Source organism: Oxyura jamaicensis, chromosome 1 (genome assembly GCF_011077185.1).
Source record: "Oxyura jamaicensis isolate SHBP4307 breed ruddy duck chromosome 1, BPBGC_Ojam_1.0, whole genome shotgun sequence".
In the NCBI taxonomy this organism is placed as follows: domain Eukaryota; kingdom Metazoa; phylum Chordata; class Aves; order Anseriformes; family Anatidae; genus Oxyura; species Oxyura jamaicensis.
In genome coordinates this window covers 190,979,405-191,051,493 of record NC_048893.1, presented here as the reverse complement: position 1 = coordinate 191,051,493, position 72,089 = coordinate 190,979,405, and the positions used below count along the sequence as shown (strand labels likewise).

The 72,089-nt window shown below is 37.7% G+C and overlaps 2 protein-coding genes across 7 annotated transcripts in view; one reads left to right on the top strand and one right to left on the bottom strand.

The window, feature by feature from the left end:
• Window positions 1–11,258, top strand: part of ARHGAP42 (Rho GTPase activating protein 42) — a 175,929-nt gene extending 164,671 nt beyond the window's left edge. For both annotated transcript variants that reach the window (XM_035328301.1, XM_035328292.1), the window contains 2 exons: window positions 5,695–5,774; window positions 6,016–11,258. In XM_035328301.1, the coding sequence (XP_035184192.1) occupies window positions 5,695–5,774; window positions 6,016–6,104 (169 nt within the window). In that variant the 3' untranslated portion in view covers window positions 6,105–11,258. The remainder of the gene's footprint in view (window positions 1–5,694; window positions 5,775–6,015) is intronic.
• Window positions 11,259–22,727: 11,469 nt separating this feature from the next.
• On the bottom strand, window positions 22,728–64,298 carry PGR (progesterone receptor). Of its 5 annotated transcripts, none has more exons than XM_035328207.1 (9): window positions 64,281–64,298; window positions 62,420–63,892; window positions 61,107–61,258; window positions 46,912–47,028; window positions 36,477–36,779; window positions 35,304–35,448; window positions 32,319–32,449; window positions 27,288–27,445; window positions 22,728–24,997 (listed from the first exon to the last, which is right to left on the bottom strand). In XM_035328207.1, exons 2-9 carry the CDS (start codon window positions 63,658–63,660, stop codon window positions 24,842–24,844), a joined length of 2,403 nt encoding a protein of 800 aa, XP_035184098.1. In that variant the 5' UTR covers window positions 63,661–63,892; window positions 64,281–64,298; the 3' UTR covers window positions 22,728–24,841. The 5 variants fall into 5 exon arrangements, with proteins under 5 accessions (XP_035184098.1, XP_035184091.1, XP_035184114.1 ...); XM_035328200.1 differs by lacking the exon at window positions 64,281–64,298 and adding an exon at window positions 63,976–64,133; XM_035328215.1 differs by lacking the exons at window positions 22,728–24,997; window positions 64,281–64,298 and adding an exon at window positions 30,806–30,881 and having other exon boundaries at window positions 27,310–27,445; window positions 62,420–64,141.
• Between the last annotated feature and the right edge of the window lie 7,791 nt (window positions 64,299–72,089).

The following is a 72,089-nucleotide window of genomic DNA, read 5'->3' as shown; positions in this document are numbered from 1 at the left end:
AGGAATCAAGGCTGTTCTTGTTTTGTGTGGTAGATGAACTATTAGAAGACGAAAGAAACAGTGTGATGGTGAATGGAAGGGGATTAAAAAGAACACGGCATTAATTTTAGGAAGAAAAGTATAAAAGAAGAGACTGGAATGTTCTTAAGCCAGTGACCTAAGCCAAGAGCAATGACGGCTTCACCAGTACTGCATCATTTTACTTCCACCTTTGTTCCTTCTCTTATTTTGTATTGCTCTCTTCTTGTAAACTCTATCCTGATGTTCCCTCAGAAGCTGTGCCATCTTTATCTGTATATAAAAAACATGTAAGAAGCCAAAATCTGATAAAGAAAAAATGTAGCAGTTTGGTAATGGATATGGAGAGCAGATAAGAAAGCAGAAAATGCTGAAAGACTTAATAGCTCCTCTACTTCAGCCTTCCTAAAAAAGCAGAAGAGCAACATTAACAAGGAGAATGGAAAATGGGAGGTCAGCAGGCAAAATGAGGAAGAAATAAGAAGCAGCTCAGCTGTTCCTGTGATGCTGCTCAAGTCTGACTGAGATTTTGCATTTCAGAGCCGGCTCTTATTTACTTCTCATGCATGCTATGGAGATGAAGCCTGAATTGAGTCCTTAGTGTAGTCTTTTTTGCTCTGAATTCATGGTAATTACATTTGGTCCACCCAGTAGAAAGGCCTTCTGTGTTCCTAATTCTGCTGTCTAATGAGTATATGCAGGGCAGAGTGTAAGACAGAGAAACTGTTTTTAAGCTGGTTTGATACCAGAAATACTTAAGTCAGGACTGTGTTGACCTCTATGCAAGGGTAATTTACACTTCTAAGTGGTTTTTAAACTTACAGCTACTGTTTAATTTACATTACTACTTACACAGTAGTATCTAAGTAGCTTAATTCTGACTTGAAGCATCTGTTGCCTGAAATAGTCTTTCATAATCACCTGTACAATAAATGGATCAAAAGTACCTATGTGGCTTTGCAGTCTCATACTGTCTTACGTATTCCATCAGATAATTTCAAACTCAATGCCTTACCACCACAGTGACCTGGAATGACTTAATTCCTTCTTCCAGGTAGCCTACACCACTTCTTTCTGACTTTGAGTAATACACTCTCTCGACTATGGAAGTTGTATCCCCACACACGTTTTTTTTTTCTTTTTTTAAAATGCTTAGTTATTATTTGGTCTGGCTGTTACCAGTCTTTGTACACTTGCCCCCCATAGTGGTACCAGTTTGAATAGGTTTATTATAGTCAGAAAGAGAAAGAATGAGAGTCTACAGTCCATGTTTTAGAATTGGGCAGGTAAGAAATATACAATGCCCTGTCCTGCGTTCTCTTTTTCTAGTCCCAGAGTTATTTTCACTTTTCATTCTTCCCATTCATTACCTCCTGATATCAAGTTTATTAATTGTCCATCTCTCAGACTGTGGTATTAAGGTACCGTGTGCACTGGGACCTATCCTTTTTGGGGATTGAAGCAGGTGAAAACGTTTTCTTGCTGCTTTAAGAAATACTGCAATTACCTAGCCTGAGATTTCTGTATTACAGCTTCTATACAAACAAGCACCAATACTGACTTTGATTTAGAGGTGCACATAAAGTGAGAAACTGCATCATAAAGGATTTTCATTATAAGAGAATACATTAAAAAAAATGGGGAACAGGAGCTCTTGACAGCCAATAGCCCTGTCTTGGCAGCAGGATCTCTGAATAGAAAAGCAACACAAAATCCTCTAGTTCCATGCTTCCCTCCCAGCCATATGATTAAATATTCAATATTTCCAGACATACTTCTGTTTTTATTTTCATGCTATATTTTGCATTACCTTAAAAACCTGGAATACTGTTTCCAGCCCAGACCAGCATTTTCTACTCACTCATAAGTCTACTGTTTCCATGAGTTGACAAACCTTTCTTCTTCCTGTAGGATTGTATTAACTGATGAGTCATGTGAAAGAAATTTATGTGTTTTCCCTGATTCGTTCATTTGGCTTCTGTCTGTGTCTTTCTAGACTGAAAAATTATTAAGGCAGGAGCATAATTTTAAAGCTTATTTATAACTGTTAAAATAGGTTATTAAAAGTACCTCAGTTGTTGTTGACCATGTGTAGTCAAGTAAAATAGTTTCTGATCTGATGAGTACCAATCCTTTGACTACTAGTATAAATTTGTCACTATGGTCTCAAAATAAACATAATAAAAGGTAGAAAAAGGAAAAATGGATTTTTCTCCTTTGAGTCTATCTATTAAAATCATGGAAAGCAGAAACTTCTAGGAAATGTGAGCACCATTTTACCTTTTTTTTTTCTCTGAAATCAACACTATGAATCACACTCTTCTGAGAAGATTAGCATCATCTTAAGAGAACCATAATAGATGGCAGTGATATTATCACATTCTTTTTAATGAGCAGACTTGTTTGTAGGGAGGAGAGCATTAACACCATAAGAAACAATATCCATTTTCGTAACTGCACAGAAAAAGTTGCCCAGGAATCTGTGAGCCCTTTTCCTTGCTAATGCTTCTAGATGGATAGGGTTGAAGTGAGCAGTAAGACAAAGAACCTAAGTAATCAAGTTGGGTGTGGAGGGAATAACCAGGGGCTTGAAAATTGCTCCAGAATTATAAGTATATATTCTTAGACTTTGTGTAAGGAGCAAAGTAGTGGGAAGATAATGTGAAGAATCCAGTAATTCAGAGCTTTTCATAGGGTGATTTTTTTTATACCTTGTGTTTGTGTATCTGTGTATTACCAAATGCTAGGTAGCTTTCTCTTTCCAAGATCTAAGCAAATCAGAGTTTGTTTTCTTATCTTCTTTTTACTTTTAAGATAAACATATTTGGATCAGGAAAAAATAGAAGCTGAAAACAGAGTAGTTTAGAAGGCATACAAGCATTTAGGAGAAAATTTCCTTTTACTAACTTTTTCTAAGAGCACTAAGAAACAACACGCCATATTTTGAGAATAGGTTGAACAGTTCTCCCTCATTTACATATTGCTATTCTGTTTTACAGTTGCCTTCAATGTCTTTTATCACAGTATTACACAGATGTTCCATTCTTAACATGGGAAACTGGCTCAATAGTCATGCCACTAAGTGGTGAGGTGCCACATATAATCAAGTTCAAAATCGTTCCTGTGTTATAGTAAATTCATGACCAATTATCTGATTAACATTGCCATTGTATTCATTAACAGTTATTCTGCTGTTTTATACATAAAAAAAAATGATCTTGATTATGCCACATAGGAATTAAATGTGTTTTTTTTCCTGAATGCTAACAGTCTGGGTCAGGATATTATAGAGCATTTGTAGCACTCTTTGTCATAATTCTAGTTTCTGTGGGACCTTCAGTAAAGTCATCTAATTTCCCTCTGCATGTATTCAGTATATATTATGTAAAGTAACAAAACTTACTGATTTTGTCTGTTCTGTTTACTGTAGAAGGCAAGTTATTCATAGCAGTGACTGTATTTCATGGTGAATATATAGTCCTTGAGTCTGTGTAAGATCAGGTTCCCAGTCAGAATTGGTAACTGTACCTCCTGTTGGAATACTAATGCTGGTGTTTGAAGGAGAGCACACTTAGGTTTTTTGCCTATCCAGAAACTGATGGTTTCATTTCTTCTCTAGAAATGAGAGTGGATGTAAAGTAGATGTTGTGTGGTCACAGTAAAGATTTTTTCTGATAATTTTGATATATCTAAATTAAAAAGACACAAGAAATAGTTTGTGACATTGAGGTCAAGTGAAATTACTGGCTTTATGTATATACACACTGCTTAGAACTGGTTCTCTTTCTCTCCCCCATTAAAGTAAATGAACAGTATCCAAAAACATAGCCCCATATGATGACCTTGTAATCCCAAAGCATAAGTGATATTTTGCACGCCCCTTTTCATTACACAGTATGTTAAATCATGCTAGGGCCCTGTAACAGCACACCAGAGCGGTGGTTTTATGTTACAAAACAGAGGAAATATTTGTAAATCCTGGAGAGTTCTAGATGTTTTCTTGAAAGCTCGCATATGCATCTCCTTTCATATCTTTTGAGAGATTCAGATTAGTCACAACATGATAGTACTGATTGGCTCCAGGGTATAAGGCCAAGGTAGGGGGATGCTCTCTGCACCCTTTAAGAAATGTCCCAGTCTGTCTCCTCAGATTGGTATGGAACTCCAAAGTGAAGAGCCATGGCCCAGTGGCAATACACAAATAAAACAGTCTTCTTACGCTAATGCTTATGATACGGCACTATCATTCATATGATACATGACCCAGTTATATCACTGTTGTGGGAGGAAAGACAGAATAGATTACAGATGACTTGCATATACACTCTCTCAAAAAGTATGCCAAAAACTTGAAACTTCACCAAAGGTCACATACTAGGTCATTGAGATAAATGCTGACTGGAAGGAAAGCTGAATTGGTAGCCCCCTATCACATCATACAAAGGTGAAATTATCAACAGGTTCATCTTTTCTGGCAAAATGTGGTTTTCCGATAAGGTTAAAGAAACTCAGTAAAACTGGTGGGTCATACAAAAATTGTATACTGCTTCCAGTATATATAAAGTCAGGGTATTACTGTTATAGGTAAAGCACAGGAATCTAGTGAGAACTCTTAAGTGATGCATCTTTATGTTCAATCCCTCATTTTGTGCTTTGCAGAAGCATGGTACTAGAAGCTATATCACCAGGTGGATGATAATCTGTCCTGCTCTGTAATCAAATCATGATGTATCTAACTAGTTCTTATACTGATGTCTGTGTAATGTTTTTTGTTTGTTTGTTTGTTTTTAATTATTTTTTTTTCTTAATGAATGTTTAGTAATGAGAATTCTTCAATTCAGAGATCGTCCAATTATTAGCAGTTCCAGTGCTTTGCTATTCTGACCAAGAGTAGGTTTTTACAGCTATAAATGAAGAAGTATAAACTTAGCTGTCTACGTTGAGGTCTCTTCATGACAGTTTCTATTTGAGAAAATATTTAATTGAAGATTTTGCTAAGGTCAGTGGAACGTGGAGAGCCATTCCTTGCACTCTCAAGTAGTCATTTACCATAGCAGAACCCAGGCCTTGAGAGCCGGCTGAGCTAGACACAAAGTTTTTTTATGGATATCTGAGGTGGCCAAAGCTGTAATCCACCCTAAATACCTAATCAAGATCTCCCATGCTGAAATTTAAATCAATTTACATCTCTTTCACAGTCAGCCTGGTGGACACATTACTCTTTTTAGTCCAATATTTGCCTTATTTTTATTTTCTTCTGTGGACTAATCAACTATATTTTCTCACAAATAATGTCTTTAGACCTTTAATGACTTAATGATCTCTTTGAAATTCTCTCCAGGCAGTCCCTAACTTGCTTCAAGCACTTTGCTCAATTTATGTATGTTTGAAGTACAGTTTCAAGTAGAATAAAAGATTTCTTTTTTAAGTTGTTGTATTCCTGTTTAAATTTCTAAGTAGAATGTTAATCTCTTTTCTGCAGTAACATACTTGATAACTCCATTAAGCCAGGAGTTATTGTCTGCTATAATTCTGCTCCTCTGAACTACTGTGTAACTAGTTGTTATCATCCTGTGTTTGTGCAGCTGATTATTTCTATACTTACCAGGTTTTCAATTCTACTTTTTCATGCTTTTCCTTATTTTTTTCAAACCTATATATTTTTTTTTCTTTCAGGCAAGCAAAAGCCATGTATTCCTGTAAGGCTGAGCATAGTCATGAGCTGTCTTTCCCACAGGGGGCAATATTTTCCAATGGTAAGATGTTTTACATTCTTTGTTTACATGAATTACAAACCAGCCAACAAACAAAAACAAATTTAAAAAAAATGAATGGTACCCACAAGATAAGAGAATGTAATTCCATTTCCAGCGCTAGGCTTTTGCCTTATTATATTGCTCTTGAACAAAATCTATTTAAATAAATATATGGAACACGTAGGATCCTTTAACTGTCCTAATTTATTGTAAGTATGTTTTGTTTGGTCTTTTTTTGCAGTGTATCCGTCAGTAGAACCAGGCTGGTTAAAAGCAACTTATGAAGGCAAAACAGGACTCGTTCCTGAGAATTATGTTGTCTTCCTCTAGTAATCTTCAGTGGACAGCAATATCTTCATGGTATCCATGGTAACAAATAATAAGCACTATGATTTTTATCTGACACAGATATGGGATCAGCCCGTTAGCTGAGAGTGGTAGATTTCCTTCAGATTCTGCAGCTGCAGGTTATATAGCTCCCTATCAACGGAACAGAATGTAATGAAACAGTTAACAGTTACTGTACTGAAGACGGTACTCTGTTTAAATAACTTCCATTGTTTGCAAAAGGTTGTTCTGTTCTTCTTTTATGGGTAAGGAACACTACAGAAATAAAATCAAAAAAGTTGCCATTTAGCTGCAGACCTTCAGGTTCTCGGATGTTGCTCAGAGAAGTGTGAAATTTAGAGGCAATGCACTCTATGACATTTCTTACACTCTGTATTTTTTAATATGAAAAATTGTGTTTTTTTTTTCTTAATGTAAGTAATGCTTCTGTTGTGATCTGAATGCTCCCATAGAAAACTCAGTTCTGATATTAGTCCTAATCATTTCAAATAAGAAATGAGTCTTCCATAAATCAGAAGTTTGAACTTGTTAGTCATTGAGATTACAATATGGTATAGAAATGTATGTAACTGATAATGAAATCAGATTATACACTGCCTGAGCAGTAAGTGCTCATTCAAAATGTGATGTGTTTAATGAATGTTTCGTTCAAGTACTTCTTAGATTTATTTCCTCCTTTCTATATCAATCGAAATAAGAATAATAATAACTAGTATTTCTGTAATAGCAGTCAGGTGGAAGATACTCTCGGTGTCTCTCAGAGCAACAGCAGTAGAAAACAAGGAGATACTCAATCTGGAATGATGGGTAGATATGAAGCAAGCAATGAAAAGCAGCAATATGTTTTGAAACCTGAGATAAAAAGTAACTAGGTCCTTTTCAAGTTTTTTCCTTTGCAAATAAGACAAAGTACTTAGCATTATTTCTCCTGACTTCCACTAAAGTATTTGGCAAATGTTTCCTCCATTACATGGAATAAAAAACAAAACAACAACAACAACAACAACAAAAAACTTAGTTGATAAAGATTTTGTAAATACCAATTGTTTGCTCCTGGTGGGTCTGGGAGAAAAGAAAAAAAAAAAAAAAGGAAAGAAAAAAGAAAAGAAAATATAAGCTTTCTAAATTTGAACCTCTTTCTTGTACACCTTGAGGCAAAACATGCAGTGCTTACTTGGCTAGTTACCATGGCCTATTGAAAAGCAAGATACTTAAGCACTATATTAGTAGCTTTTCAGCATTAGTGGTACAGAAGGAATCCACTCTTTCATAGATCTATCCAGTCTTAGTTCTTTGTTCAATAACAGTAATCCGTATATAAACGTTCTGTTGATTTATAAGATATACACTGCTTCCAGAATGTTTTAGGAAGAACTTTTGCTAGGACTAAAAACACCGGTAATCTACCAGTTGTTTATTTTCTTCTTTTCTAAGCCTTTTTCGGATTTAAATTAGAAAACAGATTTATTGCCAATATTAAGTAGCACATCTGAACCTTCTTTACTTGTGTATAGGCCATGATTTCTTCAGAAAAGTTCCGTGTTGGAATTCTGGCTGGTGGCAAAAGCCTGCAGGATCCTTCTTCTCACTAGCTGAAATATCAAGTGGCATTCAGGAAAGTGGAGAGAGAGACTGGAAGAACATCCTTCCAAGAATGGTGTGGCATTTCAGTGGGGGAGTCTGTGGCAGTAAGCCAGGCTAGTGTGGGTAAGGCAGCTGAGGAGAGACCCCTTGAATTAGTGACTGACTGATTTGGGTTCTTTCTTCACTCTAAACAGTTTTATTAGGTCCCAAATCATGTTTCCCTTCATCTTAAGACCAGGCTGTGTTCAGGACATTGTGATGAAGGGTTCATCTCCGGCATTGAAGGCAGACGTGTGTGCTTGTCAAATTTTCACAGAGGAGATGTGAAAGGAAGAGAAGGACTTTTTCAGCAGACTGAGCCTTATTTTTAAAGCAAGCCAACATTTGTAAGTGTAAGCTATGCCTGCAGCTGCTGTTGCCCTCAGATCAACATGGGTTTCGTTGTGTTTTTGCTGTATTTCACAATACCAAAATTGCAGGGTGCCAAAAGGCTTCCCTCTGCTGACCTGCTCAGGAGAATGCTGCTGCAGGGCAAGAGGAGTAGAAAGGGAGACAGAACTGTGAGCAGAGACTCCAGGCCCCACGTGTCTCACCCACGTGGAGAAATGCAGTGGTCAGGATCTATCAATTGCACCAGGCAAACAGACCTTTGTTGAACATCCTTTTCTGAGGAACGGTGAAATAGAAAATGCGTGCTCTTACTTGATTTGCTTTAGTCTGATTAAATTAAAAAAAAAAAGAGAGAGAGAGCAGGAGGAGACTAATTGTAGGTAACCTCAAAACATTTGCATGCATTTGGATATTCTGCAACAGTATGTTTTGAAACCAGCTGATCTGAGTGCAAGCCAGAAGACTCAAAGATGCTCAGTTCATATAAAAAATCATAAAAATGAAAAGTTCGGTTACAGATTATATAAGTAGAGCCTGTAAGCACTGAGGGAAAGGTTGTAGAAGGAGGAATCCCTGTACAGGAGAGGTGGTGTGTCCATTCCCATGCATTCATCTTACATTAGACACACAAGTCAATTGCAGAAGACAGCTTCATCAGAAAGGGATCTCATTCATTCTGCTACTCAAAAAAGAGATCTATCTTTTCCTCTTTAAGACTGCACTTTTTAAGGCCCTTCTTCTGTGAACCAGCCATGGTATGGTAATCACATAAATAATTTTAAAGTAGCTTAGCTTTAAAATGTTATTTTTATCTGGAAATGTTACTCCCATTCTTAATTACGGTTAGTATCAATGGATAGTAGGGTTATTCTGTTTCTCTCTTCTGCGGTACATAACAAGCACTTTCCATATCATTCCACTGCTGGGTTGTGAATGCCTCTACTCTTCCCTGGCTTTCCAAGAGGGAGTTTATCTCCAGGAGAAGCTGTACAGGGAACTGGAAAGTTAAATACCTGGGTGCTCACTGACTGGAATGGGGAAGAGATCAGCACCAAGGCTTGTCTACTGACGAGACTCTCAGCCCTGGCCAAAAATCCCTTCTAATATTTGTAAAGGATCAGAAATCCACATAAAATTTAAATGAAGATATAATACTGAGGTAGTGCCTTACCAGCAAGTTAGGCAAGCTGAACTAAATTAGTTCATAGTATTGATTTACTATTTTTTATGAAAGTCAGATTCACTCTACAAGGACAGTTGAATTTTATTATATATATATTTTTAATTATCCTTACTAAAAGGATATAGCAGTTTTCTCAGAATATCACTGTAGAAGTTGAGGTAGATAACACGTTGTGATTGCTGTTTGTCTTGTGAAAATACCCACCACTTATGTAATTAGCCATGTTTTTTCTATGTTAAACTTTTGATACATGTTGCAGTACAACATGAATCAAATAAACAGTGTGAAGGACTGATACATTGTATGATAAATATGTAAAGTATATTATATTATATATATTCACACTTTTTATTAATGATAAAGATGAAAAAATATTTTTTGTGTAATTTTTATGAGTTCAGTATTAAAATGTCCTTGCCATATTTTGGCATTTAGAATACTATGTAACAAAATTCTTAAATTAAACCATATATGTCACTTAAGTCCCTAACTAATCTATAAAGTTCATTTGTTCGATTATTTCTGGAAAAAAAATGACGCACAAATTTGCTGACCAGTCTACTCTATGATAGTAATAGTAACTTATTTAACTTTTATATATTTTCTGTTGATAATCTCTATTCTTTGCCTGTAATTTAATTCATTTTAATATGCCTTTAGGAAAGATACATTAGGAAGAGAAAAGGATGCAAAATTCAGCAGTTCAGAACAACAGTTACAACAAAAAAGCATTATATGACAATAATTGGCTTTTGGTTACTTTTCCCCACCGGTCTATTTTCTAGTTAATAGGATTGGATCAGAATAAATGATGAACCCCAAAAGCCTGTTGTTCTTCACACTTCTTTTCCTAAGGCAGCAGTTGGTACAATTTTGCATTGAGGAGCAAGAGAAAGCCCAGTAAGGAAGCTTATCCTCAGGCTGTGGTGGATCTTCTCGACTGATGGAAACTCTCAGAGCTCTAGTGAACACAGAGATAGACCCTTGGCAAATTATAGTGAGGTTTCGCTGGCCAGAAGCCCCCATACAGTAAATGGAATATTCTTTTAATGGGAAAACATGTGATATGTCTTGGCATTATCCTTTTGTTGTTTTTTTTTGTTCATCAGAGTGCCCTATCTGAATCATTCAGTTACCAGAGATAAACTAAGCAAGGTTGAGTCTCACTCTTTGTGGTCATGGAGCCCTGACGGCCACTGCTGATGCAGCCCTTCCAGTTACCGTTTGTGCAAAAGTCAGACTGTTGATCAGGCTGTATCAGTACAAGTCGGGAGGTCTCTTTTTGCATAGGAATTTGCAAGAGCTTTGGGAGTTAGCTTTGTTTTGCTTTAATAAGGTGCGTGGTATCCAAACAACTACTAATACAATGTTGTAATTCAGTCGCTGAAGATAATAGCATTGTTTTTCTTGTCCTGTATGTGGCAGTATTTAATAAGCGATTGGATAATCTTTGTTATTTTAAGTATAGAGAATGGTGCTTCAACCCTTGAACATCTCAGCTGAAAGCTATTCTGCAACTGGGCTTTTTGCAAGTGTTGTATCAATAATTGTCATAAAGTTCTGGCACTAGAGGCTGCAAAAATGATCTCGGCACTATGAGAGTTTCTGTTAGAGCAAAGGGCAAAGCAGCTGAACAGGGCAGATAGACAGCTTCAAATTTTCAAGCATATTTATGACGATTTTGGAGGTATTAGAGTTTATAGGGGTTACCGTAGATACTATATGTTATTTTAATAGGAAAGTATATACAATCAATTACTAAATATATATTTAATAAAGTTCTACTAAATTATCTTATTGAACTCTCTGTTTATTTTGTAGTGTGGTTTCAATAATTATCTGCACTCTGTATATACCTACATGTAAATAACTGGCATGATATGCATAAGCTGACTTGCAGACATAATTCTATGTTGTACTTTACACTGTATTTCAAAAATTTGAAAAATGTTTTTAAAAATAAAAAGCCTTCCTACACAGACTGGTTTCTTTATTATTTTTAAACTCGCACTCTGATTCAGCTTTTTTTTTTTTCCAAAATAATAACACTCTAGTGCTATACAGAGTTGCTGTCAATGTCTCAATGTTCAGGTGGAAATCAGTAAGAAGGGGTCCCTCAGGGGTCTGTATATCAACAATGCCAAGTGCAGGGTGCTGCACTTGGGTTGGAGCAATCCCAGACATGAGTACAGACTGGGAGAAGAACTCATTGAGAGCAGCCCTATAGAGACTTGGGGTTGTGGTGGATGAAAAATTGGACATGAACCAGCAGTGGATGTTTGCAGCCCAGAAAACCAGTGATATCCTGGGCTCTACCAAAAGCAGCATGGCCAGCAGGGTGAGGGAGGTGACTCTCCCCCTTAAATCCATCTTTCTGAGACCCCACCTGGAGTACTGCATCCAGCCCCAACCCCAGCCATACTATGATTCTGTGAGCTGATCCTCTTCCACCAAGGGTTCCAGGACATCACTGATGAGGTCCTTGCCTCTGAAAATTCTCAGTGGATGGATCACTGGAAGGGAGTTTGGTGATCCAAAGCCAACAGTGCTTCCTATAAGTGAAGTAACACGAGTGGTGCGGTTTCTGCAAGTTTCCTTGCATCCCCTTTCCCAGCATTTCTCCAAGGGTTTTTCCCTCGGAGACTAGAAGCTTTTCTTGTGCTGAGAAGGGAATTATTCACCTGCCTAGACTTTCTCCTGAAGGGACTCACCAAAACCCAAGCAGCTGTTAAACCCCTGAAGAAAAAATGAAAACAAAAAACAGGCTTTATTAGAATATTAAGCAAAATAATATTTCTTTATCAAAGATACCTCAAAAAAAAATCTAAAGATCAAAGCAGTTGACAAAGAGCTAAAGGCTCTGGTCTGAGTTTTGTCTTTGTGTGGTTTTGATGAATGCACAGGGCTGGCAGGTCCCAATCAAACTGGCTATGTAACCTCAATTTCTGAATTCCCACTTATATTGCCCTTAGTTGTGTGCTCACCTGCTGTGTTTGCTCCTGGGGTAGGGCCAGCACAGCACTGCAGTGGGTGAGGGCTCCGACATGGTGACTGCTGATGAGTTAAGAGGTTGCACCCTGCTGCCAGTGTTCACCAAACATGAGCTGCACGTTGCTACATCCCAAGCATTTTGTGCAGTCAGGAGCCAGGAAGGAGAAAATACTCCCTTGCCTGAGCACCACAGGGACTTTTTGGACATGAGGTAAATCTGGGGGTGACTGGGTGTAAGCAGGAGCAATCCTGGCCTGCTCCACTGCTGGCTCTACTGTCAAGGGACAGGTAGATTTCGTCTTTGTCCATACCCATGTGGGACTACATGGGGCTGGCACTTCCCCTTTGCTCTCCTTGGCTGGTGCTGAGGACCATGAATGCATCATAAGAGCTGCCCAGCTCTGTCAATCTGTGAGTAGGCATGAAGGGAAACAAAGAACATGTACATTTTGATAGTTCACCAAAAATGATAGCTCATCACATGGTTCAAGTTCAAAACTTGAAATAAAAGTCACTTCTTCTTTGAGAGTTTTCTGCCTTTTCCCATTGGATTGCAGGCTCCTTGGCTTTCAGGTCATCTGATCTGCAGAGTACCTACAGCCCAAGACTAGTTTTGGGGGCATAGACCAAGCCCTTAAATAGGGCATCATTCCTTATTCACATGTCCATAAGGCCATTTTACTTGGCATCATAGAGTAGCTGCAAGATTTCTCATTTCTGAGGAGCAGACATTCTGGCTTGCTGTTATTTTGACATTTCGGTGAGCATTTAAACATAAAAAGACATGAATTCCTGTTAAACTAACACAACATTACCATGTTATCACCAAACTGACAACTGCCAAAGGAGGAGACAGTGCATTTCTTACTAGAAAGCCTGAAGACAGACTTCATTTGGTCACATCGCGGCATCGTGTAGTGCATGATCCTCAAGTGCTAGGAGAATGCACACTCGAGGTACTTAATGGGTTGAGAAGTCCATGGTGGGAATGGTCGAGCAGTTGACTTGTGGAATAATTACGGTATAAACAGGTGCTCATAGTGGTGTGGAGCCCCTGTGGTTAGTTGGCTGAGGGGAAGCAGATGGGAGCTGGGCCCAGAAGCTGTGTGTGGACGTGGCCTGAGCAGGCCTCAGGGTTTAGGTCCCAGCTGTGAACGTTTTCACGTAGATTGGGCATGATTCAGGCCTTCAAAACCCAGCTTCCTTTCTAAAATGAACACTATGCTTATTGAGCATGATCAGTATTTGCACTTTTGTGTTTTTTTTTTTTTTTTTTTAATTTTATTTCACATTCACAAATCTTTTCCTATGTAATTTTGATTAATTGCTGATATGGAAGGAAAAGTATTGAAAAATATTCTTGACTTTTTGTTGCAATGGTTGGCTGGTTTTCTATTGTATTTATGGCAACAAGCTCAAAAGCTGAACTAACCTAGAGCAAGTGCCTTTGCCAAAGATCATGGTGTGCTTTTTTAATGTAAACATGCAAGGATTCATGGGAACATTCAGTGACCTCCACAGCCGGTACAGAAAGGAGCCTTAATTCACTTGAAAGTACTTTGGTAATTGGAATACATCTTTCTGCCAGTATAATTGAGGAGCTGATTAGTTAGACTTACCTAGCACGGGTATATTTCATTTAAAATTACTGTTAATGGCTCTTGGGTGCCCTTATAAGGGATTAGAGTCCACTCTGAATGAAAAGCATTAGCAATTTATTTTTGTTGATGGTCATTGCTTTCGTCTTCTTACACACACACACACACACACCAAAAATAAATAAATAAATAAATAAATAAATAAAATTCAAAGGGAAATACACGGCTTATCTTGATGGTAGAGATTTTTCAAAACATGCTTTGAAATTGCATGTTCTGCATCCAGACAGCAGCAAGCTTTGTCCCTGCAGAGTGCAGGTGGGGTGGAAGAGCAGAGAGGGTCCCGGTGCTGTGCTGTGGGCCTCCAGCAGGGCAGGGAGTGTGAGGATGCCATGAGTACACCGCAATATGGCGTGCAGCAGGTGCATGCAGCACAACTCCAACACATCCCACCCAGGCTGTAACGCCGCCCTCCACAGGCTCGCACCACCACTAGAGCCTGTAGGCAGCTGACATAGGTGTGCGGCATGCAGCCCCATGAGAAACCTTTCAGGGGACAATTCACAAACCCTGGGCGGAAGAAAGATAAAGAAACCTGAGCTTGATAGATCTCTATGGTGTTCCTCCAAATAAATTAATTGGTGTCCAGGATACAGCTGGTTCCCAGAGTGAAACAAGTGCTGCTTGCAAGGGCTTCACAAGAGGATAACAAAGATTAGGATTTCAGTGTGCCCGAACTGTGAAGCTGAGCACAAAGCAACGGAAACAGGCTTTGACAACCATGACTCCTGAATTGCACAGAACAGGCAGAATTTCTATTGGTAAGGAAATTCCACAATAAATTAATAAAATGTGGAACACATTAAGGGGTGTCAGCACCCTTCAGGGACACCTGAGAGGCAGCAGGTAGACTGCAGGCCTCAGAGAGATTTCGGTGATAATTAAGTTACACCAGGCACTGTGTAATAATATGTGTTCATAATCTGTAATTATGAAAAATGGTGCTGCCTTGAATGGGAAAAATTATCATTCTGCACAACTCCTCATCTCTGTTACAGGTTTGCTATAAGGCATCTTGTCAGGCCCTTCCTTGAAAAATTTGTAGTGAATGCTGTATGGGCATTTCACTCATCTTCCAGCTCTGTTTTGCAATGCCATTGTTTGGAGTGTGGGTCCTGCACTTATTTTTCCTATCTGTATATTGTTCAAATGGTGTAAAATGTAAGCACAATTAATTTTACCTTTGGAGCCAAATAGAAACTGTCAACATCTACAGAGATGCTGCTGCTGCTGAAGCCTTTCCTTAACATTTTTTTTCTTTTTTTTTCTTTTTTTTTTTTTTCTCATCAGTGTTTAAATGATCACTTGCAATATTTCCTGACTACATGAATTCAGAAGCCAAATGTCCAGATACCTGCAAAGGTGTCATCACGAGAAACTCAGCTGAATGTTTTTTGGATTTGTTTTTGGTTTTGTTTTGTCATGTTTTTACCTAATGCGTTTAGCTTTGCTGGATAATTTATATCCAGAGGGAAAATGAGGAAAAGGTGTTCCTTTATCACAATGTTATTTGTGTACGTCCCTCAGCTGAGTGCAGCAGGAGCAACCACAGCTCTTGGCTTCCCACAGTTTCCAAGGCACTGTTGTGGTCAGCCTTTTCCCTATAGGACACACCAGGCAAGCAAAACAGCTGGGAAGAACAACATGATGAGGATGTGGAACCCGTCACTGAGCCTCCTCACCCTTCTGGGGTTGGTGCCTTCTCCATGGCCTGAGCCTCTTCATTACTAAAGGAAATCATGAATTCATCTGCATTACTGCGTGACAGGTTCCTGACAACTCTTATGTCTTTCACCGAGGTAATCACACAATAGTGGGGCTGTCCTCACCGGGAGCTGCAGGTGATTAGTGCAAGAACTCATTAGTATATTTACATGAAAGCTCTCCGGCACCATGCAAAGGCAAGTCAGTCTCCGCAGCATCTGTATCATTACAGAGTCTGAAAGGCTGCAAGGAACAAACACCTCATTTAGGCAAGCTGCTCTTAGCTAAAGGCTAAAACAAAGGCTTCTGCCTCCAGGGGTTTTAACATCTCAGCTCAGATAATGAGTAACATCCTTTTAGTCTTTTAGACCCTTCCTTTACCATATCTGTTATTAAAAAACAAAACCCAAAACCATTTTTGAGGAAAAGAGATAAATAGGCATTCAGACTGAAACAGGACAGAGCACATACACACATAGAAGTCATTGCACTCAATCCAGGGGAGCATCATTCCATAAATAAATAACTGGAGACTAAATAAAGATGCAGAGGTACTTAACTGAATGCATACTTAGTAGGAACAGAGACTTCAGCTTCAACACCTTTTAGTTCTGTAATGCCTCAAAACCTCTTCACAATTATTTTCCTCTGTGTGCCAGCTGCTTCCCATTTTAAAGAAATGTATGTATTTTTGCATTGCATTATAATTAAAGAGTAGCCTTCTGCTATTGGTTAGTACTGCATGGAGTGTTTTAAAACTAAATAATTTGGGGGAAAAACAAAAACAAAACAGCCTCTGTATGGTAAATCCCACCCTTGTTAAATTGTTTGTGATGTGCACATGGAGTATGGATAATACCTAGGAGATCAATTCACAAGAATGAGGACATTCAGAACAAAACCGAAACATCACTTTTGAGATGTACTGTATTACATGGAAATAGCATGGAAAAATATTGTTGTTGTTGTTGTTGTTGACAGGGTGGATGCCTTTCTGAGAGCACATTAACTTTATCGTGTGTCCTGAGCAAGGGGTGACATCTAAATCGCTGGTCCAGACCTGAATCAGTTTTCTTTCTGGCTTTCTTCCTTCTCGCTCCTTTAAAACTAGGAAATAGAAAGCCGGGCTCGAAAATGCTGGGGCTACCCAGCAGCAAGCCTGTGGGTCTGGTGCCTGTGCTGGGCTGAGGGCCCCTGTCCTTTGCTCACAAAGCCAGAGGCAGTGGGCTGGGATGTTTATTTTTGAGTGTGGACAGGCAGCACAGTGTGAGGGTCTCTGCTCCCAGCTCAGAGCCTGCAGTGAGTACTGCTGTGCAGGCAGCTACTGTGGTTCGGGTCACACCTTTTTTTTTTCTTTTTTTTTTTCCTTTTTTTTTTTTCTTTTTTTTTTGTCTTTTAATAGATGTATTTTCCACAAATAGATACCTTTTCCACAGGTAGATGTCTTTTACACAAAGTGATGCCTTTGTGCCAAAAGACCGGGACTGCACTATGACTTTTACATTTCAGATTTTGCATACTACCAATTTGACCGTTTGCAGGGTTGTTTTTTGTTTGTTTGTTTGTTTTGTTTTGTTTTTAATTATTACCTTACATGTCAGAAAATAATAATAATAAAAAAATCTGTCTTCCATACTTTGAGCCTGGTACAGGGCTTGAATTGACAACATCATGGCAAACATTTTCCCCTCCTATACAGGTTTGAATTCCCTAGGCTAGCAGCGTGCCATCTCTCACCTTGAGCTACCAAAGGAACCCAGTCAGAACCGGCCTCCCTGGAGGCTGCTCCATAGAGGCCCCATGAGCAGGAGAGGATCTGCCAGGCATTAGTGGCTGAAAACCACCCCCAGCTGCTGCAGCAGGGTGCCCTTCTCCAGCCTCACTTGCAAGCTGAATGCTGCTCACACTGTAAGCACAGCTCCAGTTTGTTGGACGTGACATAGTGTAGCTAGACAACACCTTTACAAAAATACTTGAAAGCTGTTTCAGATGTACAAATATAGAGATGTGCATTCCTCTTCACTGGAAAATTTGGGAACCTTATACAAGTCTTTTTTAAAAAGTAAAAATAACTGCAACAAACCACGAATTACATCCATCCCTCTCCTGAACATTAAATACAGAGAAATGCTAACACCAATCCAGGCGTGCCTCAAAGTTAAGGATTATTTGGATTTCTACAGAACATTCCATCCAGGATTACACAGCCCCTACTAAGTGCTAACTGCATAGCCCAGGAATCCTGGGGAAAGAAAGTGTGGTGGCTGGGGGAGGGAGAATACACAATTTATAAACACGGGAACCAGGACATAGAGGGTGTGTAACATTCAGAACGCACACAATATTGTGTATTACAAGAGTCCCCAGCCTGGTTTTTAACCCCTATGTTGTGTTTTTCTCTGTAATGTAGTTTTTCTTAGAATTAATCGCTATCTTCAGGGAAGGCTTTAAGGAGAATTTAAATGCAAATTCTTCTTAGGATAATATTATCAGATTTTCAGACTTTTTTCTTTTTTTCTTTTTTAATAGCAGATGCTTATAACCTTGCTTTGTGAGCAAATACACATGTGACCCCAGTTTCAGGTCTTGATTAAGGTATCAGTTTCTGCATCCCAGTCCAATGCAGGCTGACTGTAGCCATCGCTACCAGACACAGGGAACAGCAAAACCAATGTTATTGCTGCTGTGTAAAATTGTAACAGGTAAATCAGGCAGTGCACAATATGACTGTACTGTAGAGATTTGGGATACAAAACTTCCAGTTACATTTTTCAGTGAAAAGCCTTGTGACCCTCTGTTGGCCAACCCACGGTGATGACAGAGCCAGAAGACGATGCTCTCATCCCTTCTGCCCATTATGACACACAGAACCCTGTCCCAAGTGCCTCAGCCTCCCTACCCTGACTCCTTGGCCATTTCAAGTAATGTGAAACATTTGCCTGATTCTGCTGTCACGTTTCTTCTTTTTAATGGTGTATTATTTTTAGCAAGTATGTTGTACTTTGCCTGCAAAAGAATATGCTTATGTAGAACAGCAAAATACAGTTTTCATGATTACAAATGCTGCTAGTATCTGGGAAAATGGTTGGGAACATATTCTTTCCTCTACTGAAGTCACTATCCTGAAGGCACAATACCACATTACAGACATGGTAAATATTTTTAATAAAAGGATGGTTCCTACTTGTAGCAGACTACCACCCATTTGTCTCCAACATTTCAGTTCCTTCACTGAAAGTTGTGATCACAACTTTCTGTGAGCTAGAGGTGAAAACTGCATTTAGTTCATAATGATGCACAAACAAAGCCACTGTAACTTTGTAATATGCATTTATTTATGCAAAGGTTAAGGTATACGGACTAATTAATAGCAGGGCCTTCCTCACACACACAGCCTCACACACACAGAGGTAAACATTTCATATAAACAATGTTCTTAACTTAATGGTTTTGCAGACAATTGGTGTCTCAGACTGGACAAAAACCAACAATATGGGGTGTAAAAGCATTACTATATTTTTATCTAGTGTATGAAAAACAGGCATCCATGAAAATGCTATACACAAGAAGGAATGAGCCACTTACATTCGTGTCCAGAAAAGTCTCACCTGTATCATACAAAGATCTCTGCATGGATCTACCCAGTTATCTGGAGCTCAATGGCAATAGTTAAATTTATTATGCCAATAAGATGCTTTTCATCCAATCTGCCCCCATTTGAAAGTACACAGCTTGCAGAGTCACTGATGTAGACTTGGAATTCCCAGAAATTATGTATTTCTTTTTCTCATCATAGCAAAATGAGTTTTTAGTACGAGCCCAGCTGGGCGGATATTTCAGTTGAGCTGTGGGAAAATGCAATAGAGTGAGACTATTTGAATGACACTGTGAGAACCTCCTCACTGATCTGCCTGAATGCCAGATTGGTGGAACTATTGTACCTGGAGAGGTGAAAGGGTAATTTAGTTTTCATGGTCAGAAAACCATGATCTATGGCTAAAAGACTTATGATGGTATTTTTATAATGAGCACACCTTACACTGGCAAGAAGCTGAAATGTTGCCAGCTTTACATGATGAACTAGAATTAAAAGAAAGTTCACCACTCCTTGATGTTCTTTATAGTCTTTAAACACCTTTGTGCACAGTACTGTGGGCTCAACACATGAAAGAAAATGCCTAAATATAAGCAAAAAGAATGCATGTAATAAAAAAAAAATACATGTAACACAAAAAATACATTTATTTTGTATACGGTGTACTTAAGTACATGAGCAGTGTAGCTGCTGTGTTAGGGATTCATTTCCAACAGCACTGGTGCCTTGTGAGGGTTATGTTCTCTATAAGGTATACAGACACCTAAATTTTATCAGTTATTATTAGCCATGCAGTCACCTTTTACTGCATGTTTCAGTCCAAGCATCTGAAAAACTACAGTATCATTCTGCAAGCAAATAACATCAATCTAAAAAATTAATAGCATTCATCTAAAAAAAAAAAACATAAATTTTAATATAAAAACATCTAAAACAACTTTTTTTTTTTTTTTTTTTTTCATCTTCCAAGGGGGAAAAGAGAACTAAATTAAAAACAATTCCTCTGTTCCAAAGAGTCAGGTCATCATGACACAAAGCAGTACAAACCAATAAATCTAGAAATGCTGACAATCCACCCTGGCAGTATATACACAGGCTTTTGAGCCATGGAAAGTTGGGGGGGCTTTGGATATTGGCTCAGTTGCTGCAAGCTGACTTATCCAAAGGAAAGAAAGGTCAGCATGCCACGGATGGCATGCAAGACAAGAAATGCGCACTTGGAGCTGCACGGTGCGTGGGTGGAGCGCAGCCCTGTGCCCTCCTGCTCCAGGGGGAGCCCAACCTGAGGGCTGTGCAAGTGGGAGAGCATGGGGAGGATCCCTACAGGTATTGCTGTTTGTGCTACCGATAACCTGAAAAAAACTTGTGTATAGACAGGAACACAGTAAAGCAGCTGAACTTCCCCATAAATCTGAATTATTAGGAGATGCTCTGTCATAAAACCATGGAAAGTTTTCGGATGAGTTCTAACTTTAAAACGCCAGGAAGTTTAATTACTGTGATTTGTCCTATTGCCTGAAGGATTGACCCTTGCTCTTCAAGTCTATTTGGGGGAAGTAAAATCTCTTTCTTGTCATCTTGTAATCCCCCTAGACATATTTCTGTATGTCAGAAAAAGTCAAAAGAGTGCTAAGAGTACTAATGAAACTGGCCAGAAAATACCAACTGAATTCTCAGCTTCTCTTGTTTGGATACAACACAGGCCAACAGGACTGCAGTGCAGCTGCAGGAACAGCTCCGGTTCCAAAGCTTCACTTCACTCTGCACGCACACATCAAGGGCACTCCGGAGCCCCATGAAATCGATTGGAAGTTTCTCAGACTCTGTTTCCCTCTGTCACAGATGACGTGTTAACAAACCAACATTCCCCCTTCCCTAAATGCTGGTCAGAAATGTTGACCCAGCTGGGATCTTGCAAATAAGTCTTTGACCCTTTTGTATTTCTTTGACACCAGCAGGTACAATGGTCTTACACGTCAGTGTGAGAGCTTGCCAGTACTGGAGGTATCATGATCTCTGTCCTGCACATGGCACTGCTGCAGCGAGGCAGTTTGATACTTGAAACTGTCTTAAAAAAGCTACAAATACACTGAGAACATGATGCCGCTACCAAACTGTAGAAACCTACAGTTTCAACAACAGTAGAAACCAAAGCAGAGCACTTCATGCTTTTGGTTGTGTGCTTGATGAAAGTATCAGCAGAAGGATATGCTAAAGGCCTTACAACAAAAATACATAAATTGTACAGAATATGAGAGGCTTACCTTTAGCCATAGCTGCATTATTTAGTGTATGAACACTAACTTTTAGTGGCACCTAGACAGAAAAAAAAAAAAAAAAAAAAAAAAAAAAAAAGCAGAAGATGCCAAGCTCTCTAATTAGTGTAACAGATATAATATTTTTTAAATTTAATTGGGCACTTCTTAAATGCTAGAGAACAAAAAAGTTCATCTGTCAAAACCTCTTATTTCTGGTATGCAAAATGCAACATAAAAAGACCCAGCCTTGTTATGCCTTATTCAATGTATAGAGAAGCCATGCAAGTTGCTTTATGTACACCTACTTGTAAATCTCAGGTCAAAAAAAGAACCCTTTAAATTTAAATGAATATTAATGAAGTGAAATACCAACGACTAAGAAGCCACTTACTCTTCAAAAAAGTATGTACATAAAAGGAAAATTAATTTGTGGATAGCTCTCTGGGCATCAGTGCAGTGCTGAAAAGTTGCAGCAGATGAGATTTATACAGGAAAGGAGGTAATCTCATGTCTTGATTACTGTTAATGGCATCTGTGTAATCTGGAGCAAATGATAGCATCAAAATGGAGACCATAGGCTCTTTTATAAACTCTGCTCAAAGCCGAAAGATCATAAATTGAAATACTTTTGTCCAACTTCAAACAGTCTAGTAGTGAATACAGGATTTTCAAATGATATAGCAGTCAGGTTTAGTCAAACTTGTTCTGCCTAACGTAGTGCATTATTTAACAGAACCATGAAGTTCTGGGAGTTTTTTTCTGTGAGTTACAGATGTTCAAGAAATACAGTTTGAAAATGTTGTAACCTTTGCTATCTGTTCCCAAAAGGCAGCTATTCATCCTTTTTTGATTATGTCTTTGAGACAAATATAGAACATTTCAGTCTGATCTGCCATATTTGTGGGACACGGTGACATGGCAGACACTTGGAACACATTTAAGTAAAAGGCAGATATTGGTTCATCTAAACCATTTCTAAGGCAAGCATACTACCTGCTCCATTTTGTAATTACAGAATTAGAGTGTCAAGGAATCATTTTTACTGAAGGAAGTTTCTGTTATTAGTGTAATCTAAACAGCAACATAAGAAGTCTATTAATTTGATGGTAAATTATATGGCAATACTTAAATTCCCAAAGAATGCATGAAAATAGTGCTGGTACACAAAAGCTGAATGGTTGAAATGGACAACTTTTTAACTGATTGTAAGTACAAAGAAAAATAAAGAAAACAAAACTTCAGTATGTAGAAATAAAATTTTGTGTTATTTATTAAAACATAATTGCTTTAAGGATCACAGTTAAAAGTCAGACTGTATTGAATAAGAAAAAATAGCTTGTCTCTGGGCAGTTAGAAATTATGAACCTAGTAAACTAACACAAAAGTCTGATTAGACCATTTTACCTGGGGCCACTTCTTTGCCCTAGCTCCACTTTTTATTATTATTATTATTATTATTATTCCTATTTGTAATGTAGCTTTTTCCTGATGGACCTTTGCTTGCCTGACAAAAATCTGTCCATACATACCAAGTTACACACTATCAGTAGTATGCTACCCACACAATGGATGCATCCAGCATCTAGCAGGGGAAGAGCAGTAGATATGGCCAGCAAGTACTAAAGTAAGACTTGATTCTCCTACATTGCTAGAGAAGTTGGGTATTGTTTTTAGTGACTGGAAAAAAATTGCCATATTTTTGGCTGGAGCACCTCCCCTATGAAGACAGGCTGAGGGAGCTGGGGCTGTTCAGCCTGGAGAAGAGAAGGCTCCAGGGAGACATTATAGCAGCTTTCCGGTACCTAAAAAGGGCCTACAGGAAAGCTGGGAAGGGATTCTTCATCAAAAAGTGCAGTGATAATGGTTTTCAACTGAAAGAGGGTAGATTTAGATTAGACATTAGAAAGAAGTTCTTCACTCAGAGGGCGGTGAGGCCCTGGCACAGGTTGCCCAGAGAAGATGTGTATGCCCCATACCTGGAAGTGTTCAAGGCCAGAGAGGACAGCGCTTTGATCAACCTGATCTGGTGGGAGGTGTCCCTGCCCATGGCAGGGGGTTGGAATTATATGATCTTTAAGGTCCTTTCCAAACCAAACTATTCTGTGTTTCTGTGTCAATATATCAAGAATTTACTGCCTCAAATGCATGAGTTGTTTCATATCCCTATCAAAGAAAAAAACGCACATTATCATTTTTAGTCAAATATTTCTTTTCCATGATAAAACATGACATTCTTCTTGAATGTATAAAATGTATAAAGCTAATTTAGCCCAACAGCTCTTAACGTTACCCCAATTATAACAGCATGCCTTTAAAGTATAAAATATGTAGCTTCATTTAATGATATTAAAATGAGCCTGATGTGTATCAAAATGTTTGTAGTCATATTTTCCTTTTTTCTTTTTGCATTTAATCTCTCTATAATTTGCTGGTAATGCTTGTTTGAGTATTCAACACTGGAATTCAAAACATTCAGGTTATTAAGAGTTGTAGTGAGTGAAAACATTTCTATTTCAAGTTTCTGAAATACACAATTTTAAAGTTGACAAATTTAAGATTACAACTAAGTGATTTAGCTTTAATAAGTGCCAAACTTTTAAGGAAAAATAACACAAACCAAAGCTGAGTGGGTTTGCATACACATTATTTCTGGTGTAATATACACTGAAATTTTCCTATGCTTTCTGCTTTTTGAAGAACTGCACTGAATGATGCAGAAAACAGCATGCTGATCTCAGAATTTCAATACAGCAAGAGCACAAACAAGAATATGAATCCATACTCAATGGCTTGCACTTCAGTTACTCATGAATGTACTGCAGTTATGTCTACTTAATCTTGGACAGCCAGCTTTGAAAGGATATTTCTGTGAGGTGGATTAGTAAATAAAAAGTGAAATATCTGTGAGAAAATGCAGGTAATAAACATTTTAATTCCTTTAAAATCTTTAGGATTACGCACATGCCCACATGTACCCATGCACACAATGTATTGAAGTAAAAAGTTTACACCATGTCATATCAGAAATTTGAAAGTGTGTAATATGTAAGAAAATGTATAAGATAACTGTTGTTAGAAATCTGAAAACTCTATTCATTGTCATTCTTATGCATATCTAAAGAGCAATCTACCCAAGTTTACAAAACATTTCTTATGACAGTTGTGATTTGTGCAGTTACGGAATCAGGAACTCACAATATGTACATCAAGCTTAAATGGCTTGTGTATGGTACAAGTATAAAGCAGTAGGCAGGGTATGAAAAATACACTGAAGTCCTGACATTGCAAAATCTTGATCAAAATAAACAAACAAAAAATGACCCAGAAATCATCTCTATGATAAGAGAAAAGATGTTTCACTTTTTGTGAAAGAGAAGAGGTTTCACCATCCCTGCTAGAATCTTGGGTAGCTGGGCAGCAATCACCTCTGACATCATCTCAGGGAATTCAACACTCAGTGCACGGGACTGGAGAAATGTGTTCAGACAGAAGAGATGGAGCTGTTTCACTAGCTGGATGTAATAAAACACAAACATGATAAATAAGGCTAACAGTAATGTAGCCAGATAAACATGCTATCAATCACTTAGCTCATACATCTATCAACTGACATCATTATATTCCATCCTCTGTCAATCCTTGAATCAGTAATGAATATAATTTGTCATTCCCTATTAAAATATCATCCCAAGGTAAAAATCATAAATAGAGGTAAATGGCATGTCCTATAAAAAGAGTGACTCACTGGCATTAGAAGATCCTCACTCATGACATGCATGATCAATGTCAGGTACTAAAAAGCATTCAGTCTTTCATTTTATCCTCACTTTCAACATATGTTTAAATGCCTTGCTTACTATATGCTATGCAAACATTGCTCTGAAGACAGCATTTACGACTTCCTTGTGAGGTTTTCCATGGCTCTGACTATGGTCATACCTGTGTGCTGCTAACATTAGACTTAATAGGCCCCTGCCCCTTGAAAACAACTGCTAAATATATGTACTTTTTCACCCCTTCTATCTTCTCTGGGAAGTTCCCATTTTATAGCAGTTTTTCTTTAATACCTGTGACATTTATATTGTCAAATATCCTACTATTTCTGTTATCCTATGCTTTAACAACATGCAGCCTCTCCAGTGAGATGGTCTATCTTGTATCTCCCATCTCTTTGTCAGCCTAAGCTGGAAGAGGGACTTGCACTAAGATACTTTAAGGAGCAAACACTACCCCAACCAACTAAGTGGTGGATATTTTGCAGTAAGTCTCACTTACTTGCTTCCATCGAGGCTACTTTACTTTGTTTAAGCTTTTGAAATTAAGAGATTGATTCTATAGACTAGTACTCAAAGAGTTTTTCTCTAGATGCTGAAATTCAATATAGAGAATTCTTACTCAAGAGTATGGTAGACCTTTTATCCCAAACAAGACAGATATGTTTGTCAGATGCCAGATTCCTTGAGCACCTGGCTAGCACAAGTAGTATACTGTCCGGGAGTTGTTTTTGCACATAAAAGCTGGCTGACTAAACTCCAGGGAAGGGTTTAGCAAAGACAGTCCCAAATGACAACTGGAGTCTGAATACTGGTAAATCTTAAAGTTAGGCTTCATATCATCCCTTCAGAATATTCTGTTGCCTAACTTCACATGTAAGAATGGTTTTCCTAGTTGTCTAATTCACCTTGATCTGGCATCTGAGAAAATATAATAGTTTAACAGTGAATGTGATTTCTATGGATAGGAAAAGTTCATGGACATATTTGAGCAGTCCATTGAACGATTGTGGACTAACCAGTTAACCACATTGTTATCAATATTGTTACCTCTTCTATAAATGGATCTTCACTTTTTTTTTTTTTTTTTTTTTTTTTTTTATTAGAAGGAGGAATTAGTGACCATGAAAGCTTTTGAATGAAAAAATGAATAATAAAAAAAAAAGTAAAATAAAACACGGATTTGCTAAGTGAAGAAGAATATAAACAAGCAAAGACCTCGCCCTTCCCTAAACTGCTTATGAGTTCCTCAGAGCCAGCACTGAACTCAAAAGCACTTTCCCTGAAGTATTTTAGCACCATTCACACAGTCCTTACTCAGACTGTGTGACATACCTCTGTCACATACCTCTGTTTCTTGCCTCTCTTGCAGAGATACACAAACCATTAAAAAACAATATTCAAATGGGTAAAGGTTTATAGAGAGTGTCATTCCTCAGTTTTAGTGGATGTTGAGCCCATAAGATACATGCTGGATTCTCAAGGATGTGGAAAGGATTCAGATGCATCTTTTAAAACACGTATGTATCTCTATGATACCACTATCAGAGCTCTCCAAGATAAGTAAATTCCAGCATGTATAAAGATAATAAAATACAACAGAAAATAATACATGTAAAAGTAGTTGAATTAAGGTTGCAAAATCAGTCTTAGCTGTCTTTCACTAATTCTTATTAGTCCTACTTTGAAATCTGAATTGCCTATTCTTTGCATTTTGTAAATATTTTCATGAAAACTTACACACAAACAGACCCCTACCAACTATTGTAAGTGTACTAGTTACAGAAATAATGCAGCCAAGTGGTAGCATTCAAAGGCCTTTTGCTCAAACACTTGAATCTTGTATATAATACAACATACATACAACACATTGATTATTAAATATATAATTAACTATTCACCCATTAAAGGAAAACTAACAACATTTTCAGTTTGGAATTCTTAACTAGCTACTTTCCATAAAATTACTTTTAAGTAATTCTAGTTCCTTCTGACCTAAAAAGCAAAACAAATTAATAAGTAAACTTACATCATGCATGGAATCCATCAGTTTTGTAAGTTGATAGAAACGTTGGGAGTTGGCCACAACGCCTTTCTGGCGCAAACCAATTGCCTTCACCAGTTCTCTAATGTAACTTGTTCTCATCTCATCAAATTGGCTTTGACTTCTTAGACCTTCCAAAGGAACTAGAAAGAAAGCAACACTTGTGTTGCAATTTATTCTGAAGGCAATGAGAGAGATTTAAACTACAGGAACAGTTCATGGTGCATTTCACACTGTGCAGTGTAATTTGTTATTATATGCCAGATACTTCTTCCTGCTATTCAGCTACTCCAGAAACAGTAATACTATTAGTTAAAATGATGTATCAGCAACAATTACTCAATTGTGCCAACTTCTGGTGTCTAGAAGTAGCCTTAAACTTCAGCTCCATCTATGTGCTGAAAAGAAGATGGCTAAAAAACCACTCCTGCTCTTGACGAAATATATCATGGGCTGGCTCATCTCACACTGCTGATAGTCAGCCCTCCTTACAGCGTATTTATCTTAGATCTATCTAGAGTGCCTCAAAATGGAGTCAAGGAATGAACTAACAACTCTAAAGTAATGTAGACAGTAAAGCATCCAAGGCTCATATTTCCTTTTTGGGCCTCTTTCACTTAACCAAATAGATGTACACTCAGAGTCTTAAATGTGAGTATTTTTTAAGAGAAATTAGTAGGGAGGAGCAACTCTTCTCTTAATGGTCTGTTTTTAGGGTTAAAATGAAGACATGGAGAGAACACCAAGAAATTAACCTGTTAGTGTCTCCTAGTGGTAAGACCAATTATAATCATCGATTGTAAGCTTTGGCAGCACTGTAAAGAAACAGGCATAAGTTCTAGACACTATTTATTTGACATGGTAGAGTGTAGTTTTTAAGTCATAATTTTTGATGGCAACTATGAAATGAAAACTTGAAAAATGAAACTTGAAAAAATATTCCCACCTGGCAATAAAATCTAAATCCTTGCTTCACTAATCCTTGCTTCACTTGCTTCACATGTTAAAATATGTTCTGGCTTCAAATACTTGTTTTTTGAAAGAACTGTTCAATTCCTTCCCCTTTCATTTTTATTTTTCAAATAACTTTTCATACTGTAATGTTACATTTAACATTTCATATTCTGACAGCAAGTATATAGGGAAGGACATTTCAGAATACAGGCATCTCCATCTGAGCTGGTTACCACACCTCCCTGTATTTTCAGTGGGGAAAGTCACGTCAGTATAGGGCATAAGATACACTCACTGTTTTAGAATTAGCTTTAGAAAGACATGAATTTTGCTGTAGAGATGCTTATTTCTCTCCATGAACTCTAAAAGCATCTCATGGGCACTAGCTCACATAATTAAATAGATCACATGGTAGGCATCTAGTATACCTTCAGTCTGGTCATGGTATCAGGCCATGACTTGATTTCATTTGAATCTCTTAAAAATAAATAAACTGAAATTTGTTTTATGATGACATTGAACTATTCAACACTGTAACATCTAACTTTCAGGTGATTTGCTGAAAGAAAATAACTGTGCATGCTGACTCTCTATTACAAGGCACAGTGTTGTTAGATATCAAAGAGTGAAATTCTAAAAACAGAAGCCACCCAAAAAGGAGATGGTTGCACAGGGGTTGGACCTATGCCCATTCCCTGAAAGAGAATTAGGTAGCAAAGCCCACACTGATAGAAGCACAGTTCTCCCTTCAAAAGCCGTAAACTCTGTTCTGAAATCAATTGCCTAAGTCATCTCTGGTTACTCACAAGAAGTAAGGGGGAAAGACAGACATTTCAGACAAACAATAAAATTAAGAGTTGCCCTCACCTTGAGCTCAGGAAGAACTGACAAAGCAAAACTCAAATCTCTACTCTACTCTGATTTAGGCAGAGGCCTCCTGTTTTGTGGGAGAGTGCTCAAGAGAGGAAATGTTCCACTTTGCCACAGATGGCTTTTGTCAGCATCTCTTCAGACAACTGAATGTCTGGGGAAGGAGGGAGACACATATACTCAGAATAGCAAGTGTCTAAGCACTGAGTTGGGCTATGGAAATCACATTCTACCTCCAAACTAAGTCTGAATTTAAATAAAAATAGACAATAGAAATTGTGATTGCTTCCACAAAAGCTAAGCTCATAATAACATTATCTAAGAATAGGCCGCCTTTTAGGGATATCGTGTGTCATGTTAGATTTCTTTTGGCGGCTGATGACGATGAAATGCTGGACTAGGTATTGTAGGTCAAAATAGAAGGGAAATGTTCTGTTTTGTGGAGAATACAACACATTTAGAACTAATATTAAGTAGGGAGCAGTTATGTCATGGAAAAAGATCATCTTAATTTTTAAAGCCTGGATAGTTCTGGGGATGTCTAACAGCAGAATTACAAAAAGGCATTATGAAGGAATTTAGGAACCTTCTGGGCTAGATGGATGCTATCTTTGATTTAGGTCTCTAAAAAAACAACTAAACCTTACATTTGCCTTGTGAATTCTGTTAAAAGAACTCTTCCAACAATGCATGGCCCCAGAATTCTGTGAAAGCACAGTCACATACCCATCTAATCACAAAAAAATTCTGCTAAGATATTTATTTGAATGAAGAATTGCAGGGTCTTACATGCACAAATTCAGTTTAAGTACAGGTAGCTCAAATGCTCATTTCCCCTGAATATATGTCAAGAACACCAGTGTTTTATTCAGTGGCAATAATCAAGCCAAAATCTTATGCAACAAGGTAATTCCTCTAAATCAAAAAATCTGAAAAACATTGCAGTCAGAACTGATCTTGCTATAAGATTATTTCTCTCTTTTCTGGCATAGCTCCACTTTCATAATTCCTGTTCTTTCTGAACTGTTCAGAGTACTACTTCCTAGATGTGTGTGACATCTGCTAGATGGAGCCCCGTTTATAATTCTGGGGCATTGTAACAACACAGCATATAAAACGTGGAAATATGTAAAGCATATAGTAAATAAGGAATTGTAAAATGGAAACAATTACAGAAAATGAAAAACTCGGTCCACTTTTTGCAGTGATTACTTCTAATTTCAAGACAGCTTTAAAACTGTCACAAGTGCAGTGAAAGGAAAAAAAAAAAAAAAAAGAAAGTCTAAGCCACAGCAAACTCAAAGAAAAAAAGTAAAATTGAAAATAATGTTAAAACTTAAGTTGGGGTTTCCATTCAGAATTAGAAATGTATTGAGATTGACATTTAGTTATGTTTAATACAAATTACTGTTTCTTTAAAATGATATAAAAAGCAAAACTAGTTCATAAATAGAAGATAGAATGAGAGACTAGAAGGTCAGACTTAATTTACTGTTAGCATATGAAAGTTTGAAATGGCCATACTTTCACATTTGAAGAGGAATAAGGTGAATAGCATGACTGAAATAAAAACAGTCTTAAAAAAAAAAAAAAAAAAAAAAAAAAACTTAAAATAAAAAATCAGGTTATATGTTTTTTTTGAACACAGTTTTGTGGAGAGTATTGTATTTATACAGTACCAAACGTTTACTAAATGTCTCAGCAACAACGGTTAGGTGTGTTCCTTTTCCCAAAGATCTGACAAATTGTTTTTTCCTATAAGACAATAAGTGTAGGAGAGAACAAAAAGCAAAACTCATCAGCACAGGTAAAAATACTTTCATATTTTTTTAAATTAATTTCTTGCATATATATAAAGACATGACCTTAAAAATGAGGTTCTGAGGGGAATGGGGTTGATAAAGAATAGTAGATTGATGAATACTGTTAAAGTGATGCACTCATAATTGAGAGGGAGTTGACCACTGCAGTATTTTTTAAAATTTCATTTCAACTTTGTTGTATGGAAGTGGAGAGCTGGAATGTCACAAATGTACTTAAGTTTCACTGAAATTTAAGATTTCCCTCTAAAATTCACATAGACAAGAGAGTTCTATAAGTGATGGAAAGGTGGAAAATAATTAACAGAAATACATTCAAAACCTTGATGCAATTCCAAGAAAGCAACTGGAGTTATCAGAGACAAACTAATCACAGAGAGATTTTTGTCCACATTATTGCTTTAGCAGCGTGTATGCTGTTTTGTTATTATTTTAGTATTTTTTATATTCATATGAACTAACTCTAATGTTTGTGCTTTGCTGATGGCATGAACTTATGCAAATAACAGCCAAGTAAAGTTTAAGAGTGAACAAATTTTAGTTCCTTATCTTTTGCTGAGCCTTAGTTACTAGTTACTTAGTTACTAGTTACTTAGTTATTAATGCTTAGTTACTAATAGCAGCTGTACAATTTAAAAACCTTCTTGGGGACTGTTTAGGGCATCAGGAGATGCACTGATGTTTGTGTTTTAGAAAAGGCTTCAGAAGATAATTTCATCAACTACCACATTTTCCAATTAAAGTTTAATGTAATGCTGTATATGGTATTCTTAAGAAGATGTGTATGTTTGAAGTGATCAGACTTTGTTCTCAAGTAAACTAAAAAAATCTATTTGTTTATACCTGTAAAGCTATAAGTAAAAAATAAATAAATAACTAAATGGTAGCATTGTTTGCCGTGTCAACTTTTCTAATTCTTTTGAGTAAGCACACTTTAACTTCTTGGCCAGAATAAATCCCTCAGTAAACAAACCTGAAAAATAATTAAATATATATATATATTTATATTTCTAACAAATAGGGGTGTAGGGCTCATAGAGATAGTTTTATCTATGTAGAGTAATTTAAAGTGAACAGGTTTCTGGCAGAAAGTCACTTGCTTTGAAAATATATAATACAGTATACCAGTATTTGAAAAGGGATCTAATATTTCCCCAGTGCCTCTATGCAGTATAAAACCAATGATGAAACAGATTATTTGTTCCTTATAAACACCACAAGCATACTTTTAAGTCTTGGAATACTAACATTTACCTCCTAAAGAAGTTTTCCATTTGTTTAGCCAGATAGCTCTGCAACTGTCAAGTTAAACAATGTTATTCAAAACTAAGATTTTACTAGTGATATGTTACAAAGAAATAAAAGAACTTACTTGTATTGAGAAGTAACAGAGCTTTCATACATAGGAACTCTTCTTGGCTAACTTGAAGTCTGACAAATTCCTGTGGGAGTTGCCACATGGATAGGCACAGTGAATAGAATGATGATTCTTTCATCCTCTGTCTTACACCCAGAAAAGGAAAAACAAAACGAAAAACAAACAAACAAACAAACAAAAAACAAACATGAAAATAAAGAAAAGAAGCAGCTCAGCTACTATTTGTTTGTAGCGTCTTGTTAGAAGCTTAATTATCACATTATTAAAATTGAGAGAAATATAAACAATTTTCTATTTTTTTTTGTACCTTTACTAGTGACTGCAACAATAGCATTTTGAAATTTGTAAACTAAACTGAATTCATTGTATGCTCACCTGAAGACCCAAGAAAATGTGCTAATTTTACAAATCTGCATTGTGATCCAAATAAATTAAGTACAACAACAATTACATGATTAAATTTTGCCCCACTGTAAGAGACCAAAGAGAGTCTTATCACTTGTTACAATGGTTTACAATGGTTACAGTGTAAACCTAAGAAGTTCAGACAAGCACTCCAACCTGACTGGATATAGTACTTTCAACATCAGAAATAAAATATATTTTCCAAGAATAAAAGACTTCTCTCAAAGCATTGTGATTTTTGTTTGTTTGTTTGTTTGTTTGTGTTATTTAAAGTGTAATTGCTATCTTAAATGATTTTTTTCCAGCTTTAGTCCACATCTGAAATTTGGCATCAGGTCTCTAATGACATAAATATGAAATTTCAATCCGTTAGTTCTCACAGGATCGGTTATTTCCATATCCAGTTTAAATCTCCCTTTCTATTCCTATCTGTTATTCTTCTCTACTCATAAGCAGTATCTTAGATGAGTGACTGCAGATTTCGAGGTACACTAAATGCTGTTCATAGCCATATTTTCAGCCACTGCAAAATATAAGTAACAGTAAAGCCTTGCAGTGTTTTAATGTTAAGTCATGAAATCATTGTCAGCCTAGCACTCCTGGCCTTCTTGGTCTGAAATTGATGCTCCTGAGCAAGTTGTTCTCACAGAGAACAAGTCTGCATAAATTCACTAAATGACAGATTGGCTGTGAAACAATCTTTGTAATGTGGTTTCGTGGTCATTTTCAAATAACTTAAGTGTGTATTGTCACTGTAGAGGGAATTTTTGTTCTCTCTTCCCACTTCCAGGTGTGCACTCCTGCTCTCCTGGCATTACTGCCTTCCTGCCCATGTGGTAACTCAGATCAGTCATGAGCTCAATTGGCAAATTATTATTATTATTTTTTTTCTATGGCATTTCTGGAACATATAATTTCTTTATCTGTTTTACAGTGCAGCCAGATAGCATTTGAAACAGCTTAAGTGAAATTATGGGCATGCGTGATCAGGGCAAGGAGGCAGAGAGCATTGACATTTCTCGTGGTGTTCAGCAGTTACTTTTTCTTAAAGTGATCGTGGATGTGCTGCTTTAGATATCACTGTAGGCAAGGAAGTGGTTTACATTTTACTGACATAACAGCTAACTTTTTTTCCCAATAAACAGTGTCAGCTCTGATTTAGTGTACCAGTTCGTCTTCCTGTCCAGCTCTTTGTTTATAATTTTTCTAACATGACACTGATGGGATATTCTACAACCAGGAGAAGTGTATGTTGGCAGTTCACCTCTTTCTCTAGGTAAATGGTAATCAGCTGCAAACAAGAAGCTGTCTATGAGGAATTATAATCAAGGTTCATAAATCTCAACCCTCTTCTAGAAGAAAGAACTTAAAGTTTTCTTCATAAGGTGGCAGCAGTGGTACACACCCAGCGTAATGCCCCAGAACGTGCCGTTAGTTCCTAAAGCCATCTCATATTGGATTTCTGAGTATATGATACATATCAGAGTAGACTAGGACAGAATACAGTCCAAAGTTCACTCAGTCTCATCCCTTCAAAGTGTTTCAATTGTACAATACAATTAATATACATGGGAGATGAAAGAATTCATTACTGTATAATCTCACAGTGATATACAAACATCTGGAAGAGAAGAGATCAGGAACTATACTGCTTGCTCCACTGAACATTTTGTATAAATAATACCCCTGGCAAAAATCTAGATGTCTATCAATTTCAAATTTGGGTGCCTAAATCTTCTGAGAGTCCACCTCTTAATCTTTAAAGACATGACTTATGAGAAAATCCGTTTAACTTTTACTTCACTTCATATTAGATTTTAGGGCCTTAAATAAAAATAAGAAAAATATGTTAGGGAAAAATTACATAGGAAGACAACATTGATTAAGTTTTCCTGGAAAATTCCCATGTATAATAACCAAAGTATCTAAAATTAAAGCTTTGATGCAGAGGTGAAAAGCTGAAAAAGATTAAAATGAAGATTATATGAATTCATCAGCATAGTTAAGGAAAATCCAAACCAAAATCCCACTCCAAAATCAAAACAAAAGAACAGTCTTATATTTTATCTTTGATCACACTTTTTCTTGATAGATTATTACAATGTTATAACAAGAAATGTACTTCTGAAATTCAGTTTCATCTGAAAGTGTCAACACTACCCTAGGCTATATATAAACTTTTTGCAAAAAACAGCCAAACAGCAATGACCAAAGGAAATCCCATATAGTTCCATTTATTGAACATGAACTCTTGTCTTATTCAGATCAATTCATGTAAATCTTCTGACAGTATCAGAAGAGAGAGAGAGAGAGAGAAAAAGAAAAAATTCTGTTAGATAATTACAATATTATTTGAACTCATTTTTTTTGGCCACATCAATAAAATATTTGGGATCCCCAAACAATCCTTCCCAAAGTTACTGAACTTTGATGGGGTCAGAGGACTTGCCTCTGCTGTTAATTTTGAAACAGAACAAATAATGAATGAAATCTTGGCCTCAATGAACTCACATTCTCATTAACACAAAGAAATCAAAACGTCATTTGTATTGTGCAACAGCAGAGTCTACTTACTCATTTAGAATCAAATCTGGTGCAAAATATAACATCTGACCACTGACATGTTTGTATGATCTCCATCCCATTGCAAAAACCATTAGACTCATCCAGGAATACTGGATGAGAGTTATCTGGTCATCAATATGTAAATTCCGAAATCCTGGAAATTAAATTAAAAGATAAAACCCTTTATACTTTTCATTTAGACAACAGCTGAGTAGATATTATGAAGATTAAAGCTTTAGGCATAAACTATAAAATTAGGAACAGTTAGAAAGATGAGTGCTTTTGAGGACATAGCTATCAGAAATTTGTGAGATTTGTATAATCACTGGCTATTTTGATAATTAACTTCTTGTGTTTTTATTTAGTTCCAATATTTTGAAATAATCAAAGCAAAATTAATTTTAGAAGTCAGAGATGCCTATTTTAGGCATCTCTATTATTTTTATCATCTCTATCATCTTTATTTTTTTCCTTTTTCTTTGGTAAAATAATTTACATGATCACTATAATAAACTCTTATTTAATATAGCTTAGACTTAAGAATTCTTAACAAGAGATACAGTTGTAATACAATAAACATCCACCTATTAATATATTTCTTGCATTTAAATCCAGAGAAGAATCTTCAGCTGTGGATTTGACAACAATAACTTGTGCTCTTTGGTAACTTTAAGGAGTCAGAAAATCAAATGGTAAAAAAATAAAAAAATAATAAAAAAGTTGTTTTCTTCTCACTTAATGAGATGAATCAATTCAACTAAAAGGTCTGACAAGCTCAAGCTGCAATGGGGAGGAGCAGTGGTATCACACTTTTCTGCAGCAGTGAGGGGTCAGTTAAGCTCACATGAAACTATATTTCCAGGCTTTTGGCTTAATATATTGTTTTATATATTCCAGGACCAGGCCCCTGTTGTAATCTTTGTTTCTTCATAAAGTGAGGTTTAGTTTTTTTTTTTTTGTGTGTGTGTGTGTATGTGTGTGAAGTAAGTCTTAATATGCTTTCCTTCCTATTAAAATGCATTTGATTAATGTGTGTATTATCTGATGAAGTGGAAACAATTCTTTAACAATTTCTGAAGAATTACATACCATGCAGACAATAAAAAAGCAATGTTCTCTTTTGACTGCTCGTCCCATGACACATTTGCTTAACTAGAATTCACTACATATAAGTGTTATTACCTGGTAGCAATTTTGACCACTTGACTACACAAAGAAGTTGCCTTTCACAAAGATGATTGAGACTGGTCAGCAAGGAACTTGGTGTTTCAGGTTTTGTATTGTCATAACCAGCATAGACAACTTCTGGCTCAATGCCTCGTAAAACACTTATCATTGGGGGAACAAACTGTATTTCTTGATTTGGAGAAAAGGACAGCCTTTGGGTGAGAGATTGGCTTTCGTCTTGAAGGGTTGCTGGCTGCTGGAGAGCGACATCTAATGTTCTCACAACCTTAACTTTGTTAAACTTTTTAAATTTTCGACCTGAAAAAATAAAATTGTTAATCTGTTAAAAAGAATTAACCAGAAACATCACTATTTTCCAGTAGTGCTAGATTACACTTTCCATCTACACTAGGAAACTAAAATTGTTTTTTTGAATAAGTTTCCTATTTGTTGAGTATTTATATAATTAAGAAATAATCATGGAAAATTCTTAAGAATTTATTCCTCCATATCCAACTCCCTGTTCTGTGAGATGAATGTCACCCACCCATTAAAATTATTGCATGAATTCTAGGTTACAGTAACCTCAGAAAGTTTTTTTCTGGTTCAGTTCCCACTGTTCCATCACAAGCTGACAGCTGAGCCAGCTGGCTCTACAATTCAGTTTCTATTCAGTGTTAATTAAGGATACTGTTTAGTTTTTCTCCCTAATATTCAAGAAGCAAAATGCAAGTAAGTAATTATTAGATATTGAAATTCATTTCCTTCAGTTCCATAAAAGCATTTCAGTGTCATGGCTAAATTCTATCTTGCTAATCTTTAATGTTATAACTTCCTCATCTTAACAAGAATGAAAATAGAATTTGAAGGGTGACTGAAAATCAACTGTAAAAACATGTTAACACTTAGAAAACCCTTCACTTTCTAGAGTGCAATTCTTATTTCAATACTGCAGTGGTTTGAATAACACTAACAACAACAACAACAAAAAGGCAAAACAAAACAAAACAAAAAACACCACCTTGAACTGCTTTCCCAAAATAAACTCAAAGACTACATCTGGTATGTCTATGTTAAGATACATAGCTCTAGGTAGCAACTCTTCAAATTTATTCCATGGCAACATGCTGGCGGTGCACCATATGGACACAAGATCAAACCTTCACAGGCTCAAAGGCAACAGTGCTCAGAAAGATACTACATGTTTCAAGGAAAAGTCACATCCATGGAGTAATCCCTGCATGGAATACATTCCCTTTAAATACACCCTCAAAAGTCTGTTGTTAGATCATTAAATTCCTCAGTCTGGCCAAATGTGTTTTCCTCAGTTAAAAATGCATGTCATAACAAATACAAAATGCAATAAAGTTGCTGATACTTATGATCTGACTTAGTTGACAGTGGAACAATTAAAGAGATGCAGGATGACAGCAAGCAAATGGTAAGTTATTCTCCCAAGAAAAATAAGAAGCTTACATGTTTCAACTTCAAAGAAAACAGTAAGGAAGGAGAATGTTCCGTTCCAAGAAAACTGAGAAATCACCTTGATATTTTTACTTGTTGAGGTTGCATTCTCTAACAACAGTAGAAAAAGAGATGCACCAAAGCCACTGGCTGAAAATAAAATTCTTGACTATCAAATTGCTGGACCACTGAGAAACTGCCTTTTAAAATGGCAAAATGCAAAAAAACACTCTAAAATTTACTTTTGGAGGTGAAAGGTAGTAGAAGTGTAAAAGTGTGTTTAGTTGAATTAAAATTCCATTTATAATATGCATATCAAATTATCTTCTAAAAATAGTACTTTTATTTATAAGTGAAAGATTATAAAGGGGAAATAGCACATCCTAAAGAAATGAAACAGAGAGATATGAACCCATGCAACCCATGCACAAAAGAAGCTCTAGGACAGTGGAGTAAGGAAGCACACCTCAGCTTCAGCACGTGATCTGAATCCTTTCTCAACTGGTCACAGAAGGAATGTAGAAACACTAGCATAGTCAGACTTATCAATTACTTCCCTCCTTGGAAGGTTTCTGTCTCCTAAACCACATACTAAAATAGAAGGCTTCAATAAAAGTAGCCTTACTTAGGAACATGTCTATTCCATTTTCTTCAGATGCTCCCATATCATACAAGATAAATTTTATGAAAATCTAGTGTCTCCATTTTGGAGTATCAAAGATGAACAATTAAAGAATTATACTGACCTTATCAAAACAATAATTAGTGCATTAATAGTATAACATCAAGCTAGATTAATACATCAAACATGGGAAGATTCCTTTTGTTATTTCTAAATATTGTACACAGACCAAAGTCCATGACTTTAATTAACTACTCTTGATGCCTGCTGGTATAGCTGAAGACAGAATGAATCCTCTTGTTTTTGAACCAGATAGGATTAAGTAGATGAATGCAACCCAAAAAGTTAAAATCTGCTTTAAAACAAAAAAATGTGTTTAGTGTTTTCCTATCACAAATATGCATACTTAATCATTTCAAAAAATAAAATAAAAAGTAGTATACAAAAGGACAAAACTTCAATTTAAATTAAAAGAGTATTTAAAACCCAAAGAGAGTATACTAAACAAAATTTCTAGAAACATATTATTAATAGCATAAATAAGAAGGATAAGCTCTTCAGGAACAGTCATTATCCAATGAAGTCAAAGATCATAGTCCCACTGACTTGACTGTGAGTTTAATTAGCTTTGTATCAAGTGCCCCAACAATCTTATGTTCATTTTATCACTTGAAGTAAGGATATAAATATTCCTGATCAGTGACTCCTTCCTAAAGAACTAAACACCAGCTTATACCTTATACCTTATATATCTGAAGCAAACCAAATAAGACCAGACCAACCAACCCACCAGACAAAAAAAAAAAAAAAAAAAAAAAGAAAAGGCTGTATGATAATATCTCAAGAGACTTGGGACCAATTTCTACCATAACAAAGCTATATATAGACCTAAATATGCTGGGAATTTCCCACAAAGTATTGTTTAGGCATGAAGGAAAACAGAGAAGGAACAATGCATTTGATAGTTCATAAATAATGATTTCAGGTATTTTCTGAAATAATGGTTTCAGATACTTTTACAGTTCAGAGAACAAAGAAAGAAAGAAACCAAATAGAGTACTTATCACATGGAAATGTTAGTAGTTAATAAGTACCCATGTTTCCAAGTGACTGAATGTATCAGAATTAATGTTGCACTGACTTGAAGAATTACTTATGTGTTTATTTCTAATTATGTTGCTTGACAGCTACCAGTAAAGCAACCTCACTTGTTACCTATCTACTGGAGAGGTGACTACTGATAACTCACAGTAATCTTTCTGTCTACCACAAGGAGACCATGTCAAATTAATGCAAACTCATAAGGACATAGGGAAAGCAATAAATGTTTGACTAGAGCCTAGTTTTTCAACTGCAGCTTACAAAAACATTCATATAATTTCCTGTTTTAAGATAAACAAATGCCTCTAATAAGTCTTATAATGTAAAAAGAATACTAATCCACTCTGGGACCTATTCATCTTAGTATAAAACCAATCTGCACATTTAGACAGAATACGTTTTCTTTGTAGCATTTTTATTAATTTGTTTTAAGTAGGATAGCCAGCCAATGAAGCAGCTTCCTGCTACTCACAGTTCCCTTACCCTTGATTTACTACAAATAGAAAGTGATACTGTATTTGTATACCATGTGTACCTACAAGACATAAATAACAAAATTAAAATCTATTTTATCTCATTAACAAATATATTATGATTTTCTCTATAATACATAATTCTGTATTTTACTATTCTTTTAACTAGGTATACAGAATCAAACAGTAAATCAGACATGATTGATAGTGGAAATTTTATTTTAAAATGGCTCAATTTCTAGTAAAAGGCTAACATCTCACTATCTTTTCCCATACCCTCTAATCAGGTGGAAAACGTCAACAATTTATTATTCTTGACAGAACACTACGGCTCCGACTTTAAGGTCACTGTGCTCTTACGTTTTGTGTAGGAGAACAAGCTGTGTACACCTTAGGAGGGTGTATACAAAATAGAGGAACAAAGCAGAAAAGAAGTAATACATCTTGATTTTAATAAGCTTTTTGACACTACCTCATAAAATATTACCTGGAAAATTAATTAAGATTTGTCTGCATCTAATCATTGCAATGTGGACTGAAAGCTGACTGAAACAATGAATAATGTGATGATTTAGCAGTACAGCAGAACAAGGAATCAGTGATAGTCAGCATGGGAAAATCACAGATCCACTGATAGGAAATAAAAAGCTGGGTGTGTTTATTCAAGGACCTGACACAATTTTCTACTATCCTATTAGGTAGAAGATTAGAAAGTGGATTGATTACCTTGTTCATTTATGAAATATAGAACTTAAAGACAATCAATATTCCCACAGAGAATCTCATAGTTAACGTTCTGTAAAATCTCAGTCTTTCTCACCTTGATTAAGCTATGTTGAAAGTCTTTGTTTTTTAACTGAAGGCTAGCATTAGGAAACTAACTAGGAGTAAAAGAGAAGTTCATCTATGAAAATTCCATCTGAAGGACAGAAAACACAAAATGCACAGAAATTTTAAAGACTGTAGCAGAGGAAAAGATTTGAAGTACTGATCAATTCTGAAAAATAGCTCAGGATATATCTAAGTATGCAATTTGTTCCATTAATTGGGATTTTGATATGGACATTTACCTTTTGAGGATAATTATCTAAGCACAATAGTACCCCATATATGAGTCATACTGTGTTGATCAGCACTGCAAGATGTCAAGATGTATGTAGGTAATATTTCTCATTTGATGCAATAAAGGAAGTGTAAAAAATGGCAGAATAGAAACAGTAAGTATGACAGGAAAAACAGAAAGAGCATTATGGTTAAATTTTTTGAAATTTAAATCCTCATTCATAAATAATGTAAGCTTAATCAAGTTTTCCTTTTTTTTTTTTTTTTTCCTAGATTTATCTTTTCTTTCCTTTTCACCTTAGTTTTTCCACTTCGATGTGTGTAGAAGAATTAGATTCCTAATCTCCCTAGAACTACTGATACTACTAAGAGCACATGAAATACTACACTCAACCTGATGCAACAGAGAAAATATGTTTCAGAAGCTACAGTCCTGCCTCCATCTGGTATCTCATTTATTCCATTGCATCACTGCTGTCTTCTGCCTGTTTGCTGCCACACCACTTCTTACCACAAGACGGAGCTGGTAGAAATATCGTGGCAGTCTCCTCAAAAATGGAAGATTGCTTTAGTTAGGTATGTTTAGGAAAGGACTAAAGACCAACACCAACCACCTAGTATTAAAATACAAAGAAGCAACACCTTCCTAATATTAGCTGGTGGAAAAAAAAAAAAAAAAAAAGTGATCCAAAGAGAAGGAGAAAGATTATACTCTCTTCATATATGATAGTAAAGAACTAAGACTCAGATCACCTTAATTTTCAGGTTTTGGTTTCAAGTATGAGGACATTATATATGCATATGAAGATACATGAATAAAGACATACTGTTTAATATTGCTAGCAAAAGTGTTCAACCCTTTTCCACTTCAGCTACCTACACTTTGAGCAAAATGCATATGTTTGATGCATCACAGGAGGTTCAGACTGGATATTAGGAAAAGGTTCTCTAATGAGAGGGTGGTCGAGCACTGGACCAGGTTCCACAGGGAAGTAGTCAAGGCACCAAGGCTGCCAGAGTTCAAGAAGTATTTTGACAATGCTCTCAGATACATGGTCTGATATTTGGGTGGTCTTGTGTGGAGCCAGGAATTAGGCTCGATGGTCCTTGTGGGTCCCTTCAAAACTGAGATATTCTATGATTCCTAATCCAGCTGTGAAACACAACTTTGCTCTGGGGAAGGGGAGGGGTGGTGGTGCTTCAGGGTGGCCTCTGTGAGAAGATCCCAGCAGATACCACATGTCAGATCAGAGCCAGCTCCAGATGGCTCCAAAAGGGACATGCTGCTGGCCAGAGCTGAGCCATGAGTGACACTGGTTGGGCCTCTGGGAGAGCAGATTGAAGGAAGAGAAAATCTGCTGTGCTACAGCAGCTGGGAGAGAGGGGTGAGAGCTGAGAGAGAAGCAGCCCTGCAGCCCCCAAGGGCAGTGCAGCAGGAGGGCAGGAGGTGCTCCAGGCACGCAGCACAAGTTCCCCTGCGGCCTGTGGAGAGGCCCCTGGTGGAGCAGGCTGTCCCCCTGCAGCCCATGGGTCCCCCATGGAGCAGATCTCCACACTGCAGCCCGTGGAGGAACCCCCGGGGGAGCAGGTGGATGTGGCCTGGAGGAGGCTACGGCCCATGGAGAGCCCCTGCAGGAGCAGGCCCTGGGCTGAAGCTGCAGCCCGTGTAGAGGAGCCCACGCAGGAGCAGGGGGTCTGGGGGGAGCTGCCGCCTGTGGGGGACTCGTGCTGGAGAGCAGTTCTAGAATCATATCATTGGATGACTTGGGTTAGAAGAGACCTTAAAGATCATTTACTTCCAACCCAGCTGCCAGGTATCCCTAGAAGGGATGCCACCCAACCTGGTCTTGAACATCTCCCAGGGATGGGGCATACACAGCTTCTCTGGGCAACCAGTTTCAGTGCCTCACCACCCTCTGAGTGAAGAATTTCCTCCTAACATGTAACATGAACCTACCCTCTTTTAGTTTAGAATGGTTACCCCTTGTCCTACTACTGTCCACCCATGTAAAAAGTTGTTCTCCATCTGTTTTATCTACAGAATCACAGAATCACAGAATTTCTAGGTTGGAAGAGACCTCAAGATCATCGAGTCCAACCTCTAACCTAACACTAACAGTCCCCACTAAACCATATCCCTAAGCTCTACATCTAAATGTCTTTTGAAGACTTCCAGGGATGGTGACTCCACCACCTCCCTGGGCAGCCTGTTCCAATGCCTCACAACCCTTTCAGTAAAGAAGCTCTTCCTAACATCTGACCTAAAACTCCCCTGGCGCAACTTTAGCCCATTCCCCCTCGTCCTGTCACCAGGCACGTGGGAGAACAGGCCAACCCCCACCTCTCTACAGCCTCCTTTAAGGTATCTGTAGAGAGCGATAAGGTCGCCCCTGAGCCTCCTCTTCTCCAGGCTGAATAAGCCCAGCTCCTTCAGCCGCTCCTCGTAGGACTTGTTCTCCAGGCCCCTCACCAGCTTCGTCGCCCTTCTTTGGACCCGCTCAAGCACCTCGATGTCCTTCTTGTAGCGAGGGGCCCAAAACTGAACACAGTACTCGAGGTACGGCCTCACCAGAGCCGAGTACAGGGGGACGATCACCTCCCTAGCCCTGCTGGTCACACTATTTCTGATACAAGCCAGGATGCCGTTGGCCTTCTTGGCCACCTGAGCACACTGCTGGCTCATATTCAGCCGACTGTCCACTAAACAGTCGGCTGTCCCCTTTAAGTATTGAAAAGCTGTAATGAGGTCATTCCAGAGCCTTCTCTTCTGCAGGCTGAACATCCCCAGTTCTCTCAGCCTTTCTTTGTAAGAGAGGTGTTCCAGCCCTCTGATCATCTTCATGGCCCTCCTCTGGACTCACTCTAACAGATCCACAACTTTCTTGTGCTGGGAGCTCCGAACTGGATGCAGGACTTCAAATGAGGCCTCATGAGGGCAGAGCAGAGGGGGACAATCACCTCCCTCCACCAGTTTCCCACTCCTTTATTGATGCAGCCCAGGATGCAGCTGGCCTTCTGGGCTGCAGACATCCACCACTGGATCATGTGGAGCTTTTCATCCACCAGAAAGAACCCCAAATCCTTCTCCACAGGGCTGTCTTAATGAGTTCTTCTCCCAGTCTGGTCTGCACTCATGTCCAGGATTGTTCCAACCAAGGTGCAGCGCCTTGCACTTGGAACTGCTGAGCCTTGTTAGGTTTATGTGGGCCCTCTTATCTAGCTGTGAAGGTCCCTTTCTATGGCATCCCTTCCTTCTGTTGTACTGACTGTACCACTCAGCTTGGTGTCATCCATGAACTTGCTGAGGGTGCACTTGATCCCACTGTCTATGTCATTGACAAAGATATTAAACAGCATTGGTCCCAAGACGGACCCCTGAGGGACACTGCTTGTCACCAGCCTCCACATGGACATAGAGCCATTGTCAACTCTCTGTCTGTGGCCATCCAGCCAATTCCTTATCCACCAAATGGTCCACCCTTCAAATCCTTCTCTCTCCAGTTTAGAGATCAGGATGTGTTGTTGGATCACATCAAACACCTTATAGAAGTGCAGTTAGATGATATCGGTCAGTCTTGCCTTGTCGACTGATGCAGTCACTCCACCATAGAAGGCCAGCAGATTGGTCAGGCAGGATTTGCCCTTGGTGAAGCCATGCTGGCTGTCTCACATCACCTCTTTGTCCTGCATGTGCTTTGATATTGGTTCCAGGAGGATCTGTTCCATGATCTTACCAGGCACAGAGGTGAGACTCACTGGTCTGTAGTTCCCCAGGTCATTCTTTCTATCCTTTTTTAATATGGGAGTGATGTTCCCCTTTTTCTAGTCACCAGGGATTTCACCTGACTGCCAGGACTTTTCAAATATGGTGGACAGAGGCTTGGCAACTACTTCAGACAGTTCCCTTAGGACCCTAGGATGCACAGCATTAAGTCCCATAGTCTTGTACCTGTTCGGTTTCATCCATTCCTGAAGAGCTGCACCCAGAGATACGGTCCCATATGGGAGCAATTCCTGAAGAGCTGCAGCCTGTGGGCAGCCCCCGCAGGCTCAGTTTGGGAAGGATGGCATCCAGTGGGAGGGACCCTACGTGGAGCAGGGGCAGAGAGGTACCATGAAGGAGCAGCGGAGATGAAGCGCCAGGGACTGGCACCCATTCCCTGTTCACCTGCACTGCTCAGGGAAGAGGAGGTAGGAGAGGGTGGGTGGAGGGGGAGGAGGTGTTATTAGTTTGCTTTTAGTTCTCACTGCTCTAATCTGGTAACAGTAGACAATAATCTCCCTATTCTGAGGCTGTTTTACCTGTAACAGTCTTTGGTGAGTGATCTCCCTGTCCTTATCTCAACCCACAAGATGTTTTTTTTTCATCATATTTTCTTCCCTTGTTTTTCTGAGAAGGGGGAGAGTGCTGTGGTGGTGCTGAGCTACCTACTGGTGTTAAACCAGCACAACACATTCTCTTCATTTTGTTCCTCCTTCCCCAGTCCAGTGCCACCAACATAATTGGCAGCTCCATTCTTTTTACCAAGAGGAGGCACTGCCCTCCTAAGGCGCAGGAAGGAGCAACAGACAGTAACACCAATTACAATGATGACTGTCACTGTTCTACTTCCAGTGCTACGGGGATCTAGTTTGAAGAAGAGGACTCAAAATAGAGGTAGTGTTGAAGGTCTCAGGGAGGTTCAGGAGCACAACACAAAACAGAATCCATATCGCAGCACTGCCTCTCCCTCCTGTCATTACAGAGACTATTCCCTGGAGCTGCATCACTGTATCTCATGGAGGATGAAATGCAGAGAGCCAACAACAGCTGCTCACTGGTAGGAAAATACTGATTTACATCACTGATAAAAGTATAAAATGTAAGAAAGACATAATGACCATGTGTGCAAAATACTCCAGCAGCCATACAATACTACGGGAGCTGAAAGCATACAGCTGTGCAATCAAAATGTCAGCCTGCAAACTTCATACACGTATTAATTTATGAATGGATACAGACACAGAAAAATAATGAAATTACCAACAGCATATAATGCCAGTTCTTCCCTCGGGGACAAAAAGCAATACATAAATGCAGAGAGAGAAATGTTTGATGAACTAAAAAAAAATATTAGAAATAAATCATATTTTATCTGTTCCATTTTTATTATTTTATTTTTAATTCCATTTGAAAATATATTCTTTCTTGCTTTCTACTACCTTTATATTACTTTCTTATAGTTTCAGCCATGTATTTTCAAGCCTTGTGCTGATCCAAAACTTCACATAGCTAAAGTTGTCATGAAAAATATGGGGGAAAAAAAATATGTCCAGTCCTCTTTGGTGGAACAGAAGGATATAAACTTGTTGAATTCTATGCAAAACCATGACAGAGAGTACAGCAAAAAAGAGAGAAGATAGTACTGATTTATGATTTTAGTGTTGATCTCAATTTACTTCTTCATTTTTTCCCCAGTTTGAATTATCAGATCCAAAACCATTAATAAATACACACCAAAGACACAATTCCTGTTGTTGTAAGAAAAGGAGTGTAAGGATACATTATATGACACAGAAAGATATTTTTGTTTCAGGATTTCCAGACTCTCATTAAATAAATAAATAAATAAATAACATTTTAATGTGGTTCTTTCCCTTATAGCATCAAAGTAATATTAAACTCAAGAGACTGAAAACAGTGTTCTTGACTGCTATTTTTCTGAATGAGGTTTGAAAAGAAGCTCACCTCCCAGGACCATACCGGCTTGACAGCACTTCCTCAAGCGACATGCTGGACAATTCTTCCTACGAATTTTATCAACTATGCAGTCATTTCTTCCCGCACATAAATAATTGTGCTGCCCTGCAGGCAAGAGAAATCCAAGATTAATATGTTTTCTAACATGACAAAATTATTTCTGTGTATAAATCTTGCAAAAATAACAGAGGAGTCAAAAAAAAGTAAAGCTGACCCATTACAGGACCCCTCCATTTTGTTAGCTTTTAAGTATTCACCTGTTACTACTTAAATATAAAGTTTCTTTGGCCTATTTAAGAGTGACATTCCCCATCTACATTGTTCCAAAATAATTAACAGGCAGTACAAACCGCTTAAAATATTAATATTTCTAATGTAAATCAAGCATGAGATTTCCTTCTGTTTTTTTTTGTTTGTTTGTTTTTCCTTGTACATTATTGTTCCTGATTGTAAAATAATTAAATAATTTTTGCATGGATTGATAAAGAGTTTCCAACAAAGCTGAACAAAGAAGTTGGGGCATTATGCAGTGCAAAAAATAGCCCTTTAAGCAGAGTAAATTACCTCTGCTGGAGAATCAGTTCTGCACACCTGCTGAGACACCAGCTGAACATATGAAGCCAACAGAGGACAAACAGAGGAAGGCTGTAACTTTTTGGTTTACGTTAGCTCTTAGGAATGGCAACTCCAGTTTATTGTTTACTTCTGAAGCACTCAGTTAGGAAGAAGCTGTCATTAGTGTATTAAAATGGAATCTTTCAAATGAAATTAGCTTCCAGCAGAACAGTCATTTTATTAGCAAAACATGAAATCCAGCTGATATAATAACATTCTTTCTCAAAACAAGCTTCAATGATAATTTTTCTTGAAGAGAACAAAAAAGTGTATTTTTATGCTTTTGTATAATAGTGATCATTCCTGCAATTCATTTTAATTTTGAATGAGTAAACAAAGCTGTAAGAAATCAGAGCAAATCTTCGCATTAAGCCTCAGTTTATCCTCTAAGGTTTAACTCTAAAACCCTTCCTGTTTTTGCACACCATCCTCTATCCATTTCTGTATTTTCATTTTCTTGCATCAAAGCATGAAAGACATTTCTTTTAAGAGCAACAAAATGGATTTTTAAAAAAGTATGAATAAACTGTAGGAAGTACCAATATCACGGATGCTTCCCCTGTAGAATATTGTGGATGTGGACCTGCAAATGTAACAGGCATTCACAGCACAACTTTTAGATTTTTATTTATTTCTAGATTGGTACTAGTCTGAGTTAGCCATCTGATGTCATGAGGAGCAAACAAGTCTGAGACAGTTATTCTATTCAGCTGGTGTTATTTTCTTATTCTTTTCTTTATAATCTTATTCTGTCCTTTATCTGCACTTGGTCAAGTGAGCAACTGTTCACCAATAACTTTTCTAAATAGGAGAAAGCCAAACTGAAAATGAATCCTCAGATGAAAATGTAGGAGAAGAAGACAATTCTATTCTAACAACAAGATAAGACTGGTGCAAACCACATGAAACAGAATCTGGTTGCTTCTGTGGTAACATCTTTTCAAAAAATAATTTACTTCTTATCTTTACTTTTAAGAAGCACTTGTTTAGTTTTATTGAAAGAAACCTGACTTCCTAAAATTAATTTTTATAACAGCTTATTTTGTTTTAGGAAATAACAAGTAAATACAAACAATTGTCTTATGCACTGCCTGAAATTTAGAAAATATTTAATAATGCACTAAATAACAAAACATGCTCATTGAATTTCTCCCATTACTTCTAATCCTGGATATCGTCTTACAGGACATGTTAACAAAATTAATCCAATGACTAAAAATCTGTCTTGCTTTGGCAGCAGAGCAGGAAGCAAAACACTTATTTTGAACATTTGACATTTATTTGCATTTTTTCCTCATTTTGCTTTGCCTTTATTAGCTACAAAATATCTTCGTCTTTTGAAAGGCAAAAACAGTTTTAGGGCTCTGTTACTTAAAATCTATGAAGCATCAGATTATCTCTGCATTAGGGCATTCTGATGCTTTAATGGGCAGTTAATTTACAAAGAAATGCTTATGTATGTGGTTTACATTATATTTGTGGGTGTTTTCTAGTTTGTTTGTTTGTTTGTTTGTTTGTTTTTTAATCCCCAAAAAGTATCTCTTTGGACTTCATTTTTGTGGAACCCTGTGAATTTATGCATAGCCTGAGTCTTTTTAGCCCATGTCCACCGGAAGATCAAAAAATGGACTATGCTGCATTTCCAGCAAATGCTCACAAGCAGCTTGCAATGCAACAGGAATTCAAGTTTTACTTTTCCTCCCATACTGACACAGAAAAATGCTTATCTACCAAAGCTAGTGGTATATTGTGAAATATTTCTCTTCAAACACTCAAAGAAAGTGTTCATATGTTCTAGAATGATGTAATGACTTTGCTCTTAATACTAGTATGTGAATTGCATACTCAGCTTCCCAAGTGCTTGCTCACTGCTAAAGGAGGCTAAAAAGCTTGGGTAGAAGCAGTAATAGCAACAATGTTCATGCTGTAACAAGAAATTAATTGGCAAAATGGGAGTTAATAGCTTGATCTATACAAATTTTAACAGCCTGTATTATTAAATAACACTGTTATATAACAGCTTTTAAATATTATGCATCTAAGATTAAGTGTTAAAAATCAAGATTGCAATACATTGTAAAATTTAGAATTTGCAGTTACACTTTTAAGGTTCACTACAGCTCTTATAAACCTCTTCATAACAGGCTTTCTCAGTAGATCCAACCTCCACTTTAACTGAAAATGTAGGAAATACTTTATCATTATGTAACAACTCACCATTTATTATAAATCCAAGACAGAAGAATTTTTTTCCATCTGCTGACCAAATCATAAATTAATCACAATTATCAAAACTGCTCTTGAATGTTGCTGTGTTCTAGTGAATACTGCACACCATCTCTGATTTAGAGATTAGAACGGATTAAATAATCTCTCTGTCCAGTGCATAGCATGGGAGAAATGAGGTCCCGTTTTTGGAATTTAGGCACAGTAAGAATTTTCTTTGATCTTTAAAAAGTATTATTTCACTCCTATTTATTTCATAAATTGTATTTGAAATCTAATAATTACCAATGACCTAAACTTTATTATGTGTTTAGCTCATTTTTTTTCTTCCATAAAGAAGAAACTAGCATGAAAAAAGAACCAAAGAAATTCTATCCAATGTCTCCCCTGACACCTCCCAACCTAAAGTGAATTTCATTAATTTCAGTTCTTTTTGGAAAACATACATGGTTCAATTATTTAGAATTTTTCATAGTTTCACCTGTCAGGGCTTTTTTAGTTATCTCAGTCATCTGATTGGATCTCACATAGATATACAAATCTCATATGAAACTGTATCTGTGTTTCAGGAGCTGGATTCTGAGAAACTGTTACTTGTTTGACAATAATATTTAAGTGCCAGCAACCATGTGAAGGACAGACTGTGTAAGAAATGGAAAACATAGCAGATACTTAGTTAATTTCCAGATCATGGGGCAATACTTATTTCAATTAAGCTATTTGGAAAGTTTTGATGGTATGCCTAAATATTTCTTTGAAAATATATCATTTAGAATAATTTGTTGCATCGCAGTCCTTAGCATGACCTGTATTTTAACTGATATGCTTTAATATGTGAGTATTGGAGTAATATAAAATACATGTACCAATGATGTATCCCAAGATCCCTGTCAAGACAAATTTCCTGTTCAATTGGCAGCATATCACACAATACCTTTTATATGTCATTATAATAACGAGATAAAACAGGAAAACCCAGATAGTTGTCTAATCACTAGGGCCGAGATGAGAAAGTGAAATTTGGTATTTGTGTTTCTTACAAAAATCTGGATATAGCAACTTTCTGACAACTGCCACTTTCTAGTAAGTTTCCCCCCAATGTTAAGTTTCCTGAACATTTACTTTTCACCTATCTTTACAAGTGCACATTATAGCTCTCTCTCAACACCTCAAAGCATCAATTTGTAACCTGGATTTGATTAAATACGGAGAAAATACAGAGATTTCATCTGTTTTTCATCCATTCCAGATTCTTGCACGGTACCATTTTTCTTAACCTCCATCGAAGTTCATTTATGTTAGCAAAGACAGAAGTACTAATATAATTAGTCAACTGCAGTTTTAAGTACTTCAGTAACTAATGTAACATTGGCAAGTGTATATGAGAAAGTGATTAAAATGTGTATGGTGTGCACACATAAACACAATCAGTCACAGTTTTTACTGTGACTGTAAAGTTGCACTAAGAGTACTGCAGCTCTGCGAAATGCTGTATATAGTGTCATTAAAAACTAGTCTATTAACCAAGCTCACTGCCACACTGTAAGTCATTTAAAATGATTCAAATGAACTAACAAGTTCCTGAAATTTTGCAGATATGCAAAGATGGAAAATGTATCTGCACCAGGAGTATCACATGCCAGCAGCCAGTTATTTGTATAAGTGCATCTGTGCTGAACTGCTACAGGTCTGCACAGAAGCAACACACTTGTTTGCAAACTCTCATTTCCTCCTGTCTGCAAATAAAAGCACTTTATCAAATCTTCTCTCTCTCCCATAGTTGATTTCACCTCCCCGTATCATTTTTACCTATCAATGCTTTTTTATAAAACCATCCTACTTCCACCACTGGAGGACTTCTGTTCACAATACACACTTCTGTTCTATTTAGTCTATCTTTATTTTTTTTTCTTTTTTCTTTTTTTCTTTTTTTCTCTCTCTTTTTTTTTTTTTTTTCCTGTCTAAAACCAGAAGATATCTAATGCATCTCTGTAAATTATTTTATGGCCAAGTACGTCCCAATGTCGACGTTTTCCTTTATGAAAGCCAGCCTCCAGCTTCTGTTCAACAATTTACTTCCAACATGTTTTTTACTTCTTGCAGTATTTTTCATACCATAACAAATAGAAAGTGCCAATTATATAAGCAAATTTAAAAACCAAAGGAGTTACTTTTTCACTAAGTCCCTGTCAGGAGTTCATGTGGAAGCTGACAATAAAAATGGTTTCAAAATAAACAAAATGAAAAACAGTTTCACCTATGTGTACTAAACACAATTGTCTAGATGTAGCTTCTGAGTATAACTTTGACTTCTGAAAGCTAATATACTATGCTAGGGTAAGCATTACTCTGGATTTGGGCTGATTCTAGCACTGCTTTCCATAACTAGGCAAATAGTCTAGCCTTGTTCCTCATCAGAAATGAGAAGAACAGCTAGACTGACCTTTGCTCTGACCTAAATTAACCACTGCTCTATTTATACTGTTCCCATGTGCAAAAAAGCAAATTTGTGTCGAGCTCACATGTCACAATGTGGGCTTATGAGCATGGGTCTTGGAGAACTAGGAACCTATATTACAGGGTTTGTAATACTCAGAATATTCCCTTTCTGTCCCTGTATGCCATTACAGACTGTTACAATCTCCAAGATTCCACACACTTCAAAAAACATTTTAAAATTCTTTAACGCCAACTTTACTTCTGTACTAACATTTTCTCCAGAAATAAAGATGTCACTGAAGTGAGGCTGAAACTCTAACAACTTAACAACAAACCACATTCCTCACTGACCTTACCATACATAACCTGTTTATAAAGAAAACAGTAGTTACTGGGGCACTCACGTCTCCCTCTTTGACCGTCAAAATCAAAGTTCATTTTTTCCCAAATATTAAGCAGGTGTCTTGAATACAGCCCTTTAAAGTACTTTTATTTGCAGACAGAAGGAAAGGGGAGTTTGCAAACAAGTGCATTGCTTCTGTGCAGACTGGCAGCAGTTCAGCACAGATGCACTTAGGCAAATAACTGGCTATACTATATAAAGTCCATAGTGGTATAATAAACCTGCTAATTATGCAGATCTGCTTCCCAGCCAAGGGTTTAAGATTCAATAGACCAAAGAGGGCAAAACATGGACAGAAGAGTAACTTAGGAATATGTTCCTATACTATATACGTACCTATACTCTTTTTCTTACTGAAATAATATGGAATTCCTCCCCTCATAACAATACAGTTTGAAGTGAAAAAAATGAAGAGTGATGACAGCCCAAGTCGTCCTTCAGCCTAATGGTCAGGGCTGCAAGGACAGAAGGGTGTGTTTGGCTCACTCCAGGCATCAGAGATGATGGCTCTTACATCCTGGGTAACTGCCTTACCTCTTCTATGTACTCAGTAATGGGGTCTGTGAGCATTAACAGGTACTAGAAATTCCTTCATCTTTGTGAAGCTAGTCTTTTATTCCTTTGCCTTAACTACATGTGATGAAAAAAGCAAGTTGAGTAAAAATGTTTTATTCAAAAAGAAATCTGAACTACAAAACATTAATTCTTAAGTCAAACTTAACATTTCCTATATTCTACTTTACTTTGCTAAGCAGATAGATAACTAATTTTTCACATAACCTTACTTACAACGAACTTCTGTTACACTTCCACTCCATTATCCGTTAATTTGTAGCATGTAATCTTATAGTCCTCTGCCTAATTTTGTTTGCTAAGTAGACAAACAAAAAATGGTTTCTTTAGAAGGGAAACAGCATTTTCAAACTACCATATCTTTCATTCCTTTTCTTCTCTTCAACAAACCACTTCCAGTTTTTGCAACATCTTTGACTGACTCTTTCTTTCTCCTTTATCTTGATCTGAAAATCTTCTTGCCTTTTGTTGTGAACACTGCACCACTGTTTTCTTCCTTCCAAAAATTACTTCTCCAGACAGCAACCTATGCATGTTGTATTTATGATATCTACAAAACTGATCAGTTAAATGTAGCTACGCTGTTTTCATTCACTTCTGGATAGTTAGAAGTTATAATCCTGGGTGTGTTTTTTGTTGTTGTTTTAATCTTAGTAACTTCCCTATTTATTCTATCATCTTAAACCAAAAACAAAAACAAACAAACAAACAAAAGCCATACAAACAAACAAAAAAAAACAAACATAATTAAGTCCCATTTTACAGAAACCATCATGAACTGCAAAAAAAGGATTGCTATTTCACATTGACTTTAATTGGTCTTCCTAGAATGTTTACCACAGTAACATTCTGTAAAGCATAAAGTCTTTGCATCTAAATACAGGAACTGTCAATAGTAAAAATTCTGCAGAGCTAATATCTTTCAGAAAATGATTCTGGCTTCTACTAGTCAGTCTTCTATTAGTCCAGTTCTTTTTATGGCAATATGTCACAATTGTTCTGTGGTCACCATTTTTAAGTGATTAATTACATAATTAGTATAAATATCTAAAATGATAAAATTGACTTTTTTTTTTTTTTTTTTTTTTTTTGCCAGTGAAGGTTATATTTCTTATAAAATGACTATAGATCATGGGATTTGAACATCCAATGTACTTTAAAAGCACACCAACTATTTCAGAAGTATACATCATTAAAGTACTGTATGTTCTTCTGATCCCTGAATGCTGTATTCTTCTACCAACATAAGAAGCACTATATTTGTATTTCAGTCATCCCAACATTATGATCTCAGTGAAAGTATTAAAGCATATTGCCTTGATGAAATTTTCACTATATGTTTTCTCTTATTCGTTGACTGGTCCTAGATCTCAGCTAGTAGGATAGGGTCACTTGCTCAAAAAGTAACAAAGGTAGAAAAAACTAGAAACATTAGTAGCAGAAAAATGCAACATGCTAAAAAACAGGTATTGCTGCCTGTGATCAAAACACCTAATGGACAGCAAACTGTTGAAAACCTGTGAAGAAACAATTCATTTGACTAATTAGATTCTAAAGTGTAGACATCCAGCAGAGCAAGTAGTGGACACTCCGTTCTTGGGCACTGGAGAAAAATGGGTACTTCAGGATGTGATTTATCTTAACCTTGAGTAAAGTCCAAATTGGGGTTCTTTAATAGCCTATCGATCTCCAAAGGAAGCTTAAAGATTAGCCCAAATATGGATGTCCACACCGCAAACACCTTCAGTTTGGTGCAACAAATCTCACATAAAACATTGTCATTGGGGATTATGGAAACTCATGTAATTATTTGTCAAGAATAGGACAATATTTTCCAGGATGTCAATGTCACATGTAACTCTTTAAATGCTTTAACTGCAAAAGATTCCAGATTGTTGAAATGCACTCTGATATTAAATGATATTAACCAACAGCCACTTCTGAAATTGCAGAAGTTGTTGACTAGGTTCATACCAGGAAACCTCTGAAGTACAGCCATGTATCAGCACAGACAACAGCAGACTGTAACATAAAAATGACACTTGTTAAGTCTTTCCATTGGTAGCTTCTAGAAAACCGTCCCTTAATCTGTGGAACGTCCCTTAATCCATTCTGTGGAACAGATATATAGCTTAAGGAGATGGACACTGTCAAACCTAAGTGCATTTTTAGGAAGTAATAGTTTGATTACAAATACTTATATACATATTTTATATAATTATTATATTTATTTATACACTCTAAAAAGATATGAGCTACCTTGGTGGTATATGGGTGGGATTCATACTACCAAACTCAGCGAGTGTACATCATCACCTAACACTTTTTATACTCAGCATAGAGAAATAGTTCCTGTTAGAGTAATGTCATTTTCATCCTATGTAGATAAGCAAAACAAGTCAGTGAACTACTTTCCAGAAGTTCCTGTTTCTCTCCATCTGCTATAGAAGAAACTTGAGAGGCACAGCTCAGGTTACTCCCATTGTGCATATTTGAAGTTAGAGCAATCAGCGCAACGCTGAGCACTCAGCTGCTGGTGCTCTGTACAGTAAGCAGTCCTACACCACCTGAAATAACTTCTAATCCACCTGAAAATATGTTTACTGCAATATTCAGTACAGTTTCTAAACACACTATAAAACATTAAGCCAAAAATGTTGGTAATTCACATTTCTGCAACTGACTGTGTTCTAAGACATGTCTATCAGGAAATCAGCACAGTCACTATGAGAGCGGTAAGAAACCCAGCATTAGTACAACACCCAAAGCACAAGAATGAATGTGATGCTTGCCCACTCCTTTGTTGTGCCACAATCAAATTGACAAATTAATGTTTGTCAAATGGCTGAGCTTTTTTAAAGTCAGAAGTATGATACACGATTATGTATCTGCATAGATCTTCTTTCCCTTTTCATAATGTAAATTCTTTGCTCTCACAGAAGTGAGACTTCCCAGTTGAATTTTAGGATCTTCACAAAGGTAACTTTGTATATTTGAATTTGGAAATATACTTAAGTTTACTGTATATTAACACTTTTTGGTTATGTGCAAAATAAAACAGCTTTAATAATATTAAATATATCAGTGAAAAACATTTTCCCCTCTCAACTTGCAGTATGATGCTTTGTTTGCTTCATCAAACTTTCATGACTATTAGGTTTATGGTACATGCTGTACCAAATTCTGATCCCAATAACACAGAAAGTGGGATTAAAAATAGAAAATTGCTGTGGAGTTAGGAGAACAGGGAACTTTTTACAGCTGCTTTATCAATTTCATAGATGAAAGGGTCTCTATATATTATGGCATTTCACTGTCTTTCCAAATAGGACTTCCTATCTGTAGATATTTTTTTAAAATCAATGTTTGGTGTGCTGTGCCATTTTACATTTTTAAGCTACGTAAGAGCACACTTATGGCAATCTTCCTCATGCAGAGTATTTCACTACGTAAGTAGTGAATCACACTGTCATCATAAACTGCTTATACGTAACACAACTCAGATAAACTTTATCAGAAAGGCTGGTTGAAACAATGCTCAGCCTTTTCACTGCACAGACGTAGCTCATGCTTAATTCAACACCTTCCTCCACCCTCATACACAGACAGTGAAAACTCTCATGGAAACCAATTTCTGTCCCATAGGATTTGCAAAACTTAGGTCTCAGAGAAAAAAAAATGTACACGTATCATCAGTTAAGTGTTAGCTGCTGTTGTGGTTGAGCTTGTTCCCTGACGCTATATTTGTCCAGCGCTGTTACCGTGAACTTGAAACACATACTAAAACTATAAAATTTGCTATATATTTATTAGATCAACTTAATAATAGGATCCTAGATATCTGAACAAACCAAGAGATATTTCCTGACACATCTGCTGCAAAATCATGTATTTATGTCAGCCCCAAACTCTGCAGGTTCACACAACTACTTGTCATTACATATCGAAGTAACACAAACAAGGGGCAAAGGAAGGCAAATACTTTTATAAATATAAAACAAAAAATAAAAGTGGGACTTTATACAGGAAACAGCACTTCAATTTGTTTTCTGGTTCTAGGTGATTTTTATTTTTTATCAGTAGAACTACTCTGGATACACTTTCAAGAATGTGAGACACTGAGAAATGATGCATTAGTGACAGTGTAACACCAGGAACCCAAAACTCTGCACCTTGGGTTCCTCTTGGGGTCCTCTCCAGGACAGAAATTTCACTGTGATGTTACACAGACAACTGCAAGGTAAGAGATGCTGATCACAGTTGCCTTGCATGATTTTATGTGAAGATATCCTTATAAGATACTATTTATGTTTATATCTGGTTTTTGTGACCTTGTATTAGATATATTGGTAGCACTTAAAAAATGCCTGACCATCAACATCAAATTACTTTGCAAATATGGAAATTCCATAATTTTTAAAATATTTTAAACCTTATTTCTGAATATTCTTTGGTTGGTAACTCCAAACTGCTATTCATTCTCAGCTCATGGACCTGAATGGTACTAACCCATCTACATACTGAATCCAATTTTGTATTTTCAAATTTCTTAACTGAATATAAATAACAGAAACTTCTATTATTTCCATTGTAAACAAAGGAGATCTTTGAGCATTTTTAAAAAAGCCTAGCAATTTTTATAATAATTGAATCAATGGATCGGTAAATCAGCTCTTTGAAGGTAACCAACTAAAAACATATAACCTGTATATGTAAATAAATATTTCCATATAAAGTCAGTATCTTTATCCCTTACCTGCATTTCCTCCTCCTCACCTCTAGCACTAAGGTTTTTTTTATATTTGTTTTACTACAGTTCCCCCCATCCAAAAAAATAAAAAATAAAAAAATAAAAGGCTTGCAGTTTTAGTTAACATCTTAGGATTCTGCTTAGAGTAAAATATACTTATGGAATTAAAATCATCCTTTTCTTTATATGTATAGGCACATATTGAAAGCCAGGAACCCAAATGACAAAATATCTTACAAACCATACATAGCTAAGAATTCATTGCCAATATTGTAAAATAATTTAATTCTAAATATAAGCTTTCACCTTAGTGATCCTCACACAGTTCTAACCCACTGTTACACTGTACAGATACCTCCTAGTTCTATTCAAATGTACAATTAAATCATACTTAGTATAGAAACTTTTTTAGATTCACATGTACAGTTTCAAATTCTGACTGAGGATTTGAATTGTGCTCTGATTGTGCTCAGAAAGAGTAGCGATGGAAAATGGAGTTTTCTAGATAGCAAAATGATCCATTCTATCTCAAAGGAAGCACTCAATACTGTATTTTAATACTGTATTTTCCACACACTAGTGGTGAGAAAAAAAAAAAAAAAGTGTCTGAATGGTGGTTTCTGTGAAATATATATATATATATATATGTTGGCTGTTAGATTTGAAGCAGCTGACATACCTAAGATTACAGAAGTAATTAAAATAGAAAATAGGCATTTTCCAACAGTGAGTACTCCTGTATTATATCCCTTGTTATGTATGCACTTAAAAACTTTATAACATATGAGAGAGCAATCTAAATATAGAAAATCCAAACAGTAGCAAAGCCTTCTATTTTCAAACATTTAATTTCTCATGGTAATCAGGATTTTATGGAAAGTATATGAAAAGTAGAGCTATGATTATGAATATGCACTCCAAAAAGTTTAGCATCTCATTTGCATGAATAAAATTGGGGAAAAATTGAGCAGTATTAAAAATTTAAGAAGACAAATAATGCATTCTCACTTAAAGATGATAGGTAAGGCAACACTTTATATAAGAAAAAATTCTCAGTAAAACATAGGAATCTTTAAACACTGTTTTGTACTTACAATAAAATACTATTTTTCTTTTTACAAAATGGTAGTTTATCAACTTTATTTCTGACAAGTAATAAGTGAAAAAATAATTTAAAAGAAATTGGGTATCCAGATAATAATTTTATCCTATGCTTCAGTTAAAATAAAGAAGTCCATCTTTTTAAATAACTCTGTAGACTCGCACCTTCTATATAAAATAGGTAACCACATTTGTTCATGTTGTTCTTGCCCATATTGCTCATTTATGTCATTATTCTCCATAAAACTTAATAAACTATAGTGTTTTTCTTGTCATAGTACAGCCTTTTGAGGTAGCTGTCAATTCTTTGAATATTATTACTAAAAAAAAAGCAAACACTTCTTCACCACACTCTCAGTCTTTGGAATCATTTAAAAAATGGTAAGTATGAAGATGGTATGTAAAACACAACTTTTTTTGTTTGTGTAATTGTATTGACCTCTTATTTCTCTGTATGTTTATATTAAGCAGTAAGATTCTGCTAATACAGCTTTCGCATAAATACTCTGTGAAAACAGCCTTAAGAAATCCCTAGTAACGGCCTATATGCCTTCTGACAAATTATAATGTATCATTAAATAAAGTATATATGCTGAACAGTAATTAGATATGTTTTTGAGCAGGTTCACCTACTGCACTAATACAGCTGGATAAAAGTATAGGAAAAAGATGAACTTCAAAAGTTACAGAATCAAATTAAAATACAAACTTAAAAAATAAATACTACAGTTGAAAAGTGAATAAATAACCCTTCTTTCAAAATATGGCATTCATAAATTACACTACACTCTTTCTTAAAACTTCAGCTCCCTGACTTTTTAAGAGTATGTCTGATGCAGTATAATAACCAAAAGCAAAGAATGTGAAGCCAAACCAAGAGACCTTTTAACAGTCAGTGAAACAAACATATGCCCGTAAGTGAATTAAAAGCTCCGTGTTTTTCTATATTGCAACCTAACAAACATTTTTCTAATTGTTTTCTCATGAATGCCATTAAATGTATTAGACAAAATGTGGCACTAACAAAGCTAATTAGTTCGTCTAGCCCATCTGGTCTAGTGGTCTCAATTTGAAGATATATAGTCTGATAAAGCAAGAACATGAGCATATGCTTAAAATTGAAAGAAAGCATACTGAAACAATTCTAACTAAAGTATTTTGCTGAGCTTTTAATTTCCCATTATTCCCCTTTTCAATTGAAGAGCAATAAACTCTATAGCATTGAATAAACTATATATCATAACAAGAAAACAAGAGGCAATTTCTTCTTTTAAGTAATCCTACACAGTGCAACAACAGTTTTGTTAAATATATGGAACAGAAACTTTAATGTCTGAGTTCTGACAGATAAGAATTGTGAGAAAAACAGACAAAGAATAAAATGTTTTTTCTTTTACTCGGATTTGTTTTACTGCTTCATCAGCTGAAGTATATAAAGCAATCCGCTCCTGTATTTAAAATCTCAGTGGGTATACCTGGACAAAGCATAATATAATTCAAAAAGAAAAAAAAGAAAAACAAAAGTATTATTACTGATTTATAAAACCTGCAGTTTGACTTTGTAACTCAACATCTATCTGGAATAAAAGTCAAATCCGTTTGACTTGAAATAGTTCAGTGGAACCTGAAATAGTTCCATAAAACTCAGGAAGCCAAATTCCGTATTTTGCAAGCAAGAAAAAATACATATAACTTCATAAAAAGAATGAAACCAAAATAAATTCCTATCTGCCTATGATTAGGTCATACCCACAAAATTTTCATTTAAATAGTATTTGCACTTTCTAAAAGAAGTTCTATATTACCCATGATCTTGATGAGACTCTGCTTACTGAGAAAGATTAAAAGATGAACAATAATGAATAGCAACTAGTGAAAGTATAATAAATAATACTAGTAAAGTTAATAATGAAATATTTTAGTTAGTGTTCAATGTAATACTTAGATTTGCCAAAACAAAAAAAATACGACTACAGTGATCATGCTCTCAGATCAGCAATAAGTAAAGGGTATGTTCTTTGCAGTGCCTAGAAAGATATATTTCAAATAATGAGGAACAATGGCATGATATAGTACCTTCCATTGCCCTTTTAAAGAAGACTTTACAACTTCCACAGGTAAGTACTCCATAGTGGCAACCAGAAGCCTCATCACCGCAGATGAGACAAATCTTCTGGGGTAGAGATTCAAAACTGTATTGAGAACTTTGGCTGGATTCTGTATCTGGCCTTCAAAAGAAAAAGAAGAGAAATGAAATATCCAGATTTGCAACATTAGCTACTTACCTGTATTAGTGAGCTTTATATTAAAAGCTTCCTTTTTACATCTGTAGGACAAGAGGAAAAAAAAAAAAAGGCAGGATTGCCTTTCAGCTTGAGGGTTTCTCTACACTAGGATAAAAGGCACATTAGCAGTGTGTGCCTAGTCATTAAAAAGGAAAGTATTGAGCAAAAAGCATAATAGCATTTTAACCCATTTTAGATAAAAAGGGGACATTCTAGGAAACTCTTTATCAAAATGTTCATCTTCCTCTGATCAACAAGTCTTGTAAGTCACATGGATTGATATCTTTTTCTCAACACCGAATGGTGCAGAGACAGAATCGAATAGAAGTCAATTGAATTTCAAAAGCCCCCTTCACACGGGAAATAACCAAGCTTTATCTCAGCTAGAAAAATCGTTAATAATTGGTTTGTTGCCTCCTGTTCAGTCGCAGCGTTCTGCTCAGTAGCTAATTCTGAAGTACTTCTGTATTTCTTACCAAGAAAAAAGAAGACTACTCTAGCTAATTATTATGTTTATAAAAATCCATATGTTTCTATCAAAATGATAGAGTTATTTTTGCAAATATTTCTAGGTAACACCTTGGCATCATAGTAAGCCATACTCATCCTAGCAAATTAATATAGATATTTAAAATGTTTTGAGTTTTTTTTAGGTGAAATTAACTGCTTTTTTCCCAAACTAGCAATAATATTCCGAAGAATATTTAGGTATTTATAGATACTGTCCGCCTGTCAATTAAGAGGTGAACCTACTGCTCCTCCCTTCTGTGGAACTGGTTACTGTATTGCACAGTATGAAGCAATCATAACAAAAATGCTGCTTCTCTCGGAGGGTAACCGTGCCCAGATGAGCATCAGCTGCAGAATTAAAACCTCGGGTGCGTTCCCACAAGGACTGGGACACCCGAGAGCGCTCAGACAGCCCCAAACTTGGCGTGCAGCCACGGTGGCCGTCTAAAAACTCCAGCGGAGCTCCCCCGATTACCATTGTGTCCCCGTTCCTCCCCGGACCGTCCCTTCGACCCCCTTCCGAGAGCGCCGTCAGGGGGCAGCGCCCCCCACTCCCTGCGGTGCCGTCGGCCTCCCGCCGCCGGCCTCCCTTACCGCACGTAGCCGAGGTAGGGCGGGCAGAGCTGGGGCAAGCCCTCCTTCAGCACGGCCGCCGGGAAGCCCAGGGGTTGGTGCCCGTTGAGGCTCAGCGGTGGGTAGAGGCCCGGCTGCGCGGCGGAGGCCGAGGTGGAGGGGAGGCTGTCGGGCGGCGCCGGCGGCCCGTAGGCTGCGGGCAGCAGGGAGGAGGCCTCGGTCTTGTAGAGGACGCACTCCAGCGAGGGTTCCTGGGCGGCCCGGGGGGGCTGCGGGTAGTCGGCGGAGGCTGCCTTGCCTCCCAGGTACGGGGCGGGCAGCCCGACGGCCTCCTCCTTGATCTTCAGGGCAGGCTGGAGGTCGCCGTAGGCGAAGGGTCCCTCCTTGCCGTCGGCCGGCGTGTAGCCGTAATCCGCGAAATCCGGGGCGGGGGCGGAGGGCGAGGTGCGTGGCCCGAAGGCGCTGCCCTCGTACGCAGCCTCCACGTCCAACAGCTGCCTGGTGCGGGAGGCCAGGTAGGCAGAGTTGAGCGGCAGGATGGGCACATGCAGGTAGTCCTGCCCCGGGCACGCTCCTGGTGCCGCTCCCGGTTCTTGCTCCGCAGCCGTCGGGGAGGCCGCCGGGGCCGAGGCCAGGCTCCCCCCGGAGCCCGAGCCCTGCTCCGGCCGGCGGCTGCCGGCGGGGAAGGGGCGCTCCTGGGAGGGCAGGGCCCCCAGCCCGGGGACTTTGCCCCGGGGGGTCGCGGCGGGACCCTCGGTGCCCGGGGGCGGTTTCAGGGCGGCCGTCAGGGCGTCCCCCCCCGGCCAGAGCCGCGGAGGGGCCTGCGGGGGGCTGGCAGCCGGAGCCGCCGCAGCGCTTTCGGCCGATTTCGGCTCCGGGCCGCGGCTCATGGGGGCGCCAGGAGCCTCCGGGACCTCCGGCCCCAAGAAGGACCAGGCATGAGCCGCGGGGGCCAGGAAGGTGTCCAGGACGCTGTCCAGGGCGTCCTTATCAGGGAGGGAGCCGCTCCCCGGCCGGTACGAGAGGGAGTCCCGGTCCTCCTCCCCCGGCTGCCGTTGCTGCCGCCGCCGCTCTTCCTCCTCCTCTTCCTCCTCCTCCTCGTCGTCGTCGTCCTCCTCGTCGCTGCTTCTGGGGTAGAGCAGCCCGTCCAGGGCGATGTCGATGGCCTCCGCTTCCCCGCGGCCGGGGTGGCCCTGCAGCAGGACCGCCCCGTCTCGGGCGGACGAAGGCGCTCCGGGCTCCTTGGCCTTCACCTCGGTCATGCTGCCCGCCGCTCAGCCTCCGCCGCGGAGGCCCTCGGGGGGGAGGGACGGAGGGAAGGAGGGAGGCTCCCGGGGCGATGCAGCGGGGCCGGGCGGCTCCTCACATCCCGGACGGCGGCTGCCGCTCACATGGCGCTGCCTTCCGAGGGGGGGCGGCTCAGCCCCGGCCCCCCTCCATCACCAGCACCACCGCAAAGCCTTCCCCGCCGTCGGGGACGGGGACGCTTTTGCCCTGCAGAGGGGAAAAGCCACTCAGCGCCTGTCTGTGTGACACTCCCACCCGGACCCCTGCCGTGCTGCCCCCCCTGCCCTTACCGCCGGGGGGCTGCGGTGCCCGGGCTCGCCCCTCCCCGTCGCCGTCCCCCCCTCTTTTCTCCCCCGTTCTCCTTTCCGTGGGGCCGCTCCGCGCTGCCTCCCCCCCGGGGGCTCGGCCGCAGCCGTTCCCCCCGCGGCTTTTCCCAGCCGCTCTGCCGGCGCCCTGGCCCCTCCTCTGCTCCGCCCGTCCTGTCCCTCCCATCGCCCGCCGGCCCTTCGCCCCTCTCCCCTGTCCTCAGGCCCGCTCCCCGGCTGCCCCCCGACTACTCCTCCCCGTCCCCCAACCGCAGGTGCCCCCTCCTCACGCTCCTCCGGCCCCCAGGCACAGGGCGGGCAGGTTGGGTGGTCGCTGCCTGGGGGCAGTGAGCAGGACAAGTTTTCTTGCTGTGTCCCCGGGATAGTCTTCCTGTAGTCTTTCACCTTCCCTCTCATTGTCAATTTCAGAGGTAAGCTCTGCCCCTGTTCCTCAAAGCCCTGCTGCTCACACTGGTACACCTTCCATGTTCCAGTAGCAAAGAAACCATGGCATTGTAAAGCACCCTATGTTATAGGACCTCCAACCATGGCATTGTAAAGCACCCTATGTTATAGGACCTCCAAAGTACCCTCTACTATACACTAGAGAAAGCAAAAGACCTTTGGAACAAAATACTTGAAAAAATGGGGCATCCTTTGCTTCTAATTCTCTAGTTACAATCCAGCCCAAATTACTTTAAACCGAGGAGCTGTCAGCAGCTACTAGCTGATTGGCTTTTTGTGTAAAATGCTGGGTTCGTGAAGGAACCTGCACAGCTTCATAAGGCTATTACTGATTCAAATATGTACACACACCCACATATATAAAATTTGCATTATATAGCAGTCTCAGAAAAGAAAATTGTGTTAAAAGATACAGAGAGTAATTTAGCCTAGGAGTAGTCCATGGGACTTTGAAGAGAATCAGTATATTTTTGATTCATAGAGAAATGTACACTGTTACATGCATACTTGTGCTCTGATACTAGAGCACATTTCTCTGAAAAGACATCTTTTTCATAAACTCTCTGAAAAGACATCTTTTTCATAAACTTTTATCTCTGTGTTCCTTATGTTGTTTTACTTTCAAAATATTCCCAGACTAAACAGGACAGCTTTTGGGGGAGGAAAACATAACTTTTTGAAATTACTGCGGTGTCCTGAAAGCTAACGTCAGAAATCATACAGGGCAAGTTTATATAGCAGTGGCTTCAAATAAACTTTATTCAGCGTGGTGTGTATGTTTTAGCTTATTCTTGGCAAAATATTACTGGGTGATTGACTGCTTTGGAAGTCTGCCTTTTGTTCCTTTGAGGAATAGGAATATGTCATTTTTCCATTTTCTAAAAAAGAATTATTGTACTGTGATAATAGCTAACTTTTTAAAACTTGGTTGTCACATAGACACTTCTATGTATGTTCAGGAGGTTCAAGAGTGTGATACACATCATTCTTGCTCTGTGTAGGAATATTTCTCAAACAAGTATCTCACCCTGTTAATAAGAATTGTTTGTCTAGCAAGTAGCAAGAACCAAAGATGATGACCATTCAGTGGAACAGGTGTTAAGGGAATGCTCCCGAAGGCAATCTGGTTCTCTTATGGCATGACCCTACAACAAACAATTTTAAGTGCTTCTCTGGCTACCACATTACTGTTTTAATGCTACAATATCTCTCACTTCTCCCAAGCCTTCATTTTCTCAGAAGAGGCAGAAGTTCACCTCCAGCACCGTTCATCTCCACACTGATTTTGGTTTTCCCCTGATGTTTTCATGCTTCGTCAGCTGGTTGTCATGTCTATTTATTCTCACTGGCTTGCTTTCTCATTTCCACTTCCCCAAATTCATGGCCTGCCCCCTTACTCCAATGAAACATGCTCCCAGGATTTGTTTCCTTACAGTGACTTCCCTCGTGCTGCTGCTTCGGGCCCAAGAGAGAGGCACAGATGGCAGGATTAGGGGTTCCTAAAGGGAAGGCAGGACTGCGTGTTTTCTGCAAGGCCAAATCTCTACTGTTGCTGACTTCACTACTAAAAGCCTCCATTATCAGGTCTGTGTGACTTTAAATACCTGAAAATTCATCAGAAATAAAGTCTTTATCACTTGCATGATTTGTCTGAATGGTGGCAGTTGAATATTGTTGACGTTTTTCTATTGTCCTTCCTGATTCCCTTTTTGTGACCTACCAAATATACTCAAGTCTTTAATTGTAACAATTATGCTTAATTCTCACTGTTTAAGGAAAACCTTTTGTGTCCTTTACCTTCAGAACATTTATAGGACTTTGGTTTACATCATTTGCATATAACTTCCATGAACTTTCTCTGGCAACTTTTCCTATTTTCTTTGTATTATTCTGTCTATAACCTTAATTCATCCCTTTTGCTGTCAGACATTATCACATCATTTCAGGATGCTTTTCCTGATATGACTGTGGTATCACAAGTCAAAAGTATTGACATTATAGTGTTGTTGTCATTTATTCATTTTGATGTTTTGATTTATTTTTATATATATTTTGTTTTATTCATTTTGTTGTTGTGGCAATCACCATTATAGAAAAGCTGATTGATTTTCTTATGTCATTGCCCCAGAGTGAATAGATTTGTACTACAAAAAGGACCTATTCTGAATGAAACTATTAAACATTGGAGGGTTTGATCAACACCATTGCATTTTTTATTTTTTTATTTTTTAAATTCAACTAAAACTTGCACATACAGTATTTGAAAGCTCAGTGTATTTTTTGTGACCGTTTCCTTGCCCTGTTCAAAAACTATGGGAACAGTAAGAGCCGAACTTAACACAGTTTCTCGGTTCTCTTGCTTTGCAGCACAATTCCTGTATAAATTGTCAACAGGAATGGAAATAGATTTGTACTGGCAACTGTCTTTGTAATGATGCAAGTTTGCATTTAATTCTTTAAGTGGTTCCTGAGCATCTGTTTAAACATTCAAACATCCAGCTGTGTACGTTTCAAGCACTGAATATTTTTGCTAGACCCTTCCAAATATTTAATATAATGTTTTTGCTTTGTTTTATTTGGTTTTGTTTAAAAAGAAGAAAGAATGAGAAATGCTGTATGGGAAACATGACAAGTACAGCCTCCTCAACTACTACATATGTCAAAATCACAGACCTTTACTATGACCACCTTTTCTTAAAATAATCTTGAAGCATGGCCTGAAGGTCAACAAAATCAGTTTTTATCAGCTCTATTTCTCAAACTGAAGTGTTTCATTTGTCTCTGGAGTGCTCCATATAAACAGCGCCATAAAGTTAGTGACTTACTATTTAAGTCTGGGAGTATTTAAGTCTGGGAGTGGATAAGTTGATTACACTAAAAAATCTTACAAACTACTGTTGTAGTTCATTCAGACGGTTCTTATAGTGGTCACAACATTGTTCCGCACAGAACAGAGCTTAGAAGTTAAAAATAATGTTTAAATAATATTTGATTTTTTCACTGTTAATCAACTCCATAAGATTTTGTAGTTTTTTTTTTTTTTTGGATATAATACAACCAAAAACATATTTTTTTTTTTTAAAAAAAAAAAACATTGAAGAGAGAATATCTGCTACAAAAAAATCTCATAAGCTCATGGTCCAGAAAAACAAAACAAAACAAAACAAAACAAAAAAAACACCTTTCATGTTGTAGGAAAGGCTTAGAGGCTTCTGCTTATTTCAGAGAAATGTCATTTTTGTAAACTATATATATATATGTAGTAGCATTTTGCTATTCCTACTCTGCCAAAATAAACTATCTTTTCAACATTTAATTTAGAAGATGAAAAATGGTTGTGTCATGCAAATAACAATACATTCTGGGTACGTTACAGTTCTTAGAGATATGTACTTCTGTAAATATTTAGAGCCCTAATTATCCTACTAAATTCCACTTAAATTAGGATACCAGCAGACATTAAATATGCCTTTCTCAGAGATCATCAGTTTTGAAGTACTGGCTAAATAATGAGAGCATCTAACACTAGGGATGTGCTCTGATCATAAATGTTCACATCTGAGCCAGGTGATTAGACTTCAGTAGTCAGATAAGAGTCATAGATACCCATGGAGACCATTCAATTCATCTTCTGGAGCTCTTCAGAGACACTTATGTATTATTATTAAAGATAGAAAGGACTTCTGTGATCTGAAGAGCCAAGAACCTAATTTTTTTGCTTGGCAGTGCAATGTCTAGGATTGATGTTTAAAATAAGAGGTCTGAATACAGTCCTAAATCCTTAAAATGCACTATCAGTGTGCTCTACTATAATGGCTAAAAACATTATAGGAACCGTGGTTTTGGAAACCATGCACTGTAAGCATACTTTTTTTTTTTTTTTTTTTTTTTTTTTTTTTCCCTAAGAAAGGGTCTATCACAAAGTAATTAATCTCTGTGATCTGTTATTCTGGTAGTTTAAGTTAAACCATCAGATTAAAAAAAGAAAAAAGAAAAAGGAAAAAAAAAAGCTATCAAAATATCAAAATATGTTGGCTTACTAAATGCAAGGCTGGCCTGAAACAAACACAAATGAGATCTGCAAACAGTGAGGTATGAGGGAAAGAAAGTAAACAATAGAGTTATAAAAGGAGATGAGGAAAAGGAAGGTAATCGCAGTGTACATTACATTATTTCTTGCACACAGGCACTAAAGTTGCTGCAGGGATAATATTGATATGAGAGGTGAAGTGGGCTCTGAGACACTTTTATCTTTATAAATTGTCCAAAGGCGGGAAATAAATGTTCATTAAGTTGTATTCATGAAAGTAATAGCTGTTCCTGGGACAGAAGTCATATATTTTGTTATATTTCTTGTTAATTGTCTGTTTATACTTGGGGAAATGCTCACTAAATGGCAGAACGCTATATACTTGCAGCTGAGAAAATAAGCAGGAGCATGAGAGGTGAGAAAAAAGAAAAGCCAAGAGATGCTTTCTGATTTTATGCTGTACAGATGGTACCATTGCTTGCTGGACATCATCCTCAAAACCTTTCTCAAATATTTTGTCTTCTGGTTTTCAATGAGTGCATCCTTTCAGGATGCTGACGGGCATGTGTGTACTCCCCAAGGCCTAGCTGGGAGATCATTGCCCAGACCTGCTAAATTCTTCAAAGTGGCTTTGTTGCTGCATTATCTGGCCTTAGGAAAAATAAATAAAGGCTGCTTTATATAAAATATAGTATTTAGTTATCTGCATATGTAAAATGTATATTTCAGTGTATAAAGCAACTGTACACAGACAACTGAACTTGGAACTGCTAGGTGGGATGAGGTAAATCCCTTGCATTTATTCTTGATAGCTACTACTGTATTTTAACAGGTCTTGTTTCCTGGCTGGACAGTAGGAAGTTGCAACCAATGATACGAAACAGATGTTAGCATTTCTGCAAGTTAGAAAAAGATACTTATAATTCTTCGCAAGAAGTGTTTAAACTAATATCCTGCTTAAATTGTGAGTCTTAAATAATCATAGAAAAGAAGATTGAAACTGCATAGGGCCTCAGGAAATTTGCAAGTTTGCAAGTGAATTTGGAGATCCAAACTGATGTGAAAAGATTCTCAACACAGAGATAGAGCAAGGACTGAACCTGAACTGTGACACCTCCTGAAGTGTTTATAAACTGGCTGAAATGGTGCTGGCCTTGGAGCTGAGCTGCACTGTAAGTGGAAGTAGGCATGATTTTTAGCTTTGTGTAGCCATTGTTACCAATTGTTACTGCTTATTATATGCCAGCATTCTTTTTACTGTTTCTACACACAGTCTAATTACTCACTGGGGACTTGGTTTTCCCAGGAAATCTCAAAATTGACTCTTCAGCCATATTCTATATGACTGAATATTCCCAAACTCATTTCAATTATCAGTTTATTCCCAAAACTTTAGGATTATATCATTAGGGATTATACCATTTAGGAATATATCGTTTCACATGAAATCTAGTATTCATCAGTAGCTTCATAGTTAGCCATTCCCCAGTTAAATAGAAAGGACTAAATGACATCAAATCAAGCATGTCAAAAATTATCTTCTAAGTTTCTTAACTTGATCTCATCCTCACTAGATAGACGCTGAAGCACTGAATAAATTTCTACATGCTTTAAAACATATTTCCAGAGAGCTTTAATTCATACTGCATTCCAGGTAATTTTTTTGTACTCTTTACTTCTTGTGTTATGTGTTGTTCTAGAACCAGTTCCTTCTACTCCTGGCAGCCAAGTGATACATCTTCCTATGGACATTCTCTCAAGCAGAGAAGCCCAAATCTACCCCTAAAAAGGGTATATTTAGATCAGACATAAGTAGGATATTCTTCACCATGAGGGTGGTGAGGCCCTGGCACAAGTTGCCCTGAGAAGCTGTGGGTGCCCCATCCCTGGAGGTGTTCAAGGCCAGGCTGGATGGGGCTTTGAGCAACCTGGTCTGGTGGGAAGTGTCCCTGCCCATGGCAGGGGGTTGGAACTGGGTGATCTTTATGGTCCTTTCCAATCCAAACCATTCTGTGATTCTATGAAAATAGAATTTAAGGAGTTCATATTGTGCATTAGTTAATAACTTTTATGTATGAATTACTTGCTCATTGATAGGAGGTGTGTCTGTAAAATACCATTTTTCCTAAAAATGTACAGAAACCTGTACATGTACAAATATGGAGCTTCTTGTATATGGATAGTAATTTTGTACTTTAAACCAGATGCACAACTTTACATTGGTAACAAGTTTTTATCTAAACATCATTTCAATCTTTTAGTGTCATCATGAAATAAATTACTGTAGGAAAATAGTTCTTCAATTCTTGGTCAGTGTTGAAACAACTCTTATCTTTCCCTCTGCTGTGTGCTGACATTCTTGGCTGGGTTTTGCAGGTCATTTCTTGCAGTGTTCTCAGTCCTGACACTTGATGGAGCCAATTTTCTCACTAGATTAAATAATTTTAAGTAATAACTTTTGATTTATACAGTGTCATTTGAGGAAAACAGTTATCAAGAGGAAAATTTACTTTGCCTGTTTTCTAATTTTAAGAGGCCTAGGCTAAACAGTTTTTATGTCTTTAATTAATATATCCCAAAATTATTTTAGTTTATTAATGGTTAAACCCTCCTCAATCTTCATTTCTGGGCAGATGATATAAATATAATCTATGCAGGAAGACAGGAATCATGCTTTATTGCTGCACAGCAAGAAGTGAAAGCATTCAAGAATGGCTGAGTTACTTGATTAAATTAAAAACAAATTATTATCTCATGATGTGGTAAGGTAATATTTTTCCATAAGTTATAGAGGACAAGACAGATTTTTCTAAGCAAATGTGTGTCACCAATTTAACTGCGTGGTGAAAACTGGAGTGAAGTGTGTGTGAATTAGCTGTGAGGGTGCCCATGAGTCTGGCATTTCTGCAGTAGAAATGCTAGGATGTGAAGGAAGGTGCCCTGCAATGTTAGAAGTTAGCAAAGTACAAGGCAGAAGTACTCCGCCTTTTGAAAGATGCAGTTCTATCCTGCATGTGTGGCAATAATGCTGAGTCAATGTCTTGCCATTTGCTTCTGAACTGGCTAAGCATTAAAGAACCAAAATATTTAATTCTGCATTTTGCATGAGATATTTGAATGCCATAAACTAGTCTGGCTGCATTAAATTCAATGAAGATATTCAACTTAGAAACTGTCAGGGGATCTATATTCTTTCATTTTTCCAGTTCTAAAATTCCTCTAATGCATGTGCTTTAAGGATAATAAATGCCAAGTGATTGGTTATGGAGAAGCCTGGAAGAATCTCAAGTGTGTACCTTTAGGTCTGGATACATGTCCTGCTTTCACAGAGTCAGACAAAGCCAGTGTTTCACATCTGGCTGATTGAGAAGGGCTGAGTAATTCCAAATCCTTGTGAAAGAGAGCGTGACCCCATGTTGAGAACAGCGAAAAGATGGTTAAGGAGCCCACAAGTGGAAATTTGCTGAAGGCTGTAATAATCCTCACTTTGCACCGTTACAGTGCTGAACTCTTATAGAGATGTAGAGCTTAAATTGGGTCAGCAGGGCAACCCATATGGATGTGAAGGTAACACCTGGTTGCTTGATAGCATGAACACTAAATT

Coding starts and splice junctions, on each gene's coding strand:
- PGR (XM_035328207.1), bottom strand. CDS start 63,660: ATGACCGAGGTGAAGGCCAAGGAGCCCGGAGCGCCTTCGTCCGCCCGA. Junction 36,780..46,911: donor AGCCGGTATGGTCCTGGGAG/GTGAGCTTCTTT, acceptor TTATTTTTTCAG/GTCGAAAATTTAAAAAGTTT. Junction 32,450..35,303: donor CCAGATTTGATTCTAAATGA/GTAAGTAGACTC, acceptor TCTGGGTGTAAG/ACAGAGGATGAAAGAATCAT.